Source organism: Scleropages formosus, chromosome 17 (assembly GCF_900964775.1).
Source record: "Scleropages formosus chromosome 17, fSclFor1.1, whole genome shotgun sequence".
Taxonomy (NCBI): Eukaryota; Metazoa; Chordata; class Actinopteri; order Osteoglossiformes; family Osteoglossidae; genus Scleropages; species Scleropages formosus.
Window position 1 is genome coordinate 3,110,292 of NC_041822.1, and position 52,468 is coordinate 3,162,759.

Genomic DNA, 52,468 nt, shown 5'->3' on the forward strand with positions numbered 1-52,468 from the left:
TGCTCAAATGAAAAAATAAAAAAGAGCACATTACAATGAAGAATCTATTATTTCAGGGTGACTTGAAGCAATATATACGATTTGCTCTAATATCCCCTTGACAGCTCTTTTAAACATTGCTGAGTAACTTACAATATATGTCCTGTGATACTGCATGCAATGATGCTGATGGACCCATGACATTTCCTGTGATACTTTATCATAAATCATTTTTGTATATGAAATTTTAACCAACCACACCTATGTGCTTATAATTCCGACATATAACCCCGATAATGACTATTCAAGTTCAGCCTTATATTGTTGCATTACCAGTAATTGGACCGATGTTTAAATGAGGGACAATGTAACATAAGAAGTGAATGCTATGTTCCACCCTCATGACTGAGGGTCAAGGACCATGTGAGCACTTGAGCTGACATCAATGTTGTGGGTATGTGCCTTCATGATTCACTTGGGTAGAGAAGCCACCAGAGGGACCCAAACCTTCACCTGGTGTGAGCAATCTAACTATCCTGAGGTGCCTACAGGTCGTGTTTAGTGTCATCAATTCACTTGACCTGCATCTCTTTGGACTGTGGAAGGAAACCAGAGCACCAGGAAGAAGCCCACACAAACATGCAAACTCCACACAGAGCGAGCAGAAATCAAATCCATGTTCTCTCAGACCATTAAATTTATTTATTTATTTAGCAGATGCTTTTGTCCAAAGCAACTTCCAATGAACTCTATGTAGTGTTATCAGCCCACACACCTTATTCACCAAGGTGACTTACACTGCTAGATACACTACTTGCAATGGGTCACTCATCCATACATCAGTGGAACACACACACTCTCTCTGTCACTCACACACTATGGGTGAACCTGAACAGCATGTCTTTGGACCGTGGGAGGAAACCAGAGCACTCGAAGGAAACCCACGCAGACTCCACACAGACCGAGTGGGGATTAAACCCACGTCCTGTTGCACCACACAGGGACTGTGAGACAGCAACGCTACTCACTGTGCCACCGTGCGGCACACCCAGGCACTGTGAGGTGGCAGAGCTACTTGCTACACCACTGCGCCACCGATAAAATAAAAACAGTAAAAACTGAAAAGAAGACAATTAACTACATCAAAATCATTCTTAAAGTCATGCAAATACAATAAAGGCATCTGATAGCAATTCCAATTTGTTATTATGCTCAGATCCACATATGAAGTAAAAATAAATTTAAAAAAAAAAAGAGAATTAAAAACAAAAATTTACTAAATATTTGTAGGTGACAGAGAGGGTAGCGCTGCTACCTCAAAGTTCTTGGGCTGTTGAGGCACAGGTTTGAATCCAGTTCAGTCTCTGAGGAGCTTCCATGTTCTCCCTATGTCTTTATGGGTTTCCCCAAGTTGCTCTGGTTTTTTCCCCGCAGTGCAAAGAGAAACATCTCAGAATAACGGGAGACTACATTTCCTGTAGTGTGTGTGTGTGTGTGTGTGTGTGTGTGTGTGTGTGTGTGTGTGTGTGTGTGTGTGTGTGTGTGTGTGTGTGTGTGTGGCTATCCTGCGACAGATTGGCATCCTCTCCAAGGTGTACTCGTTCTGGCCTTCGGCCCAGTTGTTCCGGGATAGGCTCCAGACTGCCACAACCCTGACAAGCACGAGTGAATGAGTGAATGAGTGAGTGACTACTGACTGGGTATTTGTCTCATAAATGTATGAGTTGCATATCTGAAAATATTGCTAAACATTTTTCAGTTTTACCCCCCCTCAGTTTTGATAACCTCTTGTCCTGTTTAGGGTTGCACCAATCCAAAACCTTCACCAGATTACACACACAGTTTGAAACCACTTGTCCTGAGCAGGGTCTCAGCAAACAGTAGCCTAACCTGGCAACACAAGGCACAAGGCTGGAGGGGGAGGGGACACACCCAAGATGGGACACCAGTCCACCACAAGGCACCCCAAGCAGGACTTGAACCCTAGACCCACCACAAAGCAAAACCAGGCGTGCCACCTCCTCCCGGGATTACACACACACATTTTCTGAGCCGCTTGTCCCATTTGGGGTCACGGGGAGCCAGAGCCTAACCTGGCAACACAGGGCATAAGGGGAGGGAACACACCCAGGATGGGACACCAGGCTGTCGCAAGGCACCCCAAGCAGGACTCAAACCCCAGACCCACCAGAGAGCAGGACCCAGTCCAACCCACTGCGCCACTGCACCACCACGCCCTCCGCCAACCCGGGATTACATTTTTTTTTTTTTTAATTTCCAGTAACTTAAAACTAGACCTAATTTCAATGTGGTTTCAAATTAATAAAAGAAAATAAAAGTTTTGCAGGGTGTTGCATCCAGGATATTCCCTGCCCTATGCCCTGTGTTTCTAACATACGCACCATTCCAGTAACCCTGAACAGGATGAGTGAATGATGAATATGGACTATATATCTGTGAAGATTCTCAATCATCCAGGTCATGGTATATCTAAAAAACGAAGCTAAAAACGAAGCTAAAACAAAGGCAACTGGACAACAAGTCCAGTTGCCTTTGTTTTAGCTTTGTTTTTTAGATATTAAATATGGACTATAGTATTACTGTGAGGGGGGCGTGGTGGCGCAATGGGTTGGCCTGGGTCCTACTCTCCGCTGGGTCTGGGGTTCGAGTCCCGCTTGGGGTGCCTTGCGACGGACTGACGTCCCGTCCTGGGTGTGCCCCCTCCCCCTCCAGCCTTACGCCCTGAGTTGCCGGGTTAGGCTCCGGTTCACCGCAACCCCATATGGGACAAGCGGTTTAGTAAGTGTGTGTATTACTGTGAAGTTTTTAATTCATTATAACTTGCACAAGGGATGTCTGTATTATTAAACCCTTGTTGATCAATGCAGCGGTAAAAGCAGTTTTGATTTACAAACAAATCTAGTTACGAATAGACTTGTGATGAGGAAAGGACCCAGTCTAGATGGATAAGGTTAGACTGCTTTGACTTCCTAGATAAAGAATTAATAGAGCAGTTAAATTAATGCTCTGTTGGTGCAACAGCTCTTTAATTCTAGTGGTGCACTGATACGCTATGATGAATTCCTGGCTAAACACAAGACACACGTTACCCAAAAGAAATTCACCTCGACTTTTTGATGCAATACCCTCAGTTGTTATCATGCTGTTAAAAAACAACAACCTTCTTTAAGACCCCGCCACCCAAGACATGGATCTGTGTTTCTCTGCTATAGGGCAGATGTGTTTCTAACCAAGTATTTACAGAAATAAAAGCGATCAGAACCTTGTAAAGGGATATTGTTACAGTGCCATATGTGGCCCCATACTGGGATAGATTTATCCCCCGGGGGGTGTGATAGCACGACGGGTTTGGCCAGTGTCTGCTGTGTGGCAGAGCTGGAGCTCGAGCGCTGCTTGGGGTGCCTTGCGACGGACTGGCCTCCCTTCCTGGGTGTGACCCCTGTGTTGCCGGGTTAGGCTCTGGCTCGCTGCGACCCCACTTGGAACAAGCGGTTGTGGATAATGGTAGCTGGATGGACTGCAATAAAGAAGACATTATAAGTACTGTATTGTAGCATACATTAATACCTGCATTATAAATTTACAGCTCACTGTCTTACAACATAAAATTATTTGTACAATCACTAAAAAAAGCATAATACAAAGAACATTATGTCGTTGATGAATAAAAAAGCAATATTAAAAGCATCAGGGAGTGTTAAGGTTTATTTAAATTTCATTTACTACAACCTGATGCTGTGTCCTATGCCATTCAAGAAAGAATCAACACAGAAAAAGATCATAGTATTTTCTAGGATTACTTCAGTAATAAAACAATTTATATTTTTTCCTCCAATTATAATGGTTTTAAAGGCCATTAAAGTACAAAAACAGAAGAAACAGGGGCTTTTATCTTTTTTTTTTTTAAAGAAGGTTTTGCCCTACTTTGTGTTTCAAAAGAAGTGTTTTTGTCTAGGAGGGTTTGTCTGGACCCCATTCTACTCACCATCCTAACTTTTTAATTTGTTTTTGTTAGTAAAGTTAAAGGATTAACAGAGCGGGCGACTTGATCAAGAACACATACATTTATATCCTTAAATTCGTACTTTTTCTTTGATTAACATTGTGACGCTTCCGTCTAAAGTCTAACCTGCACAGCGTCGTTAATTTTTAAACCAAATCTTCAAAGCGCTCGCACACCCGCTTTAAATTTCTCTCGGGGACGCGCACGCAGTTGCGAGAGCGAGGACGTTTGACCTTGTATTTGTTTGCGTTTGCGTTCACTGCGCCTGCGCACGGCCTTGCCGTTCGGGACGCGGTGCTCAAAGACAGTTAATGATCAGAGAAAAGGGGAACGGTAGATGTATCGAATAGGTGTTCGACTGAGAGGAGGGGTTTTTATTGCCGCGATTACCGGGGACTAGAGAAAGGCACACATTATTAATTTAGTAAGGAGCGTTTGACTTTTTAGAGTACCGGAGGTGGGAGGGGGGCAAGCGGATCTAGGATTCTGGATAAACACAGCTAGCTACTGATCGCAAGCCCGACTCGTATCCCCTCATTTGAGCTAGCGCTTCTTCTTGCTAGGTGGCTACACGGCCGCCCTTGAGTCACGGAGAAGCGCTTCACGTCGGCCAGTATAACTACCGAAACGCCATTATATGATCCAGTGTCCGGCGACAGTGTTGCCCTCCATGTGGGTAAGGGATCTGTGTGTGTCGGATTATGGCGAGAAAAACAGTTAGCAGGAAAAGGAAGGCAGGAGAGCCGAAGGAACAACAGGTAGGCTCCGGTCGGACTCGGCTCGGGTGAACTTGTGTTGTCATTTTAAACTGAAGTGGCTGCATGTTGTTGTACACTTAACTGTCACTGTGTTTCTTATCTACTTATTACGTACGTAGTAGTTAGAATCCAAAAGACGCAAATGACATGACTTGAAGTGGCGATGGTAGTAAGCAGACTGAATTTACTTCAGGATGCGTCCTGAGGTTGGTAACTGAACCAGTAAGTAAACCAAAGTAACGTAGCCAACTGTCTTTCCATGTAAATGTCCAATTTTCTGCGAGCTGCCCTGCCCTGTGCCCCTTCTGCGACCGTGACGGCGATGTCACGGCTTTGCAAAGCTGGCGGACGGAGAGAATGAATTGTACTGGAACCGCCTGTAAACTAGTACCGTAGTAGCGGGACTTGTGACTCCGCGCGGGCACAGTTTAGGAGTGTCTTTGTCACTCCGTGTAACGAGGTGTTTCCACTCGTCACGACGGAGAAGTCCAGTGGAGTCGGCGAGGCCACTCGTTGATTTCCCCCGGCGGCGGGACTTCAGGAACTCGGGCGTCTCGCACTCGCTCGCGTCAGGGCGCTTCGCCATCTTGGCGCCACCGGGCGCGCGCGCGCGGCGGTGCTCGCAGCGGCCACACTGCGGGAGAACGTAGTCGCGTGCAGCTCGCGCGGGGCGGCAGTTGCAGCGCAACATCATGCCTTCGTTAGTGTCCTCAGTTTTCGTCGTGCTCGCGCCTAGAAGCGGTTCTTTCTGTAACTTTAACTATTGGTTGATGCCCTGTCTTGTTTTTCGCGAATAAGTTCTCCTTTTTCCCCCCACCTCTCTCTCTCTCCCCCATTGGCTTTTATTGCTGTCACGGGCCCATTGTTAGGTTCTTGCCCTTGTACTTGTCACTGTCATTGTCTGTTCCTGTTACTGTTTGGCACTGTACTCAGAAAAGCTTTGTTTCCATTCCCATTTATTCATGATGCAGAGTCTTTTCTCCAAAGTGACGTACTGTACATCTGACAGGAAAATACAATGAGTGCATCACATGGACAGAAGGAGACTCGCAAACATCATGGCAGAAATATGATGTTGAAAACATCTAAGGAAGGGAACACAAGTGGCACCTGAGCACTGTCCTTGTTAAATTTGTAATGGACCAAGAAAAATATATTAAACATCTGCTGAGAGTCCCTGTAGGAAAGAAAGAGGCTTCTCCTAAGCCATGGCATTTCCATGGCTTGTTTGAGTGCTGAACACTAACTCTACTGACAGAATTAACTTCCCTTTCTGTTCTCTTCACCGTTGACTTTCTCTACAGTGAAAAGTTCAGCTGCTGCCTTTCTCTCGGCTCTTCAGGGTCCTTTACGTCAACATGCGATTCGTGACTTGAAGACTGAAGGATGCAGACGTTGTAGGAATTTTAATTTCATTAGTAGTTCCGCTCTTCATAAAATCACATTTCCTCCGCACTGTTTAACACGAGTCTGTTGTGCTTAGAGCTGCTGCTGCCTTTGGACCCAAAGGTCACAGGTTCAAATCCCACCTCCAGCTATAGTACCCTTGAGTGAGGTAATTACCCTGAAACTGCTGCAGTAAAATTACCCAGCTGTATAAATGGGTGATTGTGGGTGGCTTAACATTACAATTTGCTTTGGAGAAAAGCATCAGATACTTAAGTACTAGTAAGTCATATACGTAAGTAGAACGTATTTTAAGTATCTTGGGGTCTTGCTCGCAAATGAGAGGAGAAGGGAGCATGAGATTGGCTGTGGACTGGGAGCAGCGACAGCAGTAATGCGGTCACTGTACCGGACTGTAGTGATGAAGGAGGAGCTGAGCCATAAGGCAAAGCTCTCCAGTTACCGGTCATCTATGTCCCTACCCTTACCTATGGTCATGAACTTTAGGTAGTGACCGAAAGAATAAGATCACGGATACGAGCAGCTGAAATGAGTTTTCTCTGCAGGGTGGTGCGACTCACTCTCTGTGACAGGGTGAGGAGTTCAGATATCTGGGAGCAACTCAGAGCAGAGCTGCTTCTCCCCCACATTGAGAGGAGCTAGTTGAGGTGGTTTGGGCATCTGGTAAGGATGCCCCCTGGGTGCCTCCCTTATGGGGTATACCAGGCATAGCCAACTAGGATGAGACCCCAAGGTCGGCCCAGTACCCGCTGGAGAGATTATATCCCCCAGTTGGCCTGGGAGTGACTGGGGACCACCCGGGTTGAGCTGGAGGAAGTTCCAGGGGTCAAGGACCTCTGGGTTGCTCTGCTCTCCCTATTGCCACAACGACCCTAGAAGGACTAAGCGGCCAAGAAAAATGAATGGAAAAGCATCAGCTAAATGAATTAGTGAAACTCTAAATCAGTGTGAAATTGATTATCATTCAAAATTGCCTTATAGAAATTAACTAAAGGAAGAAGGTTGCAGAGTAAATGTATTTTTCATTATTTCTTTCTGGCGTATGTTCTGATTGGACAGATGAAGGATACCAGTGCTGAAAGATTGGGAGGTCAGAGATGAAGTAGAAGCGTGATTTGGGGTCCCATTTGTGCCATCAATAATGGTGCCGTAAAAACTAATGTTGATGAGCTGATATGACTGATTCACTCACTCTGCTGGAAACTGGATAAGTTAAAAAACACACATTGTTTTCAAAGGTTGCAAAGTAGCAGATAAAAAGCACTTGGGGGGGTAGGATTCTTTCTTTTGGGTTTTTAGGGTCTTTGCACTCATGTTGTGTGATTAGTGTGTGTATTTTATCATTTCTCTTTTTTTTTTTAAAAAAATTCATTTTTTTTTCCAGAATTTATCATTTTTGCTTCATAACAGCTGTCTCCTGGTACCTGTGTGGTGCTGTGCTCAGGATAGTTGACAATAAGCTAATCTAAAATAGTTTTTGTTTACTTTCTCTGCAAAATGATTACTCACCAGGGTCTGAAATAGAAGCAAGTAGAAGGAAACACATGATGGTACTAGTAATTCCTGCTGTTTTTGCACAATATGAGATATATTTTGATGTTTGGAAAAGTCGATAGTGGCTTGTGTCTTAATGTCTAATTTCAGTAGAACAGGTCAAGACTTGAATGGCATCAGTTTTCACTTATTGTAGAACAAGAAGAGCATCTGAATTTCACATCTAGTCCCAATCTATGACCTGTAGTCTCCTGTGGTACTGAGGGCCAGCCTTGCTACTAAGAAGCGACTTATTGTCACCCTGTAGCTCTCCTCAGCGCCTACCTGAGAAAAGTCAGATCCCAAAATTTGTACGTTATCCAGGTATTCCTGAGATGGTCCCGGTAAATTTTGTTCATTGGTCTGCCTGTTAGCAGCCATCCCATACATTGTGTGCCATGTTGCACTTAGCCCAGGGTATGTTGGGGGCTGTAGTGTCCGTGTCTACATGTGTAGTGGGTATGGGTTTGAACCACGAACAAGAGCAATGGAAAAATGTGAAAATGTAGATTTTATTGGAACAATTCCAGTGGTAAAGCTTCATTCACACCCTGACTATATATGTGTGAAGAATAGGAAGCATCTGAAAATAGTCCATCAGTCTTGTCCTACTTTTTTGTACAGTCCATATACCTGAACCCTCAATCTTCTGCCCCTCAGAAGTTCTTCAAAGTTCCACCAATTGAGCATGTTTGCTGGTGCTGTGTATAAAGAGGTGAAATGAAACTAAATGCAGTGAAGTCTTGTTTACTTGTTTGATTTTTGTTTATTTCTAAACTGTGGTGCAGAACTTCTCCAGACCATGTTCTGATGCCACTGTAACAGCATTTTTTGGTCAATGAGCCTGGGCGTTGCGGCACCTGTTGTTTTCACAGTTTGGATTGCATCGCCAACATGCAACACAAATCTCAGAATAGCAGAGCTATATCCTTAAATGTACACTAAAGAAATTCTGTGAACCTTATACCTCTGAGTGGTAGTGCTGTGAACAAATCGATCTGTTCCTTCCCAGCTGGGCTGGTGCCAGTCGACCTACAAGCGTGCACGAGCCTCCTCCTCTTCGTCCTCGCGGCAACCGCAGCTGTCATGGCGCTGGCGACGCTCACTGGTGTGTGCTGTGCGTGGGAGGGAATTTCGGCCACAGCAACAGCATGAGAGGCGTCTCCAGCGCAGCCTGCGGGGCTTTGCGGCCGGCCGGCTGCCCGCCATCCTGCGAGAGAGGGAGTTCTCCTTAGGACGCCTTAACAAGGTGTTTGCCTCCCAGTGGCTCAACCACCGGCAGGTGGTGTGCGGCACCAAGTGCAACACGGTGAGAATAGATTGCAAATAACGATATGCATTTTGGTATTCATCTCACAGGTTGAATTGAGAGCACTTTGTTTTCTCATAATGTTCTGTAGCTTTTTGTAGTGGATGTTCTGACTGGACAGATCACCAGGATACCAATGTTGAAAGATCGGGAGGTCAGAGATGGAGTTGGACCAGGATTTGGGGTCCCGTCTGTGTCTGGCTTGGACCAGCAGGGTTGTGGAATCCATGCCATTGAGCTAAACCCTTCAGGGACTCTTCTAGCCACGGGTGGCGACAATCCAAACAGTCTGGCCATCTACCGTCTACCAACGCTTGATCCTGTTTGTGTTGGAGATGTGAGTTGTAAGGACTGGATGACACTGAGATACCAGTGTTTATTACTGCTGTGTTTTAAGAGCATAATAGCATGCCTCACTGATGACTTTATTATAAGTTTTTCTATAACAGGTCATTGGGATAGTAACTGTCCGAATCATTTTGCTCTTTGTTCCGAATTGTTCCTTTTCTCAGGATGGACACAACGATTGGATTTTCTCCATTGCTTGGATCAGTGACACTCTGGCTGTCTCTGGTGAGTGTTGTGTGATGGAGCAATAAGGAAAATCTTGCAGGTTCCATGCATACAGTCTCCTTAATTCTTCTTGGTCTAATTATTTCTTGTTCTCTGGGGTTCACTTGATCACTAGGGTCACGGGATGGCTCCATGGGGTTATGGGAGGTATCAGAGGAGGTGCTCAGTCGGGTAGAAAAGTGTCAAGATGCTGATGGAGTCCCCAGTTATTCACACATTTCCCATCGAGCACTGGAGGACCTCCCCAAAGAGTATACTAACCCCTCCAACTGCAAAGTCCGTGCACTTGCTTTCAACAATAACAAGAAGGTGGGTGCTGCTCTCAAGCTGTTTTCTTTCAAATTCCTCATCTGGATCTGGAGTTCTAAAATGTATGTCCAAGCATTGACTCTAGTTAGGAAAAAATAGGATTTTTTTTTAATTTATAAATAGAAAACTAGCATTAAACGGTTGGTCTGTCTTGTTTCCATCAGGAACTAGGTGCAGTGTCCCTTGATGGCTACTTCCACTTGTGGGAGGCAGAACACAACTTGTGCAAGGTAATTTTAAATGTTTTTGTAATTTGTTGCAACTTGGAATTTGGGCTGGGAAATGGCTTTTGCAGCTCTATGGTGAAATATGTGTATTCAGTGATGGTTTGCAGTGTTTGGGTCCATGTTGGGTCAGAGGCACCCTGATGGCCATGCTACAGGTTTCACTCAGTAAACAAGGAGTTACACTGAGTATGCCTTTCTGATTGGTGACCACTTTTCTCCTGCAGCTGCTGTCGACAAAGTTGCCACACTGCAAGGAGAATGTTTGCCTGGCATATGGACAGGAGTGGTCTGTGTACGCTGTGGGCTCTCAGGCACACGTGTCCTTCCTGGACCCCCGGCAGCCTCCTCACAACATCAAGTCTGTCAGCTCTCGGGAGCGGGGCAGTGGTGTGTACACTGGCTCCTCGTATCATGAACAGCCGAATATCAAATTTTCAAAGAAACACAAAAATTATTGTATATTATTTTAAATTTTCTTCTGTCTTGTGGAGTGAAAACAACCTGTTTTTACATAGCCAGTTAATAGGTGTCAGTAAAATGCCCTGAATAAGGAGTGCCTTGAGTCACCTTATGTATCTTGGTGTCAACAGCTTGTTAGTGATTAAGGACAGGATGATAAACTTTGCACAAGCTTATGGGATTAATCAGTCAACAATTTGCACTACAGGTATATTAATTTTAATGTAGCTCAAAGGCCAGACATTTACCAAGCTGTTGACACAGCCGTCACATAAACTTGTATTTTTATAGCTTTAACAAAATTTGAACATTTCTCAGATTCCTCATGAATCTGCTTTGACCCAAAAAGGTAGGTGTTCCCACTAGAACCTTCCCAGAATACTGGAAATCCATGAACAGTAAATTACTTTTTGTGTGTGTGTGTGTGTGTGTGTGTGTGTGTGTGTGTGTGTGTGAGAGAATGCAGACACTGATGCAGTTTTCTGCTGAGTGTCACTTTTAGTCTTGGAATGAAAGATAAATCTAAAATATATTAATGACACTGTATCCTTCTGATGCCCCAGGGATACGGAAGGTTTTAAGGCAGCACTTGGCCCGTAACTCATTGTTTTTCATGTAGAAGGGGTCCACACGTTAGAATCATTTTATGAATGACTACTCATCAGTGTAATGTCTGCATGTGTGCAGGCACCGTCTAATTTTGGATTAAAATGCGAACATGCTAGCAGGCTGAAGTTTTAACAGGATTCTTTGTGCCTTTAAACATGCCTTGTGGTGACTAATGTGGATATTTAAACGATGAATGCTTTGTGTACAGGCATCCGGTCTGTGAGTTTCTATGAGCACATCGTGACTGTGGGCACAGGCCAAGGCTCGCTCTTATTCTACGATATCCGAGCCCAGCGTTTCCTTGAGGACCCACTGAGCTCAGGGTGTGGGTATCGATCACGTTCCGGAGAGGGAATCCTCAGACTCTCAACTGGGAAGGGCTGGCTGGTCAGTATTCCCAACCCCCTTTTCTGATAACTTAACTTAAATTGTGAATATTACATTTCTTCATGGTTGCAAATAACCTGTCTTTTCTGTTCCTTAGAACCATGATGAAACCTGGAGGAGCTACTTCTCAGACATCAACTTCTTCCCCAATGCAGTGTACACCCACTGTTATGATGCCTCAGGCACCAAGCTCTTTGTGGCTGGAGGGCCACTCTGCTCTGGCCTGCATGGGAACTATGCTGGGCTATGGAGCTAGTCTTCTGGGCTGCACCCTCCATATCTTTTTCCTCACCCCCTTCCTTCCTCAGTCATTACCTTCCTTTTGTCGCTGTCCTAAATCATACCACTTATTAGTGGTGATTCTCTTGTCCCTTTTTGTTTTTTTTAGGGATTTCACACTGCTTCTGTCCCTTTTCATGTCTTAACTGCTTTTCAGACTTCGGGTAATGATCACTAACATGTCTTACATTTAAAAGTTCTCTCACAACATTTTAGATGCTTCCACTCAGTTTTGAAGGTTGCTTTTTGTTACATAAGTATTGAATTTGAATTCTCCATGAGGGATTTCTTTCTCTTCTGCTCCCTTTACGCTGTTCAGTGAAACAGAGCTGTTGTGCAGGGGGGCATAGGAGAAGCCAAAACGTGAACTTTGAAGGACACGGCTCAACCTGTTTCCTGGACTGAAAAAGAACTTACAATGGGGGAAAACAAGCATCAGGAAAACCATGAGAAACAGCAGAGTCCTAATATTAAACATTTTTCAGCGACCACATCTTTAGGGATGTAATGTATTATGGTTTTGTGTTTGCTTAGAGAAAAGGGTATTTCCTTGTTTTAAGTATGTTTTGTGTGGAAGCATTGTTGGTGGCTAGATATGTGTGGTCTGCATTCAAGGTGACTCCATCCCCCTACTTCCTCCCCTCATTAAGGACTGAATTACATATTTCTTCCTCCTCCATTTGTAAGGAAGAGACATTTTAAAAGCTGAGCTCAACCTTGATTTAATTAAGTACCTTTTCACCATCTGTAGTTTTATATATATTTTTAACTTGCCCATCTGCACTTTGGAGCGTGAGAAATCAGAGTGTGGGTTGACCACGGTGTCACTGTGTGCAAATGGTTGACTAGGTGCCCCATTTTCCTCTGGCCTTGACATTTTGCAGCACTCTGTCTTGCTGCTTTAAAGTGGGACCATGTCACAGGAGGAACACGTTGAAAAATGCCTCCCAGAAAACTGAAAGAACAATAAGGTGCTTAAAATCATGATCTCGACTCCCCCCTCCCCCCCCCCCAGCCTTTTAATTGTACAGAAATTTGACTTAATCCTCTATTTGACCTGATATTAAAGGGTTACTGTTATATGTATTGTATTATTACTACTGTAATCATTATTACTACTATTTATTACAGCCCCTCCAACCATTTTCAACAAGTACCACCAGTAGTCACCCTAGCCCTAGGCGTTGTGCTTTCCTGTTTTTCGGGACAGTGTTCTTAGTGTCGAGTAGTTCCAGTGAGGGAAGAGCTTTTACCTGTAACTCTTCCGTTCGGTGACCAGAAATTGGACTGTCATTCATTACTTTGGTAGGCCTCAGTCTTTCTGTGAAAGACTAACCTTGGCTGACAACACCCCACCCCAAGTGTTAAACTTTTCATGAAGTTACTTGTATAATAAAGCAGAAACACACTATGTAACAACCATGTATGAGATAACATCACTTTTTAAAATTAATTTTATATATATGTGTATGTGCAAAAAATGGCATATGCATAGAATTATATGTATATGTCTGAAAAAAATATGTAGACAAACATCTTTATTTTGGTGGTGTCCTCTTTTTCTATATTACATCAAATGTTTTTACAATATATGGAGTATGAATAAATTATACAACATCCAGTAATGCAGGCCATAAAAATCTTTGACTACTGATGTTTTCCTACTGCAGTGGCTTATTTTGCTCATTTGATACTGTAATAAAGGGTATATATCAATTTGTGGAACTCAGATTTCAATTAACATTCATTTTGGCAGAGCATCTTTTTAAGAAAATGCATAATTCATTATTTATCCATTCCCAGAACTGGATATTTTACTGGAAGTACTATTACTTTTCTAAGGGCACCTTGGGGTGGGGGTGGGGGCTCTCCTGGAACTTAAACACGCAACCTGAGGTTACAGAAATGTGGGTTTTACCACTACGTTACTAAAACGCTGTAATTATCTATCGTGTTCAATACGGCGTGGAACAAACAGCAACCGATATAGTTCAGGGCCGTGGAAACTCCACAGTGGACACGTAAGACCCACCGACGTTGAAACAGAAAGCCGTGGCGCTCGCGCATACGTACGTACGTATCGCGCGCTTGCAGAGCTCTGCTGTGTTGCCGCCGTCTGACTTGCGCGAGCGCGAACTGCGGCGCACCGTGTCACGTGACGGGACGTACAGTGACGTGACGCTAGAGTGTCTGCCCCTGCCTGAGAGAAGCGTGTTAGCAGGTAAATGCAACGATCCTTTTGACAAACAAACTCGTATAAAGGTATTTTGAAGCCAGAAGGGGGTATTTCAAACAGCCGCTTATTTTCGTGACCTGAATATGCGAATACAAACGGAGGGTGTTTATCAGCGGTCGATTAGTCGGGAAGTGATTGTGTGTTACTGTTAGCGCTCCTCAACAGCAGGCTTGCCTGCTATGTTCTTAGCTAACGCTAACAGCTATGCGGCGTTCGTCTATTTTTATTCTGCCTTGAAACGTTCATACCTTTTAATAATTTCAAAGCCACCAGTATTTTATTGCGAACCCCGTAACACAGTTTGAAATATATAAAGCCTATTTAGCTGGGAGTGTCGTTAAAACGGGTGGAGAACGGTGTGTAGCCGGGCGCCGGCGTGTGGCAGTTAGAAATGGCTAATGAGGCGCTAAGCTAAATGCTAAGCTAATAGGCTAACCGGCCACACAAAGGGTCTCGGGGTGTTTGTTGATAACTCCTCTCGAGAACCAGAGCCTGACCCACAAGGACTGCCGTTTATTAACAGTAGAAATACGACTATTGGGCACGCCGTGTTTAGGGTGAGGTGTTGGGCAGAGGCAGAAACGGCGGGTGTTTGGCGGTTTAAAAAAAAAAAAAAAAAAAAAAAAGCCTGTGTGTGGGATCGCACGGTCGCAGTGGAACAAAGGGCGGCTGGTGGCCCGCGCTGCTCGACCGATCGTCGGCGGAGCCGCAGGAGATCAGCCCGCTTTCGCCGCCCAGACGCCGGAGCACCGGTTCCCGAAAACACATTGATTGATTTTTTTTAATTAATTTTTTTTTCTAATGAAATAACCGAAACGTAGCGATGGCCAGACACGTTAGGCAAGAGTCGTGTTTCCGCGGAGAAAAAGGCAGGCAGCAGCTCCAGTCCCTGTGGCCCCACCGTGTTCATATAAAATAAATCAGCGGGATTTTCACTTTTTTTTTTTCTTGTCACACTGACTCCTCCTGTGATCACTGTACAATAACCACAGCAAACTCGAGTTCTCCACCCTCATTTCACTTGGAAGCATCTTTATTTCCATTTTGGCCAATTAAGTCTTAATTATAGCAAAGTAGGTTATGCATGCCGGAAATATATTTTAATGAACAAATCTGTTTTTAATGTAATCTGTAGTGGTGCCAAGATTGAGGCTCTTGATTCAAGGAGATCTTGAATTTAATAGAGATGTTTATTTGTAAAGGCATAGGAAGGAAAAGCTGAACATAAAGTTTGTTTTTGTAAAGAAAAGGCTGGGCCTTTGGGGATTATACAGTGTCTCGTTCCAGATTTCTTGCATCTCCTCCAGATGTTTCTCATGTCCTTTGCCAGATAGTTAATGGTAGTATCTAGTTGTTTATGTGCCGTTTCATATTTTGATGGAAGCAGTGGTGATTAAGGAGAGTGCGGTGGCTTGGTCTTTATTTTCGTACTTCTTCAACGTTACAGAATACAGATACTGATACTGATGTAATCTCTTTCGCATGAATCATTGTTCTGGGACTATTTCTTACTTGGAACAAGAGTAAACATGCTGGTTACTAAACTAGTAGTCAGATGTTTCAGTCTGTGGTGTTTGTTGGGCTGAGTTTTTGGAGGTTTTAGGCTTTTCACTGAATGGTAGAGCAGTATTGGGCATTTTTCCCCCCTCTCAGCAACCTTTGGATTAAATCAGACATGGCTAAGATGTCTTACTGCTGTGATTGCTTTCATTTTTGGGGAAAAAAGTCATTTCTGTCAGTGCCAAAACTGTGTTCTTACTGTTTTGTTCTGACTGGTGGCTTTTTACAGCCTTGGATTTTTTGATTCTTATTTCATGAGCCTTGTGTTTTGATGCATTTTTTTTTTTTTTTTTTTTTTTTTTAAAAACAGCAGCATGTAATGAAGTGTTGATTCATATTTATCTGTGTGTCCTGGGGTGAGCTCTCCTGTTATGGAATGAGAATGTGTGGGTGATATGAGGGATGAACAAGTAGCAGTGTCACTGAGAAAGTAGCACATGGTGAAGTGTAAGTGGACACCAGGGCAGTCCTTCCAATGGGTGCCTAAATTTAAGTCAAGGGGATGATATATTAGGTTATGGTCTTAGATGGCACTGCGAGCTGTGACAGGTTGAGTTCCTGCAAGCCAGCCTTTTTCGTAGGATGAAAATTTTTTTTTTAATTGTAATTTACATAACATACTTTAAAGATTGGTACTACCACAGAACCAGGAACTTAACTCTGAAATGTTAAAATAATAATAAGAAAAAGCTACCCAGCTATACAGATGGGTAAATAATTGTAAGTAGCGTAGTATTCAAATATTCTTCGTAAAGGTCTCGGGTAAACGAAGATTTATTGTAACCAGTGAAAAGTGGGCAACAGAAACGTATGAGTCTCTCCCCGCTCTTGTCTTTTTCAGATTTTTCTATTTTGTACATACATTGTTTTGTATATACTGTATATGATGACTTCGTTAGTCAGCGAGCGGCCCCGGGGCACTCGGGACAAAGCTCTGCCTACAGCACCACAAGCAGCACAGCCACAGAAACAGATACAGGTGAGTGTGAGGAACGGGCACGACTGCATAAAATGGGTACGCACCTGAGAGGCAGCTGGCGCATTAGTTTTCAGACTCGCACAAATGAATCCTTTAAGTAAAAGCAGAAGGGAAAAGACTACTGCGGTAAAGGTGCAGTGGGTGCAACTATTTTTAAATGAGTTAATAATCAGGTGCTTATAGGAAAAATAAAATTTCATAACCAGTTTTCAGAGTCATGTGGAATCCAGAATCTATAATTTTAGTGAACTGTTTCTGTCATATTTGTATGTTACCATCCTTCAGGCCACAGCAGAACAGATTCGACTTGCTCAGATGATCTATGACAACAATGATGCAGACTTTGAGGACAAAGTCAAACAGGTGAGGGAAAGTTTTCCATTAAATGCCAGATGTTTTGTGTCTGAAAAGAGCAGATGGGAGCATGGTCAATGAACAGGTGTCAGATGCCGCAGTGTTGTTAATGACATTTTTGTAAGAATGTAAGCGGCCGACGTTGTTGACGAGTCCAAATCACGTGCCTCGTTGACGTGCCTGTCTTTGCATGGCCACGGTTTTTGTATTCAGCTGATGGAGGTCACTGGGAAGAACCAGGATGAGTGCATGGTGGCTCTTCATGACTGCAATGAGGATGTCAACAGAGCCATCAATTTCCTCCTGGAGGGGAGCTCAGATACAGTGAGTAGCACAGCTCTGAGAACACTTTCTGCTTTGATTGAGTGTTGTATTGCTTCCGTTACTGAAAGTGTTCTCAGAATGAACATTGCAGCTGAGGAGACAGTGTTACAAACAAAAAATCGGAAGTGCCTAGGCAGATTTTCACAGTATAGAAGACTTGAATGTGCTCACAGAAGCAGATTTGTTGACTGTAACCTTGAATTTATTTCAGAACTTATGGGAGACAGTTGGGAAGAAGCGAAGCATAGGGAAAGAGGGCTCGTCATCAGACAAGGAAAACAAAGAGACCCGGGAAAAGAAAGGAGAGAGGGAGGCCAGCCGGGGCCGTGGGGGGACAAGCAGAAAGGGTCGCGGAGCCAGCCGCAGCCGTGAGGGTAAATGCCGAGGCCTGCTGAAAGCGCGTGAACAGAGATGCTGCTGTAACTTAATATTTGTCTTACATTGTCTTTTACCTCACACTTTACTGTGTAGTATTTAAGATACCTTTTTCATCCAAGGTGACTTGCGTTGCTAGATACACAACAGTACAGTACACTATTGACACTGTATAGCAGAGCAATGTAACACACTCCCACTCACAAACATGGGGAGTTCAGAACCACCAATTCACCTGTCCTGACAGTGGGAGGAAACACGGGCTGGAAAATGGGGGGAACAAGCACACTCCACACAGACTGAACGGGGTATTCGCTGCCCACTGTGGTGCAATGATGGGACAAATTATCGGATGTAGAAACCATTAACGGTCAGCTTACTGCTCGTGGCAGCATCACGTGTTGAATATCCAGTCACAGGGAGAAACAGTGAAACACTAAATAAAACTGCTGTATAAATAATACCTTCAATGCAAATGAAGTAATAATAGAACGGTGACTGTGAAAAATTTAGTGCCTGCATACGTCACAAATCTTTGTCATGTAGTACGGCTGGAGGAAAATGGGGTGGACGTCTATCCGGGAGAGAGGGGCGCCGACAGAGGCCGCAGGGGACGAGGAAGAGGTGAGAACTGCTTAAGTTGTCTTGAGCTGACTGTTGAATAAAGTACACAGCTTGGGTTACTCTGGATGTGTTGAAGTACAACTATAGGTAGTTGTCTTGTTAATGGAAGGAATATTGCTGATTGAATTTGCTTGTCTGCTGATTATAATGTATATGTACAAATACTTGGAGCAAATGAGCTTGTTTGCCAATGTAATTGCTGATCTGATGAAATCACACTATGTATTTTATAAGACAAAAGAAATCAAAACATTTATTCATATTTTCTCTATTAGACATGCAGGAATAAAAATTATAGCAAGTCTTTAATGCTTTTGAGTCATTCTGTCAGTACCTCGATGAAGGTCAATGAATGACATGGTTCAAACAAAAATCACAAGGGTTTGCTTGGATCAGGGATTGTGAGCTGCTGCGTTATGTGTCTGACAATAGGTTTTTTGCCTAGTTGATTTTGATTTTTAATTAAAGTGATTGAGTTCAAGAAGCTTGCAAGATGTTCTCAGGAAACGTTTGTATTACGTGGCAGTGAGTGAATACGCATTTGTTTTTCATGTTTTGGCTGTATGTTTCACATAAACTAATTTGTCTGATAATCGGGAGGGGGGGGGAGGTGGCCTGCTGGGGGCAGATGCAGTTTTCTTGGCAGTGTTTCTATTTGTGTTCTGCAGCAATTACTGAGAACGCTGTACAGCATGCAAGGTATGCAGTGTGTGACACAGCTGCTGTGCAGCCCGCAGTGGGGATAGGGAGAGAGCACATGGTTGGGGAGGTTGGGTAGCTCTAGTGTAGAGGAAAGCAGGGACAAGGCAACATGAGATAAGCATGAGCAACCCTTACACTTTCAGTTCTTCACATTTTGTGTCCACGTTATAAGTTTCACTTTATGGAATTTATTTTTTTCTCCTGTGTGCTTGTTGGTTTTTGTTGCAGATCTTCATACACGAATATTAGGTAGTTGTGTTCAAAATGTTGTAAATCAAGGCTTGTTTCACTCCCCCTTGTGGTAAAAAATGTATACTGTTGATAGGAGCTCATTGTGCTTTTCACAGAAATAAGCCATTTATGAGGTTTTTTTTTGTCCTTTCTGTCAGCACGTTTTAATGGAAAAACATTTTTAAAACATATATAAGATACTAGTTGGCTTTCCAACTAATGGGACCTTCTACGGGGTTGCTGTAGACAAAAATATGTCCAGGCACAGTTGGAGTAACAGCAGGCTTTGTGTTTGCAGCATCAGGGGGTCGTGGGCGAGGCAGGGCAGCTGGAGGGAGCAGGTTTTCATCCCAGGGAATGGGGTGAGTGTTGCATTTTATCAGATGATTGTGCATGTATGTCTGTTTCAAGTATAGAATGTGATTAATAGAATAGCTTCCTGTTTGTGACTTCTTACCTTCTGTGTAGATTGAGCTTTGAGCATTTTTTTAAAAAATGTAATTTATCCGTTTTTCATGTCATCCTTTGTTTTTTAGATAGAATTTTAAACTCTCGTCCCACCTTTTCCCCCGCTCCGCTGCTCGACTTCCTGTCCCTCTTACCACCGTAATGTTTTAACTCTCGGCAGGACCTTTAACCCTGCTGAGTACACTGCAAACTCCGGCACAGGGACAGTCGGCTCTTGTCCAGAGGACAGGGACACAGGGCTGAATGAGGCTGATGGGACAGGTGAGAGACGGCTCTTATTTTAACTTCATTGAAAGTTTAACGGGTTATCTTATGTTTCACAAACACATTTTTTGTTTCCTGGTAGGAGCTTGGACATTTGGACAGGATGATTGGGCTGCTGATGACTGGAGTGAAGATGTAAGGAGTTCTCGGAGCCTTTTGGAATCGAAGATGTAGCGGATATCACTTTTCCCCATTCTGACACATTAATGAAAGCCGTTTTCTTTCTCTGTACTTGTAGCTTTCTGAGACCAAAGTTTTCACTGCCTCCTCTGCACCAACTGAGAACCACATCTCATCTGGAGACAGGTGTAGCTCTCTTTACTTTTCTTGTGCAATAAGAAGTTGAAGTATTTAATTAAAAGCTGTGTTCTGTTAGCAGTATGACATTTTAAATTGTACTCTTTTTGAGAATCATACCTCTACATTTGAATTTAATCTCATTATGCAATATATATTGCAGCCATCGTATTTCAACGGAATTTTATCGGTGACTGTAGGTTATTTCCTTAGGACTCTGAAGATCATCTAATTTGATATCTTGTGTATGTGTGTCTTGCAGCCTGGACCTGGCAGGTCTCCTACAGAAGCCCAGTGATGCAGGGGACTCCGAGGAGCAGGTGTGCGTGGAGCCCCCCATTCAGAGCCTCGGCCACAGCCTGGTGTTCACCAACTCCCACCACAGTCCCCACAACACCGCCACCAGCTATGCACATGCCACTCTGGTTAGTGCCAGAGACTCATCATTTGTATTTGCTCTTGAGTAACATGATATATAATGTATATTTAAGGATTTCTGTAGCACTCTAGCTTGTTCATTTATTTGTGTAATGGTTTGTTAAACTGACACAGATTTAACATTTTCCTTTAAAAGCTCAGCAAAATCTTAAGTTCTGCGTATCACAGCATTATGCTCTACATGCTTGTTTTGAAGTCTCTTTTTAGCTTGGGACAGACATAGACAGAATGCTTGTGTCATTTTAGTAGTTAATTTTTAAATGATTTGTATTCACTTCAGTCACAGACACAGGGACACTGCTGGACAGCTCTGATGGTTGTGATATGTAAAAGTACAGCCATGATTTAAAAAGCAAATCTTTCTCACCCTGACAGTCCACAGTTCTTGGATCTGGCTTTGGCAACCTGGGCAGCTCCAAGCTGGCACAGTCAGCTGGGTCTCAGATGCTGGAGCAGCTGAAGGGTCCTGGCTTGGGACAGCTGCCCACACAGCAGCCTGTCTCTGCTGGCACCAGTAGCACTATGGGGGTATCTGGGACATCAGAGGTTTTAAGCTCTGTTCCCACTTCCTCCTGGGACATCAAACCACTGGTTTCTCAGAACACCACTCCGCTGTCTTCCCAGTTCAGCAGTGAGTATCCATCTACCACAGATACACAAATTAGGATTCATTCATAAGTTCACACAAGGAAGTTTGTAGATGCAGCGCAAGTAGAATGATCAAATGAGGATTAATCTGATTATGACAGCATTAATTATGAGCTTCACAGTAATCATACTCTTGTGATCGCAGAGACATTTTTAATGGGAACTGTGTTGTGTTGAAAAGAGGCTTATTTGGCATTGCGTTTGTTCATCAGGGGATTTCAAAACACAGCCGGAGCCTTCCCTGGTGCTGAGTCAGTTAACCCAGAGGCAGCAAAACTCCTTGTCCCAGGCCCGGCCAGGCAGCCCACCCACACTCCCTGCTACCTCTACTCCAGGGTTTGAGTCCTTTTCCAAACCCCAAGACACCTCTCCACCTCACAATGGCCCCTCAACTGTTGGCAAACTGTTGGGCCTCTCCACTGGTGCAGCAGCCCCCCAGCCAGCCACCGCTCAGCACAGGCAGATGAAAACACAGAAACGCAAGATACCTCCCACTTCCAAGGTAATGTTCCTTTTGGCACTTGACAAACCACAAATTTGCTCACTTCTTTCTTGGAAGAAGCATTTAAATTGAATGAAAAAATAACTGGAAAAATTCTAAGTCAAATGCAGACATTTATTTTTCTGCTTTTGTCCTTTTCTTGTCCATATGCTCATTCATTAATCAGTATTAAGAGAACATGGATTATTATTTGAACCTCTAATAAATCCATGGACTCAAGTGGCGACAGCTGGTAGTCTAATGGTTAGAGCAGCTGCCTTTGGACCCAAAGGTTGCAAGTTTGAATCCCACTTCTAGTTGTAGTACCTTTGAGCAAGGTAGTTGCCCTAAAACACTCCAGTAAAATGACCCAGCTATATAAATGGGTAAATAATTGTAAGCAGATGAGCACCGTAAGTCGCTTTGGAGAAAAGCATCAGGTAAGTAAATTGTTCTGACAAATAAAATGACATGACTTTTTTTTTCTCTTCTTCTTCTCATGCCCTCTTCCCTTTGATGCCAGATTCCCTCTTCAGCAGTAGAGATGCCTGGGTCAGCTGATGTGTCTGGGCTGAATGTGCAGTTTGGGGCTCTAGATTTTGGTCCAGAAGCCACCTTACCAGATTTCGGCCAGGCAGAGAGTTGCACCAACAGCATTAGTTCCACCACCAGAGAGTCAATACCGGTACCCCAGGCTTTGAACAGCCTCTATTCCAAACCCAACAGGTATGTTCTGTTATGTGCCTGTTCAAATCCTGAATAAATGTTTGCAATATTTACCAACACAATTTAACTGACAAACTGGTATTTGCGTTGTATATTCACAGTAGGTTTATGGGGCGTTTTCTCTGGTCTTTTCCCCAAACAGTGAACCTCTGGGTAGCCCGCTGTCTCTACCCCTGTCATCATCAGATTCCAGCTATGCTTCCCCCGCTGTGTCTCTGTCCAGCTTGCCCTCTGCCCTGCCCCCAGCCATTTCTGCCACCCCATCCTCCTCGACATCAGGGAGCAGTTTTGAAACAAGTGCAACAACTCACTCCCACCTCACCTTCTCTCAGAGCAAGGATCCGGCAGCACCCTCAGTCACAGTAAGTAGCTGCCACAGTGGTACTCGATATAAAGTTGAAACATTAAATAAGCTCCTGAGTGTTTTTAAAATGTATGAGGGCAACTAAATTTAGTGTCTAGCAACTTTCGGTAACTAAATTGTTTCTTCTACATTTTGTGTTTCCTTAATGTTTGACTTATAATTAGAAATATTTTATCAATAAAGTAGTAAATTCTTTGTCTAAATGCAGGGTTGTGGCAGTCTGTAGCCTAGTTATAGGTGGATAAAAACTTTGTTAATCCAGAAGGAAACTGCTCGATGGGTTCTCATAATAACCCCCCCCCCCTTTATTTTAACAGAATGGTTTCAGTGATGTTCGAACATCGACCTCACTTGAAAGTAAGTTGAATTATGGGTAGCTGTATTAGTTTTCTGACACCAGTAATGAAATTGAAGAATTCAGATCAAAAGCTAGTTTTGCCAAAGAATGCAAATGAGACATCCTAAAAATAGCAGATGATATTACATGGTGATAAACAACCTTTTTTTGATGACCCGAATTATGCAGAACCTGCCAAAGCCTGACCTTCCAATGTTGGCAGATTTGCTTAATGAACTGTGCGTGCAGGTTGAGCTGTAGCTAAAGAGCACATCCTCGTGTTGTCCTGTGTGAGGAAACACTTGGTTAACGGAAACGGTTCCCTCTGCTTCTCTGTTAGCCACGTCAACAGCATCCACTACAAAGGCAGAGTGCGCAGCTCAGAATAACAGCAGTGCTTCTGCCCGGACTTCTGCCCTTTTACCCTCCTCCACCACCCCCTCCCTGAGTTCTGAACACTCCTCTGCCAACCTGCCCCCCCTCAACAGGTGAGTCATCCTGTTAGATATATCAGTGCTTACTTCTGCTTTTTAGTCTTATGTAGCTTTTCCGCTCTCGTCCATATGTACATCAGTGCTGTCGTCATTGTCTGAGGCAGTTCTGTGTAACGGAGGCATGCAGCCTGACTCTGGCCTCCATTGTCTACGTGTGTGGAGATGATGATGGTTTCAAGCACATATCTGAACCCAGTATGTGGAGTACCTCATGGTCTGAATCTCCTTTGTATGTTGATGTAATGTATTTTTAAGTCTTAGTGGGACACTAGATAAAATCGGAAGGCTAAATGGGTCATTTTGCCAGTTTTCTAATTCATTTCTCTTTGTTCCCTTTCCTCCTGTGTTCCTATAGCTCTCTGTCAAGCACCCATGCAAGCAGCATGCTCACCTCAGGCTCTACGCTCACATCTAGCTCCTCCCTTGCAGTGAGTACCTCCTGTTCCTCGGTAGAAATCAGTAAGACTTGGCAGTGTTTTCGTGCACCCCTCCCCCCACCTGAAATGCATTGTTTGTACCCTTACAGCATATTGTCTAATGTGCTTACATGGACAGTCTGAATCATTTCGTTGTTTATATTTCAGTATTTTTTTTCCTCTTGCTAAATGGTTTTTTTTTTAATTTATTTATTTATTTTTTCCCCCCCCCCCCTGCCCCCTCAGAGTACCAGTGTGGACAACGCAAATTCCCATTCCTCCTCTGCCCCAGCTCCCCTCAGCAGCAGCGGTGGTCTAGGGGCTAGCAGTGTGGTCAGTGTTACCAGCAGTCTGCACGGGACAGGGGTGACAGGTGGCTCACTAAGCCTGCCTGGGAACGGGACGGCATCCTTGCCTGGCTGTCGTACCACTCCGCTTCTGTCCTCCTCCTCCGGTAAGGGCATCTGCTGCATTCTACATGATGCTACTAGAGCAGGGGTCACCAACATGGTGCCCGCGGGCACCAGGTCGCCCGCAAGGATCACATGAGTCGCCCGCGGGCCTGTTCTAAAAATAGCTCACCATAGCGCCACTTACCAGTAAGCTGCATCTAATTTTTTTTTGTTGCTATTCTTTTTAAATCACACTTGCATTGGTGTAAATTTGAAAATGACAATATTAAAAAAAAAAAAACTTCAAAAAATATTTCATATTAGATTAGAGCTAGCTGGTCTCCACGGCAACCGTTGCCGTAGAGAGCAGCTAGCGGGCGCAGTGAAGGGGAGGAGATGATTTACCCCCGAAAACATGGCAGAAAAAAGAAAGAAAACATATCATTTTCACGGTGAATGGGAGGAAGAGTTCTTTTTTTACCACTGTGAAAGATTCCTGCGTGTGTCTCATTTGCGGGGCGACTGTGGCGACGGCAAAGCGGCACAATGTTGAGAGACATTTCAGAACGTGTCACGCAAGCTACCATGCTAACTACCCACCGGGCAGCGCATTACGAGTGGAAAAAGCCTACGAGTTAAAGGCAGGTTTGTGCAAACAGCAGTCTTTTTTCACGAGACCGGTGAAAAACCCCCAAAAAGCAAACTGGTAGCCCTTCACATTAATCGGTACCCAAGAAGTAACTCTCAGTTTCAAAAAGGTTGGTGACCCCTGTACTAGAGTGTACTTAGTGCGCACAAAATGCAAGTTGGCCAAAGTACTGCTTGTGCATCCTCACACAAGCATTCGACACAACACTTGATCAGGTAACATTTTTGTGTGTGCTCTGCAGGTAAAGCCCCTCCAAATCTTGCCCAGGGTGTCCCCCCTTTGCTGCCCAATCAGTACATCATGGGGCCTGGTGGCCTCCTGCCAGCATACCCGGTAACACTTCCCTCTCAGCCCCTGTGCTTTTTTTTTTTTTTTTTAAAAAAAAAAAAAAAAAAAATTTGATTTCTCTTTTTTGTTTCATCTTAAGTATTATGACAAGATGTTTGCTTTTGGTGCCGGTATCGCTGTGTTAATTGTCTCTCTTTTGTGTTTTTTTTTTTTTATTATTTTTTTGTCCCAAAGCAGATCTATGGGTATGAAGACTTACAGATGCTGCAATCCCGACTACCTATGGTTAGCTTTTGACATTTTCAAGTCGTGCTATATCATGCCATTTCCTCCAGAAAATGTTTTCTTTATAGATGCTGAAAAAGGTTTTTGATATTTTGCTGTTAAAATGAACATTCATATTGAATTGGAACATGCGCTGTTAATGTGAGTTCCATTGGTGTGTGTATATGTGTGTGTTGTTCCTAACCCTGTATGTTTTCCATGCAGGATTATTATGGAATCACATTCCCAGGCCCCGCAGCAACGCTCACAGGCAGAGATGGGGGTCTCGCCAACAGCCCTTACTCAGGTGATCTTCCTGGCCTTCCCTACAGGCCGACACGCCCCCTACCTGAAAACACACAGCATGAAGTGTGAACATTCCTGTTTTCCTCTCTGTTGCTCTGTAGGTGAAATGACAAAGTTTGGCAGAGGTGACTCTGCCTCTCCAGCCCCTCCCACCAGTCTGTCTGCAGCCCCCCCTCCTCAGGCCCAACAGCCCCCCCAGGCTCAGGGCCAAGCACCCCAACAGCAGCAGCAGCAGCAAAATCACCACGGCAGCCAACAGGCCTTCCTGAACCCAGCCTTGCCACCTGGCTATGGCTACACAGGACTGCCATATTACCCCGGTGTACCCGGTGTGCCCAGCGCCTTCCAGTATGGCCCTACAATGTTTGTGCCACCAACATCAGCCAAACAGCATGGGGTGGGCCTCAGCAACCCATCTACGCAGTTTCAGCAGCCTGCTGGTTATGGACAACACACCTATGGCTCAGGTATAACCTCTTGTTACATTATACTTCATTCCCACTTCATTCTGCTGTTTATGTGTGTGTGTGTGTGTGTGTGTGTGTGTGTGTATAATATATATATATATATATATATGTATTTTTTAATGGATTACCTGTAATTTCAGGCTTTTCTGGGATTTTATTTATAGGGGAAATAACAAATTCACATCCTCTGATTCCGTAATTTCTCCATAGTCAACTATTTACTATCTGTCCTAATCAATCAGCACCGGCTTGATCAAAATGGTAGCCTGCTAATTTGACTAGTTGAAATGAATTGGGCAGCAAGTGGTACAGAAGAAATGTACAGATGAGCTGTGTGTTCCAGAGGAAATGTTTGGGAAGCACTGCACTGGACTGCCCGCTTCCTCAGTCTGCCCTTGTCTGCTAAGTTCAGTGATCTGTTGACTTCGTGTGGCTCAACTGGAACCTGATCCTTCTCAATTCCTGCTGCTATGAGCCTAAAATAGCACTTTCATTAATGACCTGTTTACACTAGCGGTGAGGGAACCCGAAGCTAAGAGCCAGTCCCCTCAAAAAAAAAAAAAAAACATATTCCAAATAACAAGTGCACCAGATCGGAAACCCTGCTCCTTGCGAGTTGTACGTGAGCTCTTAGCTACTCCGCTGTTGAGTTTCATCATCTGTGTCCAGATTAAACCACGCCATCATTTTTCATGTTACATAACAGGCACTGTTCATTGAATAACTTGCCTGTTGGTTAACACACAAGGTTTTTTGAATATTTGTAGAATTTTGTTTCAGACCTTTAATGGTTTGGTATTAAAGGACGGATAAAATTCAGATTAATTTTGTTCTATTGTAGTTCCATAAATGAGCAAATAGAAGGAACATGTGTTGTACCATGTAACTGTTTCCTAGAGATAGTTTTAATACAATAGGCAGTAATTAGGCTGATTATCTTAATGTGGTTTTTGAAACGTGACTCATTAATTCCAAATGCTTGTTGAAGTGGAGAAATTAAGTTGGAACCAGTTTCTTGTCCCAGCTTTTTAAGAAGAAATTGAGAAATTCACATTTTTAACATTGCAAAAAAAAAAAAAAAAATCATCCAGTGATGTGACTAGAATGGAATGTTTCTGTATTTATGGGTAAACTTTTCACTTCAGGGTTTGATGATCTGACACAAGGCCCAGCTGGTGGAGAGTACAGTAAAGGGAGCTACAGCGGCTCTTCCCAAGCACAGGCCAAATCTGCTGCTTCTGGGCCTGGGAAAGGTAGGGGTGCAGTGTTTTGGGTCAGCACATACTCAGCGGTTACTGCCATACCGGTGGGTTAATATACCTGAGTTTTTAAAAAAAAAAAAAAAAACACTGAAAACCAGCTGTTCCACAGGTATCTCTGTGACATCCAGCAATGCAGGAGGGCCAGATTTGAGCGGTTCCGTTTACAATAAAGCCCAGGTGAGACCGGATCAAGGCCAGAATGCTCTTCTACATGAAATGCAACTACCATGTTTCAGTGCAGTTCTTGTTTGTAGAAACAAATGCAGCAGGTAGTGCAGTCATACTCAGATCAAGGTACTTGCTCTGAATTGCTCCTGTAAAAAATACCCAGCTGTACAAATGGGGAAATAATTGTAGGTAGCGGAATATATAAACCGTAATCTTTTAAAATGTCCTTGTACAAAGGAGTGAGCTAAGAAATATGACTGTTGAAATGGCTGACCTCAAAACAAATGAAGCTGTGCATGAACCATAAATGACCCTCTCAACGTGACTGAAAAAGTTAGTCTTGAGTGAAAGTGACTTGTTTTGTTTCTTCCCCAATTCGTAGTCCTTTGAAAAGCAGGGTTTCCACACTGGAACACCTCCGCCCTTCAGCCTGCCCTCAGCGCTGGGGGGCACGGGGCCTTTGAACCCGGGAGCGGCCCCTGGATACGCCCCAGCTCCCTTTCTTCACATCCTGCCGGCACACCAGCAGCCTCACTCTCAGCTGCTGCACCATCATCACACGCAGGACAACCAGGTAAGGCACAGTGTGTATGTAGCAGTCTCATGTGCTCCCAGCACGGTAACGGGCTCCACACACACAGCACCCAGCATGTAACGTGTTGATGTTAGCAGTTATTTACATTTATTTATTTACAGCATGTGCTGGCATTTCGTTTCATTCCCCCAGCTTGTGGTTCGATGTTCAGTACTGTTTTTCTCCACTGGTGAATTTTGAAGATATTAAACATCTTTTCCCCTCCAGGGTGGCCCCAGTCAACGTAACCAGTCCAGCAGCATGCAGCAGAAGACCCAGGCCACCAAATCAACCTATGGCAGCTCTCCCTACTGGGCCAACTAACTGGGGAGGTGTGAGGGGCTGCCCTCCCAGCGCCCTTGCCCTACCTCTGAAGTGTAGGACCTCGACTGGGGAACACCACCTGTGACTGGTCAGACTCATATCTGGTGTGAAGCTGAACAGAAGTACACTACCAACAAGCTTCCCCCAGTTCTCAATTACTTTTTCTTTTTTCGATTTTTTTTTTTCTTTTTTTTGGCTGTTATACATGTAAGATATTTATGTATTTATATATATACTGTATATGTAATAGTAGATGAAATGTGGTTTCTGCATTTTGTTTTTGAAGGATGTTTTTGTTTACTTTTTCAAGTTGTAGGAAGAGGAAAATGCATTATAGAAAAGAAAAAAGAAAATTTAAGAGAGAACTTGATATTTTAAATGGGAGGGGCAAAAAAAAAATCAAACTGCATCATGTGACTTTATTTTATACTTTGAAGCAGTTTGAGTTCTCCAAATTGTCCTTAAGTTCAAGGTGAATCATTTTTAGAACCATTTTTGTAGCCTTTTTAGTTGGTTTGAGGGGGATGACTTAGGGTTCCCACACAGCTCCATATTCCTCCAGAGTGGCCCAAACCAATGTGATACCTACCTGTCCAAGTTTCTTTCAGTTTAAATTCATTATACACCAAATAAAAGTTCTGAACAGTTGGGATCCATTTTTTTTCTTTCGGTATGTAGTTCCTGATTTTATATTAGGTTGGGACAGCACTGAGGTATAATCCTCAATCTATATTTATTCATCCTGATTACACAGCAGTGCTTTCATCAAGTAGTAAAATCACTTGATACATAAATGCTTTGGCAGGGCTAGTTTCCCCTTCCAGCATCTCTGTACACATTCCTAGTACACTGTGTATACCATGTACTTTTCATCTTGGTAAAAATCAGGATACTCAACTTAATCCAGCCCCTAAAGTCTTAGACACTGGTTATCAGATAAACCTGAAATATTTCTGTACTAAATTAGAGATCTTAAATTTCATGGAAACTAATGTAATGCTGCTTAACTATGCAATTCAATAAGGCTATGTGGGCTCATCGGGAAACCAAGTAGAGGTTTGTTCACCTATACACAAATGTAAGTTTAATCCTTGAGCATTTTTTTCAGGCAGAGCACAAAAACATTCAGTAGAAACATTTTTATTGTACAAATAAGGAAAACCACTTAAGCGGCCCCTTTCAACACACGTACGCTGAACAGACCTCTGAACAGACCTCCAAACAGACCATTATCGGTCTATCCGCCAATCAACATGGTAAGATGCAGTAGCGTGGCGGCTGTTCCAAGCCAGCATACATCCCTCACAGTTGGTACACTAAGACTGAGGCAGGCAGCATGACAACTATCACCTTGCAGCCTGCCTCACTGGTCACACAAAGGACAGTCATCACATGGTAAACCATGTAAGAGCCTCCCATTTTAATCTGGCAAAACATTCCCAACATGTGCTGCTTACTGAAAGAATTTAATTCATTTTCATTAGTTTTGGAGTAAGGATTCATAAGTTTCAGAACATTTACTTTACATTCACTTACCTTCTAAACCATGTGATTAACACTACTGCTGCATCTTCATAAGGTATAGAAGCTTATACTATTAGAAGCACTCAAAAGAGAAGGTATGATTAGAAAGTTTTATAGAATAAGGTCAGTTCCACATTAACTCAAAGGAAACTGGAGGCAAACAGGAGGACTCTTGTTTTAAAAAATATTCACATTCAGAATGTTATAGTTACAAAAGTACAGTATAAGCTCAAACTTGTCCTGCGGATGGATGTTTTCATGTCCACCTTTATTGCCCTATGTTTACTTTTCTTTTTTCTTCTTCTTTGTCTTGACCTGCTGAGGTTCTGTTTCTTCCTCTGCCTCCTCCACTTCTTCTGGTTCCAGCACCTCACTTTTTCGCTTCTTCTTCTTCTTGGCAGGGGCTGTTTCCTCTATGCCATTCTCTGCTAGATCCTCAGCCTCGTTCTCCACGTTTTCTTCTTCCATCTGCTGCTTCTTTTTCTTTTTTTTCTTGGCAACAATTTCTGTCTCTGCATTCTGGTCATTTTCCTGGAAGTAAGCCAGCTATTAGTTACATTTTTTTTTTTTTAAATAAAAAAACAGCAAACAATTTCACCAAATTACATGGCTGGACATTAAGTACCTTGCTCAAGGGTACCAAATCAAGTGCACCAGCTCACACAGTGATTAACTAGAATCCCCCATCACTCTAACAGTAATCACCTCTTCAGCTAGTTTGGTCTTCTTCAGTGTGTGGTCTTCTTCCTCTCCACCCTCGACTGTGGATAGAGCCTCAAGCTGCTTCTTTTCACGCTTTTTTCGCTTTCTTTCTTTCTTCTCCATCTTCCTTTTCATCTCTGCTGCCACTTCTCCAGCCTAAATGGGTAAACATTCATTTGATGTATTTTGAAGAAAACAGCAGCTGAAGTCTTAACCGGTGTCAAGCAATTCCAAGTGGACCAAAATATTATTTAAATATAGTTGGAACATTTACTGTATGAATGAAAACATTCCTCATAAGCCTGCAATACCAGTGATCAAAATATATTTTACAGTACTTTCCTTATCAGGACCCAACTCGATATATATACTTCAAATATACTATATGCTAGATACCATGGATCTAAATGACAGTTCAATTCTAAAAAAAAAAATGTTTTATTGAAAGGGTCAAGATGTTAGTATGGCAAATACATTGGATCCTTGGTATATGAACTAGGATTGGAAGACGAATTGCAAACTGAACAAATTATAAACAAAGACTAATAAAAATAATGCTTGACATATCCCTCAAGTTACCATCTAGTTAGGTTCTTTATTAACCTTAGTTTTATTTATTCTGTCTATATCCAAGACATTTAAAATACTGAAAATAAACAAATTTACTCTACAAACTTCTACCAAGTCTCAAATAGGTGTGGCTTTTGTTGTTTCCTCAACCCTTTCAGATGCCTCTTACTCTAAACTGACATTGTTAGAGTAACCAATAGTACTTAAGATGTAAACACTGTAGACAAGTTGGATTAAGGACCTGCATTACTGACATCTACTGGCTTGGAGGGTGAACAGGTCACATTCTCTTTGCTATGACACTAAATAGATTTGTTTAGTACTGGTACTTAACAGTATGTCCACATTCAGGTCATTGGAACTGCTCTACAAGAAGAATACAACCTAATTGCAAGCTAAAGGTAAGGAATTGTTTGTGTCAGGGGTTCACACGCAGTTCTGTTCCCATTATTGAGACTGTAGCTGAACCCTCACCTCAATTATGGCCTGCTTCATGACGTCCAGGTTCTTGCGTGGGACCTGCCCTGTCTCATAAAAGGTCAAGCGCTCTTCTACCTGTTCTCTCAGCTTGTTGCCAAAGACACTGTTAGGCAGCTCTGGCATATGGGAAGGAAAACCACAAGAAAACCCAAAGGTCAGCATGGTTTTGTGTAAAGCAAAAGGCGGCCAACTAAGCAGATTACTTCACGAAAAAGCAAACCAACATCCCCCAAAGAGTGAAAAACTTGACCAAAAAAAAAAAAAGTGCTTTAAGGCTCAAGGACACTGCTAAATAGCAGAAAATAACTAAATGTCCGTTGTTTTAAATGTATGGGGGGGGGGAGTATTTTATGTAATGCCAGAGTGCCTCTAAAGCAGGTTTATGTTGTGTTCTACCGTTCTACCTGAAACCTGCTTTGCTGCACACACTCCCTCACCTGAAAAGCAATCCACACGGCATGCGATGGTGCATTTGTTGGCCAAGTAGCGTGATATGCGGCCTTTGTTTTTAGCAGCAGCACGCCCAATGAAGGTGGAATGAAATATCAGACCATACTTTGGGGTATTTCCTCTGGTCTTCAGTGCTCTGGAGGAACAATTACAAGTTACAACCGTGCAGCCAATAAACCATGCAGTAAAGCAGAACACTGAACACATTCACCTTGGCATCTCAATTGTCATGAAACCAACATCTGCGGCACTCTTAAGACAAGTAACTGACAACCTGGCAGTGTCCATGTGCACGTATCAAGCTCACATACCTGAAGAGCGCCTTCTCTGCACCAAGGATTTGCACAGTGGAGGCAGGGTACTTGGCTAGATTAGTCAGACTACCAGCATGGGAGATGAGACGTGCTCCCACCTGAGGAATGAGGGAGGGAAAAGCATTAGGCCATAAACTGGCACAAATGCTTCAAGCCTACAAATAAGTGACTCAAGGAGGAGTGACTTGGGGACAGATCAGCACCTCATAACTGTCATCACAGAAATCAGTGGATTGACAGATTTGGCATTACATCACATGTCCCTGAATCTGAATTACACCACATGTCCACTTCACTGAATGCTACAGGGGGTTGCAGCCACTGAAGTCAAGACGTTCCATGTGCTAAATATGTACAGGTGGGAGAACTTCAGCTGTGAACGTACCACTTCTCCAATAAGAGCAGCCAGGTTGGGGGCCACTTGGACCATCTTGGAACGCAGATATTCCTGGAGCTCCTGTCTGTACTGCACCAAGGAAATCACACGGTTTGAGAAGCTCTCAATGTTGATCAGGTCAATGGGGGAGATATCCATTCCTGAAAAAAGATGGCCCATACATAGTACATCACTGCTTTCTTCTGGTGCTATTACACATTACATCTCTTGTCCATTTACCAATGCTGTAATAAAGACAACCATAAAAAAAATCCTGCTGTTTAATCTGACAAAGCTATACATTACTCTGGGTAAGAATACTAGAGGACTAAATAATGGCCTCACCCAGAAAAAGGGACCAGAGCTGTAAAACACCTACACGGGTACTGACCCATAGAGCTGCGAGATGCCTCCAGAATAGCCTGGGCCTTGCTGCTGTCCATCACCACCTCTTCCAGCTGCTCCAGGCTCTCCTCACTCAGCTCCTTGCGATTCCCAATAAGACGAGCCAGACGGCAGTACATGGAGTTGTCGTTCACTATCTTTATCAGCTCTGGGAAGTGGTAACCGTACCACTCGCTACACAGAGGAAACAGGACAGGAACAATCACCATCCAGCACTTTAAATGAAAAGTGATGGCAGTTTGAAAGTTCAATTCTCAGCATCAATAGATTTAAATTTTCTTTGGTGAAAATACTTTAGTTTACAGACTAACTCCTCGGCACTTGGACATGAAACTCATTTATAGTTCTAAGAAAATAATAATAAAAAAACCCCTCAAAATTCTGCAAAACAAATGCAAATGTGTGTACAGCCTGAGCCAAGAAGTAGAGCTAAATTCAACATGCAATAAGGGTAATGCTACCGGGCATCATAAAGGCATCAGAAAATGTACCGGACACGCATGGAGAAGGTGTTGACGTCTTTGTCCAGCTGGTCAAGAAGGGCGATGGACTGAATGATCATGTTGTCTGCTCGGTTAACGTTGAACTTGACCTTGGCCCTGGAATAGCTGTGCCCCAAGCCCAGTTGAGCCTTGGAGGCTGCTTGTGCGGTCAACCCTTTTACAAGGGAGTGGAAGTGTAAACGCACACCTGAGGATGAAGAGGCGGAAGGAAAGACATTTCTTTACAATATAATGTATAACATGCACTAAACATTTCACGCACACCAGGTATAGACATGGTGTTTCTTCAGGAAGTGAGTGCTCAGTGGTTCAGGTTTAAAAGGTAGTCGCATCACTTTATCAGTGGATTGACAGATATCGAAACATCACCACCACTGAGCAAATCTAGGTCATATTTATTGATAACAAGAGCAGGAAACAGAACTCGGGGATCTGTGCTTCCTACCTCTTAGCAACTCTGCAACTACCCCTCCTGTCTGACAGGAGAGCCCAAGCTCCTCCTGCAAGGAGGCCCCTATCTTTGCATCAGCCACCCCAAGAATGACCTTCTTCTTCTTGCCGCCAGGTGGCAGGTTTGTTTCGAGGAATAACTTCAAATCTTCATGCACAACTCCTTTCGAGGGGACAGAAAAGGGTTTATAATTTTGAGATCGAAATACAGTAGTCTACACACATTGCGGAGTATCATTACTAACCCAAGTATAGAGGAACAGCTCTGTGGTTCAGTTCAACAGTAAGTGGCATCAACAAATATCAGTGGATTGACAGATAATTACAACATCACCACCACAGAGCCTCTGTACTGCAACTACTTCTAAACTTCAACACAGAGAGACAGTCTGCCAAACAAGTAAATGAAAACTGCAACATCCCAATGTTCACCAACCCTTTGGATCTTACCCTCAGAGATGGCATTCATGTTTTCCAAGGCAGACTGTGCAGACTTGAATGGGAAAAATGCTGCCAACTTCACCACCGTACTGAACTTCCCAAGATTCAGCACACTCTCCTCTACCTGAAATAAAACGACCTAAAAAGTTACTTCTACAGCAATGTCATTAATTTCAACAGCTTCACTCCAGAGATAGTGAAGCAGGCTGTAGCCATAGTAGAGGGAGTTCGCTTAAAAATATAAAATTAAAGGCAAAAGTCACTAACATGTGATGTTCACAGTTCAATCACGTTATTCGACTTGAGAGGAGCCAATACTACATAACTTCCGCTGCACCATACCCCCTGCTTTTAAGCAGATACAAAACTCAATTTGTGACCTGAACCTGCTGTAAGATAACCCTGTAGATATGTTGCTGTATCTGCAGAAGGATGCAACACATTTTAACAAAAACATAAGTTACAAAAATGTATAAAAAAACCAAAAAGTAATGATTCTTAAAAAATTAAGTATTTGGAGAGAAATTCTGCAGCAATATAAAAACCAGCAGAAATGATCCCCCACTAAGCGAGAGCACAAGACCTACTTAAAGTGACAGTACACCCTTAAAATTAAAAATGTTCAGCAATTACTTTGCAAAATAATTACATTTGTAAAAAGCATATATTTTACAGTACTATATGGGTTTCCTACAGCAAAGAAATCTAATGTTGATTCCTGATACCACTGCATATGACAATATACATGTTGCATCCTGAAAAATGTATGCAACAAATCAGTAAAATAAAGGACAGACAGAAGGGTATCAAGGAGAGCAATGAACTGATAAATATCCTACAAAATATGAAATAGTCAAAGCCAATAACCTCAACACATGTGCTACATGCATTCTATCAGTGTTAAAAACACCAAAAAATTAATGCTTTAAGAACAGACTATTTGTCAAGTGTTTCACAAAGACACAGAACCTACAGGTTAAAATTTAAAGTGCACAGCCTTCCACAAAATAACAGTTAAAAAAGGAAGGCTTGGTGTTTTGTTGTAAATAGTTTTCTTGCTTTGTGTTTTAACTGAGAAGAACCATTAGAGGCAAGCAAGTTAATATTTATGCTACCTGGCCCACATTAATGATATTTCCCTTTATTTGATAATGGAAAAGAGCCCTGGTACATGTTGCTCCACTACAAGATGTACCTTCCCTGCCCGTATTAGGACTATCTGTATACCGAGAAGGGAAAAGAGAAAGGGGGCACGGTGGCACAGAAATAGAGTTGCTGTCGCTCTGGTTTCCTCCCACAGTCCAAAGACATGCTGATGAGGTTCCCCCATAGTGTGAGAGTTCCACTGATGTATGGATGAGTGACCCAGTGTAAGTAGTGTATCTAGCAGTGTAAGTCACCTTGGTGAATAACGAGTGTAGGCTGATAACACTACATAGAGTTCACTGGAAGTCGCTTTAGAGAAAAGCATCTGCTAAATAAAAAAAAATGTAAGAGGAAAGCACACTGTGTGACCTGTGGCAGAAGCATGCCAATCTCCTCCACCTCCTTGACCGCAAAGAGAGCATATCCAGCAGCATGTTCAAAGAGAACATGTAGGAGCACCTGAGGAGGGAGAGGACAACACACACCATTAAGTTCATTTTCAATAAATCATACATTTCCCACAAGAAGCACATGCTAAAGGAAAGGTACCACAAACTGACCGTGACTCTGCTTTATAAGTTTACCAGCACATTTTCTTGTATTTTAACTAGTAACTGTAACGATGATTTTTGAACCTTCAGCTCTGACTTTTAATTCAGCTAACTTTTATTCACTTGTTGTCAGGATCAGGAGCTGCACATTCAGGCACCTGCACAGATTATTATTAGTATTATTGTTGCTCAATATTCAGTTTTGCGCTCGTCCCTGGGTGCTGCTACACGTGCTAGCTGCTGTATGCTACACACAGGACTATATATACTGACTAAGAAAAAGGACACGCTTCTCGAACTGTGGAGAACTTTATTATGCATATCGACACGCAGCGAAGTCGCAGTATTTCCGCGGTTTTGCTGGAGACAGTAAATTAACGCGTAGTCGGCGGGCGCGCGGCGATGTGCACGCGCCCAGGCAGGCGAAGGCCTGCTGTGGCCCGAGCCTCCGCGCGCCACGTGCTGCCCGCGCCGACAACTGCGCGCAGCGGCCGGAGTCGCACGCCTTTTGGGCATTTAACCATTTACTGCAGTTTACCGGCATTTACATCCACAACTGAACTGTCTCAGAATATATTTCAAAAGCTATAAACCGAGAGTACACGGCTACAAATTCAGTTTTGCTCAGACGATACGCAAATCAGAGTAGAACGATAACTCGCCAGAGCACTCCCTAATCTTAGTTTGTAGGAAATACTGCATCTGAAAACACAGGAGGAAAGCGTCGGAGCCTTTCGGAATTTATCCCTCTTATAACTGAAGATCGCGCGGAAAGAATCAAACTCATTCATTAAGCCCGAAACGAAAGGACTGACTCGCCTCACCACGTTGTACTGCAGCTTACTACAAAGGCAGGAGGTACGCTCCAGTCCACTAAGACGATTTTTGAGGGGAAAAAAATTTAAAAAATACATGCCGAGAACACACTTTTGCATTTAAAAAATGAATTTCCTTACCATGATTACTATAAATTATATATGTGGGAGGGCACGCGTTCGCTACCGCTGCTGATCCTGCCGTGCTGCGACTAGTATTCCGCCGCCATTAGCTCCGTCACTCAAGCTGCGGGGTCCCTGCGCCACATGGTCTCCGTGCAGCACTTCCTTTCACTGAGAGAGAGCGCGAGAGAGAGAGAGAGAAAAAAACATCGTGGGTTCTGTAGTGAGAGTATCTAACACACACCCGGCCAAACTGTCTAAACTCAGAGAGAAGAGATTATCTCTGTGCTTATAACATTTGTACTTTGAACTCGTTAACTTTCGCAATTCATAATCGTTTTTAAAATCTTGAAGCCTTGATTTAAAAAAAAATAAACAATGTATTTTGTAGAGGGGTGATATTTTCCCTCCTGCTAATAGAAATTTGGGAAAGGTTTGAGCCGCCATCTCCATCATCTAAATGTTTAAATCCATAACATTTCTCACGGCTGCTATCGAAAAGGCTGAGAAGTGAGCCACCAACGTTTGTTTTTATACTATGGTTGTAAAGATTGTATACTGGAAAAATATAACGTACTTTTCTCTATACAGGACTTTACGTTACAATAGCAAAAATTGTCCCTCAAGGCACCCCATACCTGCAGTCTTACGATGGCGGGTCAAGAGCTCTGAGATTGGGTAATAAATTTTGTGGCAAGGTGATGAGCTTCGTGATGTGTGATGATCTCTGTGATTGGCTAATGAGATAAGTGTTTGAGTGTCGAGATCTTTGATTGGGTGATAGTGTTAGCGATGCGATGATGTGCTCTGTGATTGGGTGATTTCATGGATGTGTTCACTGAGCGCTTCCCTCGGCGTTTGAGTAACAGTAGTTACACACAGCTCACTGGAATTGTCATTATACGATGTCTTACGTATTTCAAATAAAGATTCTAACATTTAAATACATATTTTGAAATCTTTAGCGGGATGACACGAACTACTCTAAGGGGAGCTATTGTTGACACATGATTTTATGTGGAGCGAGACGAGAGGAATCGTCAAAAGCTGTCCTATACATGCTTGTTGTGTTAATTTGTTTAAACTTGCTTGCAACAACTTCAGCACATAATGAAAGTGTCTCAATAAACGAAATCACTTCGAAAGCACAGTGTACCGTTTTCATTGTGGACGGATACCTTTCTCCCCCCCACATTAAAGCTCACCGTTACCTCTGCAGGGGTTTTTATTTACTGGGAGGGTGACGGTTGGCTCTTCACTTCCTAATACGTAACGCAGAGGGAAACACCCTGAAATCCGAACATTACTCCAAGAGTGAAAACGACTGACTTACACACCTATGAGTTGTATTACATTGACGTGCTGGACAGCTAAGCAGATTGGAGGACTAAAGCGCAGTATTTAGTTCAGTGGACAGACACCTTGTCCTTCTCCCTCCTGAGAAGTGGATCATCGAGAAGTGAATCGCTGGAACTTGTCAGCGACGGACTGGTCCTGACCCGACTGCCCCGAGCTCACTTTCAGTATGTATTAGGCTACTGTATATATAATAATGCAATAATGATGAAACTCTACGCGCTTCGTCCCATTAAGTCTGTTATCACACTCGCGCGTTTGCGGGCAATATAATGAATTATCGATACTTCAGGGGTAATTATACTCTAGTGTCGCGGCGATGGGAGAAGAGTCTTCCCATCATGCATTGCGCTCCAGTTCTTCTCTTCGGGAACAAAGTTAATGCTGTATCGTTATTGATATGTGTGTTTGTGTGGTTCCTCTACGTTTATTCAGGAGACAGTTTTACTAATTTGTATTAGTCCGATAAATGTCGGTGGGAACCTGTTGCTGTTGGCGGCTGAGGGAGTTTTGGCCAGTGTGTCCAGGAGTTGTGTTTTAATATGCTGTAAAGGGATTTTTTGATTAAAAAGAGCACGTTGGGAGTGTTGGTTAGGAAGAAATGTGTTTCACAATCACACACAGGCATTGGCACAACACCCAGTTTTTTGTGATGTGTGGGATCGGTAGCGATGTGCAGTTATATTTTTGTCTTGGGATTATTGTGATTTTGTCACTGTTTTTGTATTAATGAACAAAAAAGGAATCTTTTTTTAAGAAAAAAATTAAAAAATACTGCTCGCAAGAAACGTGTTCGCACAGTCCCGCCTCCCGGAAATGCGTCATCGCTCATTTGAATAAGCGCGATTTAAATGCCCTTCATTAAATCTCTTTCTGCTGACATTTGGTCATACATTGTGGTAAAATATTTGCATGGTGATGGCGTTAATGAAGCCAAGTAATTAATAGTAGTACTTTCAGACGTACAGCTAGGAGTGAAAAGTTTGTGAAACTTGCCTAAGAGCAGCTGCCCGGACCCAAGGGTTGCAGGTTCGAATCCAGCTGTAGTACCTTGAAACAAGGTACTTACCCTAAATCGGTCTAGTACAATTACCCAGTTGTATAAATGGGTGACTGATTTTAGGTTGATTAACGCTGTAAGTTGCTTTGGAGAAAAGCGTCAGTTTAATGAATACATGATGTAAAGGCAAACAGATGGAATTGTTTAGATTTCCATATGAATGGCTCCTAAAATGTGATCTTTGTCAACATAAATAAAGGGATAATATAATGACACCAGTGACTGCGTGCTCACATACTTTTTCCAACAGTTATCTTGATTGTTTAAACCATTTGTTCAACTAAGTAAATTTTGTAAAATGTAAAATCTTGTGATGTTTCATTCAGTAAGAGTGGCTTTAGTTATTATTATGACTTAAATGAAATCAGATCACGTTTTATGAGGCATTCATGCAGAAATCAAGATAATTTGAACATTTTCAAACTTTTTTTTTTTTTTTGCAAGTGAATCATACATTATGATAGGTTCAAGTTTCTTTTTTTTCCCATAATTCTTCAGCCTTTAAAGAGGGTGTGGAGAGAGAGAGATGCCCCTGTTTCGAGGGTCTCTGCCCTGTTCTGCTAAAGGAGGGATAAAGAAGAAGAGGAGGAGGAAGGCAGGATGGGTAGAGAGGGATGCAGAAGGATGCAGCCCTTCACTGGCCACTTTGTGTCTTTGGAGCCTGGCTGAAAACATGAAAGATTTCTGGACCAGAGACTACGCTGAGAAGTACATGGATCATTACACCTTCCGCTACATCATGGGCCCCTTCAACATACTGCGTTGAGTATTTGTTCTTTCAGTTAGAACATTTGGTGTGTGCTTGCGAGTGCTCAACCTTGATTTTGAGAGATGGCTGGTCTGACATTTAGTCTTACCTGCAGCAGGGGAGCTTGTAGAAGATCTGCTGTCTCTCCTTTCCTCCCGTCACTCGATGACGCGAGCTGCCCTGCACCTCCTGTTGGTGCCCCAGGTCCGCTGCCTCTCGCTGTCCTCTTGCTCCAGCCTGGTCACATCCAGCATTTGCAGCCTCATTGGTATCCGCTGCCAGGTACATATTCAAATTTTGCACTTAATTTAGTATGTAATTCATACCTTTTTTCCTCTCTGTAATTACGTGAGGGTGTATTTATGGTGTTTGTTTTCTCACCCAGGCTTTGCAGTCCCTGGATCTCAGTGGTGCTCAGCACCTTTCTGCCCTGGTCTTGAGTGAACTGCTGGGGCAGCTGACCAGGCTACGCTCCATCTCTCTGACAGGCACTCAGTGTGATGATCGGGTCCTACGGACACTGGGTACCAGCTGCCCTGCAGTGCAGCACCTCAATGTATCGTGTTGTCATCAGCTTTCACCCACCAGCTTGCTGCATTTGGTGCCCAGGCCATCTGGGCACGATGGACTGTCTCTTAGGAGCCTTCAGGCCCTGGACATAGGGTTAGAGAGCAGGGAGTCATACAGGGTGGGGGTTGCGATCTTCCTCCTGCTCTCAATGCCTTCCCTTGAAAAGGTTGCCATTGAGGGACTGGGAGAAGCTTGTGCCCTTATGGAAAGCCAGGATTTTGGTGTGCTGGATGACTTCACTTTACAGAATGAGGTGCCTGACCTCTGGGAGTTGTGGAGTAATAGAATCCAGGGAGAGCAATCGGGGGCATGTGAAAAAGCAGTTGAAAAGGAGTGTCTGGATGATGAAAGAATAGAGGGATGGCTGTCAGAGAGCGAGGATTACGATGAGGATGAAATTGAGCAGCAGAATGAAAGGGATAACACTGGGATGTGGAAAGATAAAGGGAAGAGTAAGCCTTACAGTAATAGTCTAGAAGAATTAGAAAGCAGTGGTGTTACTGGTGGGAAAACAGGCGAGGGGGAGAGAGCTTTGGGGGGAAGTTTGACGCTTAGTTTGCGGGAAGCCCAGGGTGTATCATGCAGTAGTGTTAGGGCTTTAGGGCTGCTGTGTCCTGATTTATGCTCACTGTCTCTGCACTGTGAAGAAGGCCTAGTAGGGCACTTAGCTGCTGGACTGGGGCAATGGAAAGGGCAGTTTTTCAGCCTCAGTGTGCAATTCACAGGAGTTTTGCCTGAAATTCTACCTGCCGTAGGTGTTGTAGGTTCCTCGTTGCACACACTGATTTTGGAGGGAGTCAGGGTGGATAGCGATGCTTCTTTCCTACAACTTCTCCGCTCTTGTCCCAAGCTGAAGACACTTTCAATACATACAGAACCTCCAAACATAAATGAAGAGGAAGAGGAGGAAAACGATGAGCACGATATTCAGGGACTGCCCTGTCTTCCCCAGCTGCGCGTGCTCTCACTCAAGTGAGTATTTAGCCATACAGCACTGCTTGAAATTATGTGAACCCCTTGTGTCCGTTAGTTTTACGACAAAATGGTTATTGAATGAGAATCAGTGTTTCTCATCTGACATAATAGGTGTGCAATGACCGATTATGTTACTTAACAGGAAATAATCTGTGTACTAGAAAAATGGTAGTGGTGCAGGTAGAAAAATAAGCAAACCTCAAGTTGCATTGGTTAAAACAAGTAGACAAAGTCAGGTGCGGTTCACATTTGACAGTTTGTCTTAGTTTAATTTCTGTTACAGTCACAAAAGATCATCTTTGATGCTTTTTCTTATATTTAAAGTTGATTTGTAATTTAATTACGTTTACATTTGTTCATTTAGCTGACGCTTTTCTCCAAAGCGACTTACAATGTTAAAGTATTTACAGTTATTTACCCATTTCTACAGCTGGGTAATTTTACTGGAGCAATTTCGGGTAAGTACCTTGCTCAAGGGTACTACAGCTAGAGGTGGGAATCAAACCTGCCACCTTTGGATCCAAAGGCAGTAGCTCTAACACCTACGCTACCAGCTGTCCCTATTAATTAATGACATTGTCTCCGTTATACAGCACAGATGGTAAATATCACTATTTTCAAACCAATCAGAGCTGTTAAGATGCCCTGCTAAGGGAGGAGTTAAACTGACCAAGGTCCCGTCATCATTCTCCCTGCCCTGCTTGCCCTCGGCGCAGGTTCGATGATCTGTCAATAACTGTTGACTTTCCAGGTTGCCAGCAATCATGTTGTATGGTTGTCCTTCAACTGGAAGTGTACTGAACTTAATGGAAAACTGCCAAGTGATCCACAGAATGGCAAGAGGACATAATAACAGCATCACTCTAGTACATTTAAGGGCCACAAGTCAGGACAGTAAAGGGGGGAAAAGAAAATGCTGTGATCTTTCCTTCTCTTTTCCAGATTCTTCATGGAACAACAGCAGAAAAAACCTCTCATGACTTGGAGCTCCCTAAAATGGGCAACACTGTCTTTGTTAGGCAGTTCTCCTTTCTTAGAGAAAGCCTCACTTGTGGCCATGCCGTGCCCTATGGATGCAGTGTTCCAGAAAGTTCTCGATGGCCGTCTTGGAAGTCCAGAGGCCTCTCGTATTTCTCCACTACATAACCTGCAGCATTTGAATCTGGCTTACTGTAATATTTCCACGAAAACTGCCTCAAGACTGGTGATCCATGAGAACTGCTTGTCCACCCTAGATTTGAGTGGCTGCTGGAATGTGAGCTCTGAGAACATTGTGCAGTTGCAAATGAAGGCCACCAAGAGGAGACATCCACTCACTATTCTTTGGAGGTGAGCCATTCGAAACAGTTAAATCTGGAAGGACCGCACAGAAATGAAAACAAGAGCACTGTTTTCTGTTTGCCTCGTGAGGTTTCGTAATTGAAGGAACTCAGTGTGGTTTTAGAAGCCTTGTTTCTCCTATGTCTGCTATTCCACTATGAAAATTTGTGTTTGTAGGCTATAGCTGTGGGTGTCAAAGAGAATTTAATTCCTTTTTTTATGGAACACAACCTTAATTATGATTTTTTTTCTAAACAGAAGTTAACATGTATGTGGCTCTGCATCCAATGCGTAAGATGAAAACCTAGAAAATGACATCAGCTGTAACTGACTCCACTCCTAATATCACTTGTAATTGCTCCAGCACTAGTGTCTTCCGGTCATGTGTTACATGCCACAGCACTGTGCGCTTGACTTTCCTAAAAAGATGTACAGAGTTTAGGGATCAAGCTCAAGAACATCTTCAGATTGAAAGGTCTCAAGTTTGAATCTTCGTTCCTCTTGTAGTACCCATTAGTCAAGGTTGTATTGATCAAAATACCAGGTACTTTACTTAACTACAGGTAAAATATATTAGCATACAATATTGGAGCCAGATGCCTTGGACAAATGTGTTATCCAGATAAATACACTGGCTCCTTGTGTTATAAACATCCGACTTAGTTTTTTTGTATATACATATATTTTCCAGTTTATTTGCCTGTACTGTGTCAATATGTAAGTGATCGAGTGTGTGTCTGTAATGGACTGGTGTCCTGCCCACCATATACCCTGTTTAGCCTTGAGCCCTTTGTTTCTGAGATAGACGCTGCACCTCTGTGACCCTGACTAGGACGAATGAGCGAATCTTCTTCAACATTCTATTTTCTCAAAATTACTGTGCTGTGAAAATGACCCGTCTTTCTGTTCTTAGCTGTTAGTAGCAGTAAAACACAGAACAGAAATGGAACACTAATGAAGGACTGCCTTGAGTCAGCTTGCTTGCTCAGTGTGTACAACTTGTGTGTAGTCAGTAATAAGGTGATGACATGAATTGGTCGACCATCAGCGTTGAATCGGAGTTTGTGTTGATTGTCTCGTTGTTTTCAGTCATTTAAATTAGGGTTACTTTTAAAAAAGTTCAGACATTACAACAGTCTTTATAGGTATTTTTTATTTATTACAGCCACATATTCAAGATTTTTATGGAACCTAATCTGTAAATAAATTGAGGGAGATCTGTCATTAAGATTTTATAGATTATGGTTACGATAAAGAGGGTTGAATGTGTCTAGAAGCCGCTGATCACTTAACAGACTGATGTTGCGAATTAGTCAGCGACTGAGATTGATGAGAAGCTTATGAAGATGGCCGATCTTTATTTTTAATAATTTTATATGAGGTTTAATTTTCATATATTTTTAAACTAATTAGAAAAATCTCTTGCACTGCAACAGGCTGTTGTCCAGTTCAGGGTATACTCTGCATTATGCCATCCTTTTCCTGTGAATCTGTATTGGATGGATGGAAGGAAAGAAAGTGTATAGAACCTAACCTGTTAATAAACAGGGATTTCTTAATGGGGAAAATGACTTTGGATTTACAAACAGACTTCTGGTACCAAATTTGTAAATTGAAGAGCCTCTGCAACAATGAGAAGTACAATAAATACTGTATATTATAATAATTTTATCTCTGGTTACATTTTGTTTTCCTAAGTAATTACAGTTACAAGGTTTTGCTTGATGACAGTTGGTTTTTACTTTTGTCCAGGAAGGATTTTGTATAATTGATATTTAATATATGCTGTCAAATGTTATTCTTTTTTTCTTACCAAACACACATAAAATTTAGTATGTCATATTATGGGTACCAACTGTTCCAATAAAGCTTCAGTTTATGAAAGTGGTGGGCCACGTCCCCAGTATTGCAGGTATAACTTATGCTCATGAGTTCCAAGGATGTTTCCTAAATATGTTACCTTCAGATGAGACAAATGTGACATTTTACATTTAGGAACTACAGGACAAGATCAGTTCAGTTAGAGAGGCACTACTGTTTGCCTTTATGTTATTTTGGATGAAACAATTATCCCAAAGTCTACCCACTAAGTACGACTGGGGAAGATGGGGGAGGAGGAAAGGCAGTTAAACTCCTCTTAGGCAGATTTATGTACAGACCAAGTCAAGTTTAACACCATCATTAGTGCCTTCCTTGGACATGATGTTGCCCTTGTACTTTGATTGATTCCCCTGGGTGAAATTATCCATCCGGTCTTCTGACAAGCTCATTCCTTGCCAAACCCAGTCCAGCCCAACCACCTGGCTGAACAAGTAGAAGTACTAGAAGAAAGGCTGTGGAACTGTAAAGGTCTCACAAAGGCAGAAACAAACTTACTCTACAGCATCAGGCCTTGCAAATAAATTGCTTTTTGTATGTTGTGCCAGTAGCTTGGCTCTTCAACCTTTCTGAACTATATCTTTGTAGTTCACTCACTTGTTTTGTCTCTGCAAAGAAAAAGCAGACAGCAGTGGCTTTCCTGACTGTTCTGTATGTTCTTGGAGCACTAGAGGAAAAGAGGCAGCTTCTCATAGACCAGGGGGGTTGCAGCTGTGCCCAATGGCTTATGTAAACATAAAAGAGTGGCTTGCCAGGGCGTTTCTTTTACCCAGCTCCACTTGCAAAGCGATGTTATTCTGTTGGTATGTGTGTGGGTGTGTGGCCGCTGCTCCAAAAGAGAAGCTGAACTTCACAACACTTCACTTCCCTGTGAGAACGAAGCACGGGGGCAGTGTGAATACATCCAGTAAATCGCATTCCCTCATAGAGTATGTTGCTGTAAAATTGTAAAACTGTTAGGTAAAGCCAAACAATTAACTTGTTCTGTTTCTCAGTCTCGTGGCTTTGAATCATGGTGTGAGAAATTGTGCACTGAAGAATGAATGACTTTTGTTGTAGATTACGTAAGTTCTGACACTAATCATTGCTTATCTCAGAATGCTAAAATTTTCATACAGTTTGTCCTCAACTTCAAACATGCAAGTACATCTCAGGTCATGTTAGCATTTACATATTGAATGCACATTGTAAATAATAAGCATTGTGGTGCCTTCCTCTATGTTATGCATTAAGTGCTCATGCACAAATCTTTTACATCAACTTAGGCAAGACCTTTGCCTTGGAGATAAGAGCTATTATAATGTCCTGAAATTTGATTCGATACAATTAATTTTTAGTGCTCTTCTGACCAAGGTGATCCAGAGTGCTCTTCAAGATACAATACGGGGTAGCAGCAGTTACAGTTAACTGTTAGGATAAGCTAGCTGGCAGCTGAGGAGAGGAAAACAAAAAAACTCCCACTGTGAATAAGAAGAGAAAAACAATCCTCTGGAGGTCCATGTACTAGTGTCTGCCCAACCATCCTGGGCATTTTACTGTGGTGATAGGAGACCTGTGTGGATATATCTAGAACCAAAGACCAGTATTTTTGTCAGACATATAGATCGAGCTATAGTCCATGGAAGGTAAGGTAGGTATCCAGGCCCTTGGCTGCTGATCCCATTGCTTGAGGTAGGCAGTCATGGGCTCCCAGCCACAGAACTCAGTGGTTGCTGTAGGTGGTTGTTGGCTCCTGGCAGCGGGTCATCTCTTCAGAGGGTGGCAGCACGTTAGTGCCACCGAAGGCCCCGCCGGGGGCTGGTGTTCTCATAGTGCCAAGACACTTCAAGAAAAAGAAGTAGAGAACAGAGTACATCACTTGGGATCGGCTGATAAAATACAACATTACAGAAATGGGTGGAAAACAGTAATAAGGCAGGACTTTGTACTCATTATAGGAGACCTGCACCTAACCCAGTTTCACAGAGACTGTAAATATAAAACAATGATATATTTAATTTCTAAAGACAAAATTTTAAAATCCTATGGGAGAATTGTATGCAGTATTTGCCATCATAAGTATATTCATTTTTTTCAGTGTTGGTTAAACTTATTGGAATGAGGCCAGCTCAGTCAAACTAATTCATTTACTTCTGTGGTTTTATAACTTTCCTCACTTTTCTTCTCGATGTCACAGGTCAAGGAACAGGCATGGCCAATTTACCTGTCTCGTCTGATCTTTTTCAATGCTTATTTTATTTATAATGCCACATTATGACACTTGATTTTAGGAAATCAATGAAGTGAGTCATTATGCACTTGTGTGGGTTGGGGTTAAGGTTCAGGTGAGACAGAATTAGAGATGGGAGACCCAGGAACTGGACCCTAACCTTTTGACATAAATGTATAAATTTCCTGTTTTGATGGCTTTGGGCTAAATCCTGAAAGCTCCCTGTGGACTATGATGATGAAGACACCATACTCAAGACTGATGTGGGAGTTGCAGAAGGCTGTCAGTCAAATAAAAATGCATGTTGTACTATTTGAAAAGCCCTTCGTGGCTCCCTACCAACCCATTAACTATGAATATATCGCGTGTCACTAGCTGTTGTTTGTTGGCATAAGCTGACAAAAAAGGCAGGACAAGTCTATCAGACTCAGGAATTTGGAATTTTTTTCTGGATATTTTTATTGTTTGTTCACAACTCATATTCTTCTTGTTAAAAAAAATCTTGTAAGTCATTTGACCTTCTGATTATTAATCTTTTTTCTTTTTTTTTTTACAATTGTTCTGTACTGTGTGTCTTTTAAAAGAGAATATATAAAGAAAGTTAAAGTGAACAGCTCATCTTAACAAACATGTAAACATTTGCAAATAACACTAAATAGTATCCCTTGTAAGTTGCTTTGGAGAAAAGTGTCTGCTAAGTGAATAAATGTAAAAATGTAAATAGAAAGAATAAAGAATTGTATTTACAGAATAGACTATCTTCTGTTGGATGAAGATGGTTTGGGTTTTCATTTTTTGTTTTTTGATGATTTTTATAATTAATTATCTATTAAGTTTCTGAATCTCCAGCCCCCCCTGCAGCTATCTGGGAAGATTTGATCACCAAGAGCTGCGAATAACATGTTTAATAAACAATATTAAACAAATTCTGAATTGAAAGCTTACCATTCTCAAAGTCAGAAATGCAGGGACATGTAGAAATTATTTTAGTGGCACAAACTGTCATTGTCATGAAACCCTGAAGGTTTTCCTAGTGAGACTCTACCCTGAGGAATCTGTCAAAATGTTTGTTGGCACTTTGACTTTGACTGCCTGGTCAACAAAGCCAGCCTCAGCTGGACCCCTGCAGGAAACATGCAGACACAAGCTGGGGTGTCTTGTGTTTCAGGCTCATAGACCCGTGAGCTAGAAATGAGTGTCACAAAATGTCTCATCTATATGCTAAATCCCTGACTTGGTTTGACATTTAGAACTATCTTTGAATACATCTGTCTGTAGGGGTCATAAATGTTCTTATGGCTTTTCTTTAAAACAGAAGCATCCAGAAATCTGGAACTGCAGACACTCACATGTCTTCTACCCAGTGTTAAATAATCTTTATCAAATTTAAGATTTAGTTTTGTGTTTTTTTGAGTCCTGCTTGCGGTGCCTTGCGATGGACTGGCGTCCCATCCAGGGTGTATCCCCACCACCTCCAGCCTAGTGTCCTGTGTTTCTGGGTTAGGTTCTGGCTCGCGATTGTTAACATTGGTTGGTTTTGTGTTTTTAGCAGAAATACAAAAGGTGCAGCATGAGTTGATGCCTGCATGCTAACTTCTACGGGGACTCCATTAAGAGGTTAAGTGCCTTTGCTGTGCCGATCCACAGATCTAGCATTCTAGACCCTATGTGCAACACGTGGGGAATCCTTTGATAGATGGTTGGCACACGGAACAGAGAAAAGGACCCGTTTGTTTTCCTTCTTCCTCTCTGAACATATATCAGAAGAGGAAGGCACTATGGCAGGGTCACACAGAAAATGCTTCTCTGATATTCCCCAAAATGTCACAGGCTCTCAAGGTAAAGCTTGTGACTGATCGTAGCCAAGACAAACGGAGACCTCCATCTGTGAACCCCTGACTCATGATAATGATCGTGAAGCGTGACACTTGTGCAGAGCGGGGCTTTGGGAACCCACTGCTGCCACATGCAGAACCAGAGAGCCATTTGAAATATGGCTGATATGTATTCTGCGCATGAAGTGGCTGACAGGACTCCCAATTTTGCCAGGACCTTCAATCAAGGTTACTCTGCTGTGAGACAGACAGCTTTGAATGTCAAAGACCTCTCGACCCAGCTCCAAATTAGTAAATATTGCCACAGTCTATAGCCATGTGGAATAGAAAACTAATCTAGTCTTGCTAGTCCAGTGAAACTAAATGGACTAGAAAAATATGGCTGTGATCCCTAAAGCAGTGTTGGGAATTTTTTTCCTTATTAACAGAAGAGAGAGACTGTATTAGGCTCTCCTCATTAAATGGCTACTGTCATCGAGGAATCAAGAACCTGTCGAGTAAGACATGACAATGCACTCAACAATGACACTGACTTACGTTACTGAGGCCGGTTGGAGTGGAGGTAACCATATAAGCAGGGCTGTCATCAGACAGCAGGTTAGCAAAAAAGAAAAGGGCTTGTATTACTGCAAATAAACTACCATCAAAATGAGGGAACAGAAAAGAGGGAAAACCATCAAAAGTACTTTAGCCAAACCGTACAGTACAAGACAATCCTAAGGAACTCTTCCACTCCTCCCAACAGTCACCCATACCTTTCTCCAGTCCTCAGACCAGCTACTTTTAAGGCCCTTGTTGATAAGAGTCTATTACCTAAGTTTGACATAACTGAGCCTTATCCACTGAAAAAAATATTCCTAGCTGTTTTCGCATGTTCTGATGTCCGTTTCGCAAAATTGTGTGAATGTATTACTGATAACTCTTTAATCTATATTATATAGATTCTAAAGGCCATTAAAGACATTTCTATTTAAATTCAAAAACTCTTCCAATTTCATTTTCAGCTTAAACCACAATAATTTGTTCAAAACAAATTTTGTAAAAATTTTGTTTGTAACTGCATCAAACTGTATCAAACTGCTAAGGCTGGAGAGCTCACAAACATAGTCACTGCAAATATTGTGTGCAAATTAAATCTCTGAGTATCTGACTTGTTTCATGGCAAAAGAGGGCATCAGGGAATTTGATTATTCCTTATAAATCATTCACAGCTACTTCAGCATCGAGGGAAATGAATGTCTGATTCACACCTTCAAACTGGTCCAATCAAAAACAAGAAGAGGAGTGACTCTAAAACAACCACGAATAGCAGGGAAACAAATCAAAATTGAAATCAAATCCTTGTGTAATTGGTAAACTGTAGTAAGTGTAACCTTAAGATTGTAAGTCGCTTTGGAAAAAAAGTGCTAAATGAATAAAGAAAAAGGTAAGGTAAAAAATAAAATGATGATAAATGAGATAAAAGTTAACTAATTTTTGTTTAGAAATTTTCTTTAAAAGCTCTTCTTTAAAAAAAAATATTTTACTTTCTATTAGCACTCCAATTTTGGAATACAGGAGGTCCCCAATTTACAATGGTCCAATTTTTTCAATTTTACGATGGTGAGCTGGCAATAGACATTCGGTAGAAACCGTACTTCGAATTTTGAATTTTGGTGTTTTCCTGGGCAAGTGGTATGTGGTGCGATACTCTTTTGTGATGCTGGGCAGTGACAGCGATCCACATCTCCCAGTCTGTCATGCAGAGGTGTGTATTAAATGCATTTTTGACTTACGATGTTTTTGGCTTAAGATGGGTTTCGCGGAACGTAACTCCATCGTAAATAAGGGACCACCTGTAACTAATTGTAGAGTTGAGGAATTTTTTGATTGTGAAGGGCATCTAATATGTGTGTGATGGGGGTGGATCTGGGACACCAGACTGTGCTGTTGAGCCTTCCGGAGGTGTCGTGGGCCTAATTCAACGAAACACTGACGAAGGGAGGTGCCCACTTGACAACCTCAGTGAAATACCTGTGTTGGTACCCTGTGGTTGTGTTGGGTAGGGAGGGAAGTTAAGCTTCTTGATCTCGAGTTATGCAGATGTATGTTGGCAATGATGGATGTTGTTCTCCGTGGCTTCATGGTGATGTTGGTTGGACTGGATCCTTGTGTACAGCCGTTATAATATACGCATGGGGTATAACATCGTGTCCTGTGTATCTTAAATGTAATCTTGTTCCCCCTTTCATTTTTTGTGGGCTGAGTAAAGCTATGAAAAGTCAAGAAATATCAGTGTGCTAAGTTGTCAGATATCAAAATCATGCAAGACCACATGGAATGAACTCTGCTTTAACTGATCAGCAGTGAACTGGACTCAAGGTGTCCTCATCACATTCCAACATCTTAGAAGACAAAGAAAAAAATGTTGCTTTTCATACTTAAAAACAAGGCGCTATTATAACGGATGGCAACAGGAGTTTCCCATGACTGGCTGTATAATTGAAAACTAAATGTTTAGAATGTACTTTAAACCAATTTAAAATAATTCATTGTGAAAACGCAAGAAACACACACAAAGAATAGAAAGAGGAGATGGAGTTACAGGGGCTGCTGTCAGCTGGTCACATGACAAGTGTGATCACAGACTTAAGACTTTTTTAAAATAAGAAGTACTGCCAAAAACATCAGAATGAAAAATGGGGTCAGGAGAAAGTCATAAATCCCCTGTGATGTAGAAGAACTGCTGAGTTTCTCTTCTGAGAAACCATGTAAATCATGCAACTTTATTAGAGCAAAACACAAGCTTCTGGCTGTTTTAAA

At 42.6% G+C, this 52,468-nt stretch overlaps 4 protein-coding genes across 4 annotated transcripts; 3 read left to right on the forward strand and 1 right to left on the reverse strand.

Moving 5' to 3' along the window:
- The first annotated feature begins 4,239 nt into the window (after positions 1-4,239).
- On the forward strand, positions 4,240-13,478 carry dcaf12 (DDB1 and CUL4 associated factor 12). The gene is made up of 9 exons (XM_018760117.2): positions 4,240-4,761; positions 8,714-9,010; positions 9,102-9,347; positions 9,523-9,583; positions 9,699-9,892; positions 10,057-10,122; positions 10,344-10,506; positions 11,396-11,574; positions 11,672-13,478. The coding sequence occupies exons 1-9, from the start codon at positions 4,705-4,707 to the stop codon at positions 11,828-11,830; spliced, it is 1,422 nt and encodes a 473-aa protein (XP_018615633.1). The 5' UTR covers positions 4,240-4,704; the 3' UTR covers positions 11,831-13,478.
- A 525-nt stretch (positions 13,479-14,003) lies between these two features.
- On the forward strand, positions 14,004-29,513 carry ubap2a (ubiquitin associated protein 2a). Its single transcript, XM_029259546.1, is given in 27 exon segments — positions 14,004-14,074; positions 16,491-16,628; positions 16,914-16,991; positions 17,196-17,306; positions 17,518-17,680; positions 18,228-18,305; positions 19,537-19,600; positions 19,867-19,959; positions 19,961-20,105; positions 20,209-20,276; positions 20,530-20,692; positions 21,081-21,336; positions 21,566-21,855; positions 22,358-22,560; positions 22,703-22,922; positions 23,242-23,281; positions 23,602-23,749; positions 24,111-24,183; positions 24,418-24,625; positions 25,454-25,545; positions 25,738-25,785; positions 25,990-26,071; positions 26,172-26,537; positions 27,683-27,790; positions 27,909-27,976; positions 28,350-28,541; positions 28,770-29,513. Coding segments are annotated over 26 exon segments (3,549 nt in total). The 5' UTR covers positions 14,004-14,074; positions 16,491-16,532; the 3' UTR covers positions 28,866-29,513.
- Positions 29,514-29,989: 476 nt separating this feature from the next.
- Positions 29,990-38,429, reverse strand: nop56 (NOP56 ribonucleoprotein homolog). The gene is made up of 13 exons (XM_018759947.2): positions 38,354-38,429; positions 37,734-37,886; positions 36,596-36,685; positions 35,090-35,204; positions 34,635-34,802; positions 34,178-34,376; positions 33,673-33,860; positions 33,291-33,442; positions 32,903-33,003; positions 32,579-32,727; positions 32,136-32,257; positions 31,095-31,247; positions 29,990-30,920 (listed from the first exon to the last, which is right to left on the reverse strand). The coding sequence occupies exons 2-13, from the start codon at positions 37,734-37,736 to the stop codon at positions 30,672-30,674; spliced, it is 1,689 nt and encodes a 562-aa protein (XP_018615463.1). The 5' UTR covers positions 37,737-37,886; positions 38,354-38,429; the 3' UTR covers positions 29,990-30,671.
- A 565-nt stretch (positions 38,430-38,994) lies between these two features.
- On the forward strand, positions 38,995-45,367 carry LOC108938974 (uncharacterized). Its single transcript, XM_018760008.2, has 5 exons — positions 38,995-39,238; positions 40,630-40,892; positions 40,995-41,161; positions 41,265-42,421; positions 43,367-45,367. The coding sequence occupies exons 2-5, from the start codon at positions 40,658-40,660 to the stop codon at positions 43,755-43,757; spliced, it is 1,950 nt and encodes a 649-aa protein (XP_018615524.2). The 5' UTR covers positions 38,995-39,238; positions 40,630-40,657; the 3' UTR covers positions 43,758-45,367.
- Positions 45,368-52,468: the final 7,101 nt, after the last annotated feature.

Bases quoted from the DNA above. Each gene is read 5' to 3' on its own strand.
- nop56 (XM_018759947.2), bottom strand. The intron at 34,803-35,089 runs GTAAGATCCAAA...TCCCCTCGAAAG, and splicing joins CATGAATGCCATCTCTGAGG to GAGTTGTGCATGAAGATTTG. The intron at 33,443-33,672 runs GTCAGTACCCGT...ATCTTTTTTCAG, and splicing joins GGCATCTCGCAGCTCTATGG to GAATGGATATCTCCCCCATT.
- LOC108938974 (XM_018760008.2), top strand. From the start codon at position 40,658: ATGCCCCTGTTTCGAGGGTCTCTGCCCTGTTCTGCTAAAGGAGGGATA. The intron at 41,162-41,264 runs GTACATATTCAA...TTTCTCACCCAG, and splicing joins TCATTGGTATCCGCTGCCAG to GCTTTGCAGTCCCTGGATCT. The intron at 42,422-43,366 runs GTGAGTATTTAG...TCTCTTTTCCAG, and splicing joins CTGCGCGTGCTCTCACTCAA to ATTCTTCATGGAACAACAGC.
- dcaf12 (XM_018760117.2), top strand. From the start codon at position 4,705: ATGGCGAGAAAAACAGTTAGCAGGAAAAGGAAGGCAGGAGAGCCGAAG. The intron at 9,584-9,698 runs GTGAGTGTTGTG...CTTGATCACTAG, and splicing joins TGACACTCTGGCTGTCTCTG to GGTCACGGGATGGCTCCATG. The intron at 10,507-11,395 runs GTGTGTACACTG...CTTTGTGTACAG, and splicing joins CTCTCGGGAGCGGGGCAGTG to GCATCCGGTCTGTGAGTTTC.